The 71,193-nt window shown below is 34.5% G+C and overlaps 7 protein-coding genes across 7 annotated transcripts in view; 6 read left to right on the top strand and 1 right to left on the bottom strand.

The window, feature by feature from the left end:
• LOC136797747 (mitochondrial transcription rescue factor 1-like) overlaps window positions 1-7,541 on the top strand; it is a 12,317-nt gene extending 4,776 nt beyond the window's left edge. Inside the window, exons 2-4 of the mRNA XM_067054338.1 lie at window positions 3,928-4,147; window positions 4,531-4,603; window positions 6,457-7,541. Coding sequence (XP_066910439.1) covers window positions 3,954-4,147; window positions 4,531-4,603; window positions 6,457-6,660 — 471 coding nt within the window. The 5' untranslated portion in view covers window positions 3,928-3,953 and the 3' untranslated portion in view covers window positions 6,661-7,541. The remainder of the gene's footprint in view (window positions 1-3,927; window positions 4,148-4,530; window positions 4,604-6,456) is intronic.
• On the top strand, window positions 6,823-7,308 carry LOC136797649 (vitamin K epoxide reductase complex subunit 1-like protein 1). The gene has a single exon (XM_067054235.1). It carries the CDS (start codon window positions 6,823-6,825, stop codon window positions 7,306-7,308), a length of 486 nt encoding a protein of 161 aa, XP_066910336.1.
• A 1,205-nt stretch (window positions 7,542-8,746) lies between the features above and the next one.
• Window positions 8,747-21,094, top strand: LOC136797746 (peroxisomal ATPase PEX1-like). The gene is made up of 7 exons (XM_067054337.1): window positions 8,747-8,927; window positions 9,556-9,717; window positions 11,149-11,235; window positions 12,104-12,218; window positions 16,142-18,549; window positions 19,573-19,667; window positions 20,897-21,094. Exons 1-7 carry the CDS (start codon window positions 8,829-8,831, stop codon window positions 20,985-20,987), a joined length of 3,057 nt encoding a protein of 1,018 aa, XP_066910438.1. The 5' UTR covers window positions 8,747-8,828; the 3' UTR covers window positions 20,988-21,094.
• Window positions 21,095-44,657: 23,563 nt separating this feature from the next.
• On the top strand, window positions 44,658-49,133 carry LOC136797648 (histone deacetylase 6-like). The gene is made up of 2 exons (XM_067054234.1): window positions 44,658-45,937; window positions 46,607-49,133. Exons 1-2 carry the CDS (start codon window positions 44,702-44,704, stop codon window positions 47,969-47,971), a joined length of 2,601 nt encoding a protein of 866 aa, XP_066910335.1. The 5' UTR covers window positions 44,658-44,701; the 3' UTR covers window positions 47,972-49,133.
• A 918-nt stretch (window positions 49,134-50,051) lies between these two features.
• On the top strand, window positions 50,052-56,314 carry LOC136797743 (WD repeat-containing protein 5 homolog). The gene is made up of 9 exons (XM_067054334.1): window positions 50,052-50,174; window positions 50,743-50,863; window positions 51,421-51,547; window positions 52,424-52,557; window positions 52,833-52,915; window positions 54,016-54,130; window positions 54,392-54,517; window positions 54,862-55,026; window positions 56,009-56,314. Exons 1-9 carry the CDS (start codon window positions 50,083-50,085, stop codon window positions 56,159-56,161), a joined length of 1,116 nt encoding a protein of 371 aa, XP_066910435.1. The 5' UTR covers window positions 50,052-50,082; the 3' UTR covers window positions 56,162-56,314.
• A 771-nt stretch (window positions 56,315-57,085) lies between these two features.
• LOC136797745 (transmembrane protein 230-like) lies at window positions 57,086-59,164 on the bottom strand. The gene is made up of 3 exons (XM_067054336.1): window positions 58,928-59,164; window positions 58,550-58,672; window positions 57,086-57,425 (listed from the first exon to the last, which is right to left on the bottom strand). The coding sequence occupies exons 1-3, from the start codon at window positions 58,994-58,996 to the stop codon at window positions 57,288-57,290; spliced, it is 330 nt and encodes a 109-aa protein (XP_066910437.1). The 5' UTR covers window positions 58,997-59,164; the 3' UTR covers window positions 57,086-57,287.
• A 14-nt stretch (window positions 59,165-59,178) lies between these two features.
• On the top strand, window positions 59,179-65,073 carry LOC136797744 (large ribosomal subunit protein bL19m-like). The gene is made up of 5 exons (XM_067054335.1): window positions 59,179-59,295; window positions 63,115-63,155; window positions 63,468-63,601; window positions 63,892-64,086; window positions 64,395-65,073. The coding sequence occupies exons 1-5, from the start codon at window positions 59,211-59,213 to the stop codon at window positions 64,738-64,740; spliced, it is 801 nt and encodes a 266-aa protein (XP_066910436.1). The 5' UTR covers window positions 59,179-59,210; the 3' UTR covers window positions 64,741-65,073.
• The last annotated feature ends 6,120 nt before the right edge of the window (window positions 65,074-71,193 follow it).

The following is a 71,193-nucleotide window of genomic DNA, read 5'->3' as shown; positions in this document are numbered from 1 at the left end:
AGATATGGGACCCGAAATACCCCTTGGTAGCACTTTTCTGTGAAATATCAAATCTCCAACTTAATACTAAAAACGGGGATTATGTTATCTTTTTTGAACAGTGCAATTAAAAGTTGGAAAATGTTAACATTGGTATTATTGGTATGTTTGATTATTTCGAAACCAAGTGAAATCACAGTATAATTGGTTTTATTGAAAAGATAAGCATGAATATTGACTTTGTTATTTTTAAGTCACTAATTCTAAAGAAGTTTGCTAATTCCCAAAACACTAAACACAGTTTGGCTATGAGGTCATTAAAGAGATCGTAAAATGTGTTATTGTCAAGAAACTGTTTTATCAATCATATCACTACCCCCGTTTTTAAAAAACACATTCATGATTATTTTTGAAAAACTTTTTCACAGTGATGACGTTCGATAATCAAGGATTCACTCCAGTGAAAATGAAAGTTAAAGCACTTCTCTACAAGATCTTCATTTTTTTCTTCTTCATTTTCATCTTCGTTTTTAGAATTTTTTTAAAGATTTTTTTATTTCAAATTGTTCCACTCACTAATATCTTTGCAATGATACCAAATTTATAAAGATTGAAGAATTCCTTCAAAAGTTATAGGTAAATGAAAAAAGAGTGCACACTTATCGTGAACAGACTTTACACGTTTTTAACCCTTTCTCCAGTTTTCAGATTAGGCAAAGACGCCCTCGAGATTTTTTCTACTAGGACGGGCCGTGAAACTGTGTAAAATACATTTTAGTACACATTTTTTATAAGCAATCATGTTGCTAAATCTCAAGGTCTCATAATTAGCAGGTTTTTTTTGCTATCTCGTAAAGTGAAAGCTTTTTAGATAATCTAGCTATGGCAAACGATATCCCTTGATCCAATAAACATACAGATTCGGAGAACCCCTCCCAATCCCAAGCAATAGGTTTTCTAATCATTCACGGGCCGAAACCCCTGAAGCCTTAGCATATTTCTCATTAAAATGTCTTTTAAACGCTTTAACCAGACTAAATTATACAAACCCCCAATCAAATTGAAACATTCTCGAAAAGGGTCGCAAAACGATTGAAACAAAACCACCCGGCATGAATTGCTCGTTTGATTTAGGCTGAAACTAAATTGGTATTGACAGTCTGCAAAGGGAGCTCTGCAAGGGGAGGACCACAGGAACTATTTTATATTGAACAGGTTTGGCCCGAGGAGGCAAAATTTGAAATTTAAAGTGCCCAAAATGCTGAGAAACGCATCTAAATTATGAGTTAATGGATTATTCCGTTAATATGAAAGAATTAATGATTCTTGATTTTTGATGAGTGCTGCATTTGAGATCTCGAGAAAGCTTGCCACACGCTGCAAATGCTTTCTTTATCTGTTACCCACTGGGTAGAGTACCCGGGGGGGGGTACTAGGGTTGGCGAATGAGGGGTATGTGCGTACGGGACCTCCGAAAACCGACCCTTAGAGAGACCAAGTTTTAGTGAAAAAGTGACCCTTAGAGAGACTTTTTCGAAAAATTTTCTCAGATTTTCAAAAGTTTCCTACCCTTAGTGAGACTTTTTTGTAATTTTTTCTCTCAAAATCAAAATTTTTTTCTAGAAATCGTGATTTTTCCCACCCTTAGAGAGACTACTTTGAAATTTCCTGATTTTTGTAACCCTTAGAGAGACTTTGAAAGGTGAAAAACCCGACCCTTACCGTCTGCACATACCCAGCACCTATTTTTGCCTAAGTACCCCCCCCCCCCCGGGTAGATGATTTTTTTTCAAAACATGCACATTTCCGGTAAACAAGAGGTTAAGAGGTTAAGAAACACCATTATTCACACAATTTTAAGAAAAAGAGGATGAGACAGGGTAGCTACTAAAAATAGCTATAATACTATAGTACTTCAATTCTTGTAGAGATAAGATATTCAATAGCTGAAATGCAGATTCAAAAACTTTTTTGAGATCCTTTGAAATATGCAGATTCACCGACAGTAATTATCGAATTACCGAAATACCGACCCAAAAAATTCATTTTACCGTCACCGCAAGGCATGTCCAACACCGAAATACCGACACTTTTCCCTTAAAACACCGAAACACCGACGCAAAAAAGGGTCAATGCCGACACACCGACAAACCCGTACGCCCCCCCCCTGAATTCTATGTGCAAAATACATGAAATCTAGGAAATTTAGGAAATTTCTTGCATTAAAGTTTCAGACATATCTTGAAATAAGTGTATAAAGGGTTTTATCGGGTTAGTGTGTTTCCAAAAGCCATATCTTAACATTTGCCCGCTTGAACTACAATTTGAAACTTTCGATTTCTCATAAGGAGGTTGATATCTATCAAATTATGCTGATGGGAACACGTGATTTTTCGTATTTCTTGCAAAATTTATGGAAATAGTTTTACTTTCCTACAGTAATTTGGAAAGTTTTCCTTTCCTAATCAGAAAAGCCTGTCCTTACTTAGAAAAGTCGGGAAAATTGTAGTCTGGAGACCATACTCTGTTACAAAAATATTTCTATACTGTCAAAATCCCAACAACTTCACTGAAATACAGAGTATGGAATTATTGAGTCAATTCAAATCACTTCAAATCACAAAAGGAAAAAAACGTTATCTTTTCAAAACAATTTAAAAGCTCGCGCCACTTCTTGAAACAATAGAGCTGTTTGACATCATACTTTTGTTTATCAAATCATAACAATAAGATATTAGCCAACCAATCTGCGATTGGTTCTTGCATCTTGTATAATTCCCGGCTACTATACTGTGTCTATACTTTGATATTTTTTTAAAAACCACACAGACAGAGAAGTCGGGTCTCCCAGCTAGGAAAATTGTAAAATACTTTTTTTAATTAGGCAAAAACTCCTGACTGTTCTCTAGGTATACTATAACTTGGTCTAGTGATGACATCATTCGTCTTTAAAAGCTGAAACTAATAGAAAGGTCAAAACTATTTATTTTTTTGCTAAGTGGTCAAAGAGGAAAAATCATTTTCAATCAGTGATTCCAACCTTCACATTATTCCTATCTCTGAAGATTCTACCATCTTCCTGACTTTCCTAATAAGGGTCCAAGAAAACTTTTCAAATTAGGAAAGTAAGACTAAGGGGAAGGGGTGGATTTTATGGTTTCTCAGTATTTTTAAGACTTTGGGAGTCTACAAGGAGCTTTAATTGTAAGGAAGACTTCCCTCTTTTTTCAATGTTTGACAGCATTAGTGGTGACCCCCTCAGGAGATCTTGTAAATCCTGATATGAATTTAAGTTGGCAATCAACAAAATCTTTTGTGACCCTCTTTCTTTGCCAAACTACACGTTTTTTCTATATAAGGAACACGTTTATAAGGAACTCAAGGCTGACAATTTTGAAATATCTAATTTTCAAAATTTTCAAAGTCACCCTCGAATGTCTCTCCGCGATGGCTAGCCATGATAGCTGGACTACTCCAATCATTAAAATAGTTTTACAAGATATCTTGGTTGTGGGTAGATTTAAGCAATCCAAGATCTTCTTTCCTTGCCAGTAGATTAAAAAAATGGCAGTCTCCATTCGATTTGCTTTCTGACTTACTCGAGCATTTTTTACCTTTTTTAAGACAGGAAGCAGTTTTTCTAAAAAATGAGCTTGATAAAAGTAGCAAAAAATTGCTTTAGTCGGTTTTCTTAAAACATATTGTATTGAAAATTGTCTTATTTAATTTTCCTTGGAAATATTTTCTTTACGCAATTTTCCTTGGAAAATACAAGAAATCGTTTACATATTTCTTATAAAAGTAAAAAATACAGTTTTAACTTCTCAAAAATGATAGCGAGCTTATTTATCATAGTAAAGCCGAGTTGTGTCCGATGACGTCGGGACAGCTATTATTGTGTATTTTCTGTGTTCATTTTCTTTAAGCAATTCAAATTTTTTTCTTTAGACAAAATAAATGATTAAGAACCTTAAATGAGTCAACATTTGAGAAAACTTTACATCAGTTCAACTTTGTATCGCTCAATATTGAAACAATCTTTCTGTTCTTTGACTACTGCATCTGGTGGTGGTGGGGATGGTGGTGAAGGTGGACATATTGTAGACTTAGTTGTATCATCATTGAGAATTGATAGAATTATTGCAACCACTCTTGGTACTGGTAGAAGGTAAAAATGAAATAATTATGATAAAATTAGTGAATTCTCTTCAACTCGAACCTCTATTACTCCAAAGTCTCCTTTTCCTTTATCTCTCGAACAAGTTTTATGGTCCCTTCCTTTTTTTAACAATACCTTATAAACCATACTAAAATTTCCTCAGCTCGAAAGAATTTGTGTGCCCCTGTGCGTGTTTGAGTTATGGATTACCTGTAGGTTTAAATTTGATATCAGATTGCTTCTTTAGCGATTCTAAATTCTAAAACTGGGACTACCATGATTTTTTTTTTACTTAAAAAAGTTTAACTTTTACGAATAAAATTTGAATTAGATATACTTGAGTAGGGTTGTCATTAAACAGGATACGTTTAATGTTTTCTTTTCTTTTTCAGAAAAGTGGAATATAATTTGTTAAAGGGTTTGGTCAAATTGAATGGACAGACTGTTACAAAGAAAAGTGTAGAGGTAAAGTTACTATGAAAGAGGAGCTTTAGGTGAAATGGTTTTTTTAAATTCCCTCGAAATTTCTTCTTAATTTCTTAAAAAGCAACGAGAGATTACATCCCTGTTCCAATTTATGGAAATTCCATCGATTTTCCTTACATGGGTAAATAAGGTAATAAAGAATTCACTTAGATTTAGATTTAGATTTGAAATTTAAAACATCACCAAGCCTATTGAAATTTTATATCTATTTTTTGTCAATTTTTGAGCCTCAGGTAACTTAGGGTAAGCATTAGTCTAAGTGTGAGTCTAAGTTGATGAAGAAAATGTTTGACCTGTCTTCCTGTGTCATGCTTTACAAATTAAAAATTTGAATAACTTTTTCCTGATCGATCAGGGGGGGGCAAGCAGTTAGTACACGACACCCATGACACTTAGTACCGTGGTGGGTCCATTTTTCAAATTTTCAAAATGCAGTTAGTACACCAGTGTACTAACTGCCAAAAGGGGTAGTGTATATTTTCAAATTTGCAAAATACAGTTAGTACACCTGTGTACTAACTGCCGAAAGGGGTGGTGTATACAGAATTTTGGAAGAAAAAAGGTGTATTAACTGTTTTCAAAACGAGAATTTTAAACTAGATTTCTCAGATTTTTACTGTTATCAGTTTATGAGAGGTTTATGGTTCTATCTTTTTTATGTATCTTCTTTCTAGGACAGTCAGGAATACCTTTTAACAGCTTGACACATGACATTACAATTCTAGGAACTCTTAACTCTTAGAAATATTCAAAATAAAACATTCGAATTTGAAAATTTCGAACTTTCGAACGTTTTCTGTTTTGTTTTGGTAATCCGATCATCCGATCCATAATCGGGAAAAATAGAAAATTATCTAAAGATGGTGGATAAGTTCCTGAACAAACATGCTGTGTTTTCTGTCTAAAAAATGTTTCTGGAAAGTCATTATTGTCACTTTAACTAGGTTTACTAGTATTTTCATTGACTAACTGGTAAATATTCATTTTGAAAAAAAAATTATTCATCAATTTTTCCCCCCACTGCGGTTGACCTACTCCATAATTTGTTATATTTTTATTTGTTTAAAAGTAGTTAGTGGTAAAGCCCTGGTAAAGACAGGTAAAAACGTAAAAATATACCTCATAAAACCTCCCTGGGGTGTGAAATTCACCTGGTACGCACCGTAGAGAGACGGATCCTTATTTTGGGGGGTGGTATATATATTGAGCAAGGTCAAAGACAGTTAGTACACGGTGTACTAAGTGACATGGGGTGATGGTGGGGTACAGATTTTTCCAAAAATCAGTTAGTACACATAGTGTTCTGTACTAACTGCTTGCCCCCCCCCCTGGATCGATTCCAATTTTTGTTCTTTCTGACGTTGATTTTTAATTTCACTGAAATATGAATCTGATGAATTTATAATATGAATCCTTTTCAGAACTGTTTCATACCTACCTTAGCGTTTATTTAGACCATGATTTTAGTTAAATATTTAAAAGTTTCAATTCAGCTGAAACAATATTTTATTCCTATGAGTTTGTATGAATCGCTTTTATTAAACAAGATCTGGCAGTTTTGATCTTTGGGAAGTTTCGATTTTGTTTTTTATTATATTAATTTTAACGATTTGCTAACATCTCTCTGGTCTATATATTACACGATTACCAAAAAGGTAAGTATAATTTCCACTACCCTTACTCTTCTCTTATGTTTTGAATACTACTTTGAGATATCTTAAATTTCATCAAGCACTCAGTTTTAACTACTTTCATAAAAAAATATTCAGAAGACCTTACAAACTACTGGCATTAACTTTGTTTATTTAAATGTTTTTCTAATTATTTGACAGGTTTCAGAAGGAGACATCATTGATCAATTCTCACTAGAGAACACAACCGATTCTGTTTACAATCTCAATCGGATTCAATTATTGGAAATCGCTGAAAACACAACGAAAAAAGGAAACTTGAGAGTGAAGCTGTACAAGAAAAAGAACCTATCCATCGATAAAGAAGACTACCGTTTCGAATTCAATACAGAGGCTGATACCTAATAAACTGAAATCTATTTGTTTGATAGAGTACTACTAAGTTGAATATCCGGGTTGAATAGCAATAGCGAAGAGAACCCTCAATCTAAATCTAAACCTTGAAACTAACCTGATAATTGATAAAAAGATTGCTAACTAAATTTCTGTATCCACTTAACGCAAACGATGGATTTCAACTTGATTTTTAGAGTTACACTTGGCTTGCTCGGTCTTTTCCTGTCCGTTTATTCATTATTTGTGGAGATGCAGGCACATGCTGACAAGAATTACAAAGCAATGTGTGACATAAGCGAACGTGTTAGCTGCACCAAAGTCTTTTTATCCGATTTCGGACGTGGCTTTGGATTGGTTGCTCCTATCTTCGGTAAAGATTCACCATTGAACCTACCTAATCCTGTTTTTGGCATTGTTTTTTATTCTTTGGTCATTTTGATATCGTTGTTCAAAAGTAATAAAGGTGGCTTGAGATTGTTGACAACTCTGGCTGGTGTGTCATGTTTGATGAGCCTTTACTTGGCAAGTATTTTATATCGAATGAAAGATACTTGTTTGGTGTGTATCTCGACCTATATTGTCAATTTCGGATTATTATATTTCTCGTTCAAACGATTTAATGAGTATGTTGTAATGGAGAAATATAAGAGTGAATAAATTAACAGTAGAAGGATTCGTATTGATTTTTTAATGATACGTAATGCCAAGGAATCATATTGAGTTATCAGGCTTGCTGGTAGATTTCTCATCTTTTACCGAAGGACAGCTTTTTAAATATATTGAAATATACAATGATGATGATTTATATAATTTTTAAGAATTCTTTGTAAAATAACTAAACATGCTTTATTATAATTATCACGAAAAAGTGAAAGGTAATTATTAAAGGAGTACCATGTTTCTCTTTTTATATTTATAACGCTTATAAGCATATGAAAGCTCCGGGTTAAATATTTCCTAAGCATAACATATCATAAGCATATTACCAAATTCTTACAAGAAACTTCGAATAAGAACTTACGGGATCTTGTAATCTCTTATAAGATCTTAACAAGTTTTTTGACCAGGGAAGCATAAACGCCAGCCTGAAATATTTTTCAAATCGTCAATTTTTTTTCTGTTTTAACACATAGTACAGTATGTGAATACACTCTTGCTTAGCAAAGGTTTTGAAGTGGTCTCAAGTGGAATAAAGATATTCCACGGCTAGCCAGTAGTGCCTTTCCATTTTCAAATTTCTGCTTCTAAGCTGTTTCGTAAGCTATGATAATTTAACAAATAAGCATAGACCGCATAGCACCATCCACCACCATTTCATAAGCATATGATATGAAAATTGATGCCTTAGAAACTTAAGCATACACGAGCTGGGGTACCGTTGGGGAGGGGGCTATTTACTAGCCATACTAGTGTTCTCGTGAAGATTGAGGAAACCTTCTTTTGAAATTTCATTGGTTAAAACGCTTTAGTTTCATTGTCTTCAACGATTCGAACGAGGTTTTAGATGAAATTTGTGAAGCTTTTCCCAGAAAATGATAATAAACTTTTTACTTTGGAAGATACAATCTAGTAGGATCTCTTACATCTTTAATGAGACTAAACTGCGTGCAGTTAGACTTTGTGAGAGGGTTCCGTGATTGGGCTGTTCCATTAGATTTCCATACAGGGGGTGGACGAACCTTTTCAAGGCAGAAAAAGATTCTTAGAAATATGCGGATACTCCCTGGAAAATGGTAAAATTTTCAAAAGAATCCCTGGAAAAATTCTTTACATACCTTAAAAGTGAGGTTGGACGAACTAAAATCGGTCATTTGCCCCCTGGAAATTTTAAAACAACCTTTTACCTCCTGGAAAAATGAAAAAAAATACTCCTTTAGACCCCCTGGAAATTCTTCTCCGATTACCCCTTGGAAATGTTCGTCCACACCCCTGTATGGATATAAAATGGAATGGCCCATTAAGGCTGATTGAAACTTTAATAGCCAAAACTCCTAACCTAATGCGCAAAGCGTCTAATCGCTATTAGAGTTTGGTGTAGTAATAATGATCCTTGCCTTTAAATCTCAAAGGCGTATTTTCTCAATTTTAAATCTTTTTTACAGCAAAAATAATTGAATGAAATATGAAAAAATAAACCTTGAGTTCCGTAATCACTGAGAAGAGTTCACCAGAAAACTATGGTGTTATCAATTGGGACGATTCGTTATTCACAAAGAAATGATTGTTTTGTCGATTTGTCGAAAGATATTCTTGATTCGTTAAGTTTCGATGGAGCGGTAAGAATAATTTGGATTTTGAATATTAATAGTTTCATTATGTGGAAGATTTTGTGTGGGAAATTTATCCGAAAATACTGCTTTTCATATTTCGACTTTAAATAATTTTGTGACCTGTTCACTAGTATATATGTTTTATCAATCCAATAAATTTCACTTGCATTAAATTCTCAAAACAATGGTTTTACATTGTTTTCACGAATACAAGACGGGTCAAAATATGTATTATATTCAATATTGGTTATGTATTTGGTACTTACTAACGAAATATCAAATGTAAATGACAAAAGTTGTGATGTGGTGCCATTTTTAATCTTGTTTTTTTTTCTTAAATTGACGCCTTTGCACCTACACGGTTCTTTCGCCACTGTGTGGGTTCAAAAGTATTTTAAAGATTTTAAAGGGTGTTGAGACCCTTTAATAGTTATAAACTTTGGTGGGATCAAACCTTCTCGAAATTTTATAATTTTACAAAACATGAAAAAAGTACTTGTGAGTGAGTTTGTAGCTTATTTATTTCTTTCAAAGTAAAATTCGCTAAATTGTTACGAAAATCTTTCCTTTGAACTAAAATGGGAAGCCCATTTTTGGGTTGCTTAACTATTACAAATTCTATTATTGATTCTAGTCGTCAACAGCCGGAGACCATAACATTTCCACCCGACCGATTCTTATCACCAAAGATGATGTTACCTTAGTAACTTCTTGGTCTGGAAAATACACGGAGGATGGCTTTGTCAATATTGATCAACGATTTGCTCAAGAAAACAAAATTGAAAATGATTCACAGGTAATTATATAAAGAGCGACCAAGTGGTCAAAAGTGTCAGCACCATGAACCAGAGATTCCCGGTTCGAATCCCAGCTCCTTTCAAAGTTCCGTTCAGTTCATAGATAGTCGAGCTGGTTGGCCGGCTGGAGACAACACGAAAACAATCACAATCGAAAACTGTTTAAAAGTCCTAGATTACTTGGTTATCCACATACAATGTCGACTCTATCATCTTGTATCAGAAATATGAAACACACATTGAGTTCTACAGGTAGCGTCAGAAAACTGATCCCTATAAGTTTTTTTAATAGAACAAACCATATCCCTTCTTCTTATGAGTCTAGCTAATACCACCCTACCTTTAACTCCGGCCATCATTGATATTGTACCTTTACAAGTAAAGCGAAATATACCATAAGCAGGATGCTCAAAAATGAGACGTATACAAATATTACGTTGGAAGTATTATAAGCATGAGCCTCAAAAGGTGTTTTTCAAACCAAAGTGAGACGCACAAAAATTCACGTTGGCCATAATTCGGTTTGTTTTCTTATACACATCGTTTTCGGCTACCGGGTGCGCCACAAAAAAAAGTTTCTCTCTTTAAAACTAATTTTCTCGAAATCTAAAAGTTTTAAAAGAACCATTTCTTTTTCATTGGAAAGAAGAAAGATTAACTTAAATTTTGATGGATCATTTATTGAATTCGATTCATTAGATCAAAAGTTATACTCAATTGAATAAAAAAGTTACTTTCAGAAAATGCTCAAAATTGTTAAAAATCGACCTATCAAATTATAAACAGAAGCATAGTTATTTGATATATCAGTATTTTCGTTTCAGTCATTAAAAATGGTAATTAGCTGTCTAAATGACCTTTTGTTATTTGAAGGAAGGTTGAAGTTATTTAAAATAAGGTTGAATTTCAGTGAAAGGAAGAAAATTCGTCGAAAAAGGCCAAATAATCTGGTAAAATTCATAAAAATACATCAAATATGGGTTTCGAGGTATATCCAGCCTTACATAGACTTTATCCAGTTTATAACCAAAAATCTAAGAAAAATTCCAGTAAAACCAAATTAGATTAATGTTGATGAGGATTTAAACCCTTTCGACCCTTTCGTTTCAAAATTTATGTGTTAATCCTCTTAATTATGTAAAGGCTATTGTAATTGCCAAATTTAAAGTAAAAATTTGATAGGTCTAATTTTGACGTTTTCGAGCACTTTCTGAAAGTAACTTTTTTATTCAATTGAGCATAACTTTTGATCTAATGAATCGAATTAGATAAATGACCCATCAAAATCTAAGTCTATCTTTCTTCTTTCCAATGAAGTAGGATTGGTTCTTTTAAAAAATTTAGATTTTGAGAAAATTAGTTTCAAAGAGAGAAACTTTTTTGTGGCGCACCCGGTATTTTGATTAAACAGCTTATATTCTTTATTCTAGGTTCTTGTTCAGTTTATTGGCGACGGAGTTTTACCAGCTCACAAAGTAGAGGTCACTCCTTTGACTGATCGTGATTGGACTATGGTGGTATGTTCACCACGATTTTGTTCATTATTTTATGATTAAACGTTATTATTTTGAAAACTTGAAGTTTGCTGATGTCTAAACTTTGTTCATTTTAACGCACGACGATTTCAAATATTTCACGGACTTTCATACTATATTTATCGGCCCTTTTTTCGCCAGCCTTTATTGGCATTATTTTTCGGCTCGTGGTGGATTAAAGGCTGAATGAATAGTGACGTTATTTTTGGGGGTTGACGTGTGATAAGGACATGAAAACATCTATTATTTTACTCTACACCCAAAACTTTACGGAAAGCGTTGACTTGAAATTGTAAATGAAATTTCAACAGTTTACCAAAAGAAATAGGACATTTAATGTCAATTGAAGTACGTTGCAAAGTATCTTGCAGCCTGTTTAGTGATTCTTACAGGCTTAGGGTATATTTTGGCGTAAGCTCAAAACTAGACGGTGGTGGATTAAGGATAAAGGGGTTGCGTTAACTCGGGTCGTCGAAAAGAGGTACTTTTTTGCAATTTTTATTTTTTTGTGTTTTGTATAACAGCGTCGTGGGATGCCAAGTCTTTCAGTCTGATGAAGAATTCTCCACTAGTGTTAATATACATTCAGTGTGCTTCGTTCAGTTTTCTCCTTGAAAAAAATTGGCAATACTGTTCCCATTGATGATATGCACCACTGGAGAGTCTTCTGAGAACTTTTAAAATTTTCCATCCAATACGTCATTTAAACAATAGAAAAAGTGACGTATTGGGTGGAACAAAACCAGAAAAGTTGCATAATTTCGTGAAGTCATTGCAGTGATGCATATCATGAGAGGAAAACAATCTCACAGCTCCTCTATATAATTCCTATAAACCTTTTTTCATTTAGAATACGAACGCTACAAGCGTGGAAAGCTTGCTTCGTGAGCGAATACAATACGTTCGTAAAGATATGATCATACCTTTTCACGTGACACCTTCTGTTGTTTTTCTCCTTAAAGTTTGTAAGTGTATGTTCTTTTAGGTTATCATTTTTTCTCGAAATAAGTATTTGATGGTATTGACGCTATCTAGTAAAGTTCAGTGACATTGACTTTCTTATAATTCTTGCTTTCTTAGATGATTTTTTTTTATTTTTCTGCGTGTTTAGGGGGGTGACCCTTATGATATCAATCACGTACGGGTGCGTTCCACGAAAAGATGCTGTGGTCCTCAGGTTTGGCTGCCTAATAAAGCACGTTGTTATTTTATAAGAACAATTTTATAAGAACACGAGGCTCAATATTAACAAGAGCCTAAAAATAAACATTTGAAGTCTCATACTTGGTTAGAAAAACGGCCAATAAGTGAATAAAGTTAGAAGCATTTGAAGAATGCCAGATACGCGAAAATGAGAACAGCTTAACCCGAACCAAAGTTCACTAGTTCTTTATAAAAAAAACGTGCGTCGATGATTCAAAACAATGTACATTATTGACTGATATAATGGGGACTTTAGAGACCATGGCTTTTCTTTAGAATTCCTTTTCCCCAAATTTAGTACAAATAGTAGTCGTTAATGCATGATACTCGATAATGATCTTTCTTCTAAAGAATGTCAGCATCAAACGATGGGTTAAGGTGAACAAAGTAAAGAATGAATCTGATTGGTCGATGGAATATGTCCTTCAGTAAAGAATCATCCAGGCTAGTTCAATTTATTCCAATAAAGTATGAGTACGAACACCGACGGACTTGATAGGACTTGTAAAAGTTGTGTTTTGTGTGTTCGATCCAATAGCTGCAAAAAATTCATTTTTTATGATCGGACTTGCAAATGTTGTGTTTTCTGTGTTTTGTGTGTTCGATCGATTGGCTGCAAAAAATCATTGTTTTGTGATTGGACTTGCAAATGTTGTGTTTTCTGTGTTTTGTGTGTTCAATCCAATAGCTGCAAAAAATTCATTTTTTATGATCGGACTTGCAAATGTTGTGTTTTCTGTGTTTTGTGTGTTCGATCCAATAGCTGCAAAAAATTCATTTTTTATAATCGAACTTGCAAATGTTGTGTTTTCTGTGTTTTGTGTGTTCGACCGATTGGCTGCAAAAAAAATCATTGTTTTGTGATTGGACTTGCAAATGTTGTGTTTTCTGTGTTTTCTGTGTTCAATCCAATAGCTGCAGAAAATGACTTTTTTATGATTGGACTTGCAAATGTTGTGTTTTCTGTGTTTTGTGTGTTCGATCCAATAGCTGCAAAAAAATCATTTTTTGTGATAGGACTTGCAAATGTTGTGTTTTCTGTGTTTTGTGTGTTCGATCCAATAGCTGCAAAAAAATCATTTTTTGTGATAGGACTTGCAAATGTTGTGTTTTCTGTGTTTTGTGTGTTCGATCCAATAGCTGCAAAAAAATCATTTTTTGTGATAGGACCTGCAAATGTTGTGTTTTCTGTGTTGCTGCAAAAAAATCATTTTTTGTGATTGGACTTGCAAATATTGTGTTTTCTGTGTTTTGTGTGTTCGATCAATTGGCTGCAGAAAATGACTTTTTTTATGATCGGACTTGCAAATGTTGTGTTTTTTGTGTTTTGTGCGTTCGCTCGTTTCACTTATAGAAAGTATATTTTTATGCTTAAAACCAAACTAACCAATCCCAGTCAAAGCCATGCATCGTTTTGAGATTACACTTATTTTTGGAAGATTTTTTTCGAAAGCCTTCAATACTGTTTGTTGATTTTGAAACACTCATAAAGAAGCTTCACTCACTCCGCTTCTCTAAAAAAAACACTACTTGTCCTTGTAAACTATCGATGACAAAAATCCTTGATTCTAGACGTCACCAATAAACTGGGTCCCATTCTGTTCAATATATACTACGATATGGCTGCTAAGACCGACACAAAATGTGTTCAGTATGCTTACGACACCAGCATATTTACTGACATGCCTATGGTGATATAGAACTGTGTTCAAGAAGTCAATACTGACATTAACGTCATTGAGGAATGACCAGACTCGAATCTAATCTTCATCGCCAAAAAGACGAAATGTTTTTTTACCACCAGTCAGATGGTCAGAAGTCACAACTTTAAATTCGAATTCAACTCGAGCAATGAAATATTAATTGAGCGTGGTCCATCATTCATAAGTCTTGGCCTCGATTTTAATTAACACACCCCTTCTCACAGACCCACTGGGATTTTAGAAATTTTGTGGCGGATTAAAAATGGCAATAATTTGCGAAATCGCGAAATTTAATGTCGCGAAAGTTAATTCGATTAAAGTACAAAAGCGTACACCACCACGCTTAAAAGCCTCGCCCTCATCAAAGGGAACCATACCAAGTCTGTTGTCTTTTGGATTCCAAACTCTCATTCAGTCACCATTTAGTCGAAAAAATAAAAAAGGCCAATAAAGGTATTGGCCTCATTAACAGACTTCAAAAACAAGTACCAAGAAAATCTCTGCTCACTTTATATAAATCTTACATTAGACTGCACTTTAGACTATGGGGATATCATATACCACCATCCTGGAAATTCGACTTTTGTGCGTAAGCTTGAATCTATCCAATATAATTACTGTCGTGCTATAACAGGCTGCTTTCGTGGAACGTCTCAAGAAAAACTTTATTCTGAACTTGGTCTCGAGAGTCTAGCTGATCGTCGATTTAGTGGAAGAATGATCTTCTTCTACAAAATCTTGAACAATTTAGCCCCTTCTTATTTACTTAACTACTTACCAGCAAGACTTGCAGCGCCAGATAATCTAAGAACAAGAAATCCTAAGAAAAGGAACACAGACAATATGTATTTACTTTATCTCACTTTAAAGATACGCAATCCATACACTTTTAAAATATAAGAACAATTTTATAAGAACAGCGAGGCTGAAAATCGCTAAAACAGGACCAAGTTTGTTTACTTTTTGTAAGAACTAATAATTACCGCAGCGTATATCATCGTCTATTAAGAGTTATTGATTTGATTCTTACAAATTATATGCTTATAAGAAAAATGAATATCCTCATATTGTGCGCCATCACTTGTTTACTTTGTAAGAACTAATTACCGAAAAGTATATCTCCGTCTATCGAGAGTTATTGATTTGATTCTTATAAATTATATGCTTATAAGAAAAATAAATATGCTCATATTGCACGCCATCCTTTGTTTACTTTGTAAGAACTAATTACCGAAGGGTATATCACCGTCTATCAAGAGCTATTGATTTGATTCTTATAAAGTATATGCTTATGAAAAAAATAAATATGCTCCAAATACTTTCGCTAGGCGAAATTAACAAGACACACAAAACACAACATTTGCAAGTCCTGTCACAAAAAACGAATTTTCTGCAGCTATTGGATCGAACACACAAAACACAGAAAACACAACTTTTGCAAGTCCGATCATAAAAAAGTCATTTTTCTGCAGCTATTGGATCGAACACACAAAACACAGAAAACACAACTTTTGCAAGTCCGATCATAAAAAAGTCATTTTTCTGCAGCTATTGGATCGAACACACAAAACACAGAAAACACAACTTTTACAAGTCCTATCAACTACTTCATTGGAATAAATTGAACTAGCCTGGATGATTCTTTAGACTGAAGGACATATTCCATCGACCAATCAGATTCATTCTTTACTTTGTTCACCACTACTGCAAACGATATATTTCTCAGTAAGTAGTGTTTGTTTGAGAGCCGGAGTCTTCGAGTTAGAAAACTTCGAGTTAGCAATTTTCGAGTTAATCCTTTTTTGAAAATGAAAAATCGATTTATAGTCGTGTGACGTCATAATTTGCACTTTTATGACGTCATGATTTAGCTAACTCGAAAATTCCTAACTCGAAGTTTTCTAACTCAAAGATTCTGGACCTTTGTTTGTTTTATCAAAATTAACTTTTTGGTAAGCTAGTTTCTTTTCTTATGATTTTAGTATCAGTCGAACCTGGTCCAATGGGTCGTTTAGAAGAATTAACTGAACTTCATGTTATCCCTAATGCTGACAACACCACAACAAATACCAACGTTCAAGGATCACCATCAGATCTAGAGATTAAACAAAGTCATCTAGACCAACGATTCTGTATTCGATCCATCACAGACTTAAAACCAGTCATCGATCTTGAAACTAATGTTTTACCACCCTATCAGGCTTTTCTTAACCGTAAATTGATCGAATCTCTTGGTTCTGATAGCTGTATGAAAGGCCAGACCAGATTCTATGGTGAGATTGTTGTAGATAGTGTTGGTCAAAGTCAAACTCAACAGCAACCGATTAAAATAGCTGTAGAGATTTGCTTACTTTCTGAATCTCATTTCCACGAGCTGTTATCACCAAGCGATTCTGTAGATGATTTGTTTATCTTTTACGCTCATCCAATCATCCTTGAGCAACTTCAAATTAAATCTGGATCACATATTCGATTGAATTGTTACCACAAGCCAATGGAACTCCTCAAAGGAATCGTTTTACATTGTGAATCTAAATCTCAACCTGTAGAGCAGGAATTAAAAGACACTTTCAAGAAGTATGTCCAGAAATGCAAAGAACTGACTGATTCTAATGTTTTGTTAAATCAAGGAACTTTATTGGTGTTTAAGATCAATAATGTGTTTTATTCGTTGGTTGTAGAGCTGATGGATGTCGTTAATGCCTTATGTGCAGTTGTGGATATAGAGAATCTGGCATTCTTAACCTACGAAATTGATGAGGAGTTGACTACACCCGCTTCTCTTCTGGTTGAAGATGTCAGGACTAAACCAAGCAGTGAGATTTTACAAGAAGGAAATATCGGAGAGATTTTGAACGAAATACAAACAGTCATTGATTCGTCTGATGATTTTCAATATGGACCTTTAGTCGCTGGTAACCAGCAATCAATCCTCCTGCACGGCTCTGGTGATGCTGTTTCTACCGGGATTGGAAAATCATACATTCTACATTGTCTAATGAACAGGTTTGCCGAGAAAATAGACTACATCCAAACTATTGAATGTGTTTATTTACATGGTAAGAAACCAACGAAAATTGCTGCACATTTCACCGAGATTCTTGATCAAATTCAAGTTGGATCTTCGGCGTTGGTTCTCTTGGATGACCTTGATGAGCTGATGCCTAATGTTGACATTGCTCAAGATGGGATGGCCCGAAACCAATATGTTATTCGTATAGTTTGCGCTTTCCAAGACTTTATAGAAACTATCCGGAGCTCTGGAAAACCAATTCATATTTTAGCTACATGTTCAAGCTTAGATCGAATACACAAGAGTCTACTACCAGAATCAAATACACATATTTTCCACCAATTCATCGAATTACCTTCCAATTTTGACTTCCCGACCGATTTTTTCATTAATTGTCAACAATTCTCGTTAACGAAGAACGTTCGTTGTCGTTTGACCTGTTCTGAAAATGACACTTTTGAGGACGTCTCCAAACGGCTACAAGGTGTAAACTTGAGAGATTTTTCGATTTTTCTTCAACGTGTTTGTAACACCATAGTCAAAGTGACTGATTCTTCTACGAACAATTCAGAATTTGAAGTTAAAGTTACAACAAATGAACTATACAGTATTTTCAAAGACTTTAAACACTCCTCAAAACATAATATAGAGCTCCATAAGCCAAACCCTATCAAATGGTCAGATATCGGTGGTCTTTTAAGCGTCAAGAAGCTTCTCATCGAGACTTTGATATGGCCTTTCAAGTACCGTGAACTCTTTGATAAATGCGGCATCAAATTACAAAGTGGAGCTTTACTATATGGCCCACCGGGGACGGCTAAGACTCTTCTGGCCAGTGCCGCGGCCCATGAATCAGGACTTAACTTTATCACTATCAAAGGACCTGAATTGCTTAGTAAATATGTTGGAAGTAGTGAAGGAAATGTTCGTGATCTGTTTGCACGAGCACAAGCCGCTAAACCATGTTTGTTATTCTTTGACGAGTTAGAATCTCTTGCGCCGAGACGTGGTCACGATAATACAGGAGTTACAGATCGCGTTGTTAATCAACTTCTGACGCAACTTGACGGCGTCGAATCTTGTGAAGGAGTTTACGTTATTGCTGCTACTTCACGACCCGATCTTATCGATCCGGCTCTTTTGAGGCCAGGCCGGATTGATAAATCTGTTTTATGTCCTTTACCTAATCAAAATGAACGGAAAGAGATTTTGGAGATTTTGTCACGTGATCTTGATCTTCACCAAGATGTAGACTTTAGAGATCTGGCATCGCAAACTGAATTCTTCTCTGGAGCAGACTTGAAAGCACTTTTATTGAACGCACAATTGGAAAAGATTCATGTATTGATGGCTTCCAGAAATCAATTGTCTGATGATGTAAGTCAGTTTTTCGTTTAGGTTTTTCTATAAAAAGAGGCGGGAAAGCTTTTCCTTTAAATCCATTAGAAAACAAAACAGAAAGTACTATCGGATCTTTTATAGTTAAGTCTGGCTGATTCAAACTCAAGTGAGTTACGGCATGTCCAAAGAAAAAGTGAACCAGTTCCACTCACTTTCAAAATGTCAAACATAACTGGAAAGAAGCGCCTTGTGATGTAGATCAACGTGATAGGTGTATGAAAAATTTAAGTTGACGCTATAAGAAGTTATAGCCCAAAAACCTGTATTATGACGTCATAAACACTACGTAACATTACGTCACGAAACTTAAAATTTAAATAACTCATAAACTATGAATGATATCAATATGTAATTTTGACAGAACAAATATATCGTAATTCTCTAGAAGTAAAATTTTCAAAATCTCCTGAAAAATAATGACGTCAGTATTTTTAAGCCATTTTCGATTTTTGGCTATAAAAAATGACGTCATCATTTTTTTCAAAATATTTTTAACTTAGAAATTTTTTTACGTCAATATCTATTTGTGGTCAAAATTTGACGTTTATATGACTTTTAGTTCACGAGATATTAAAATTTTTAGTTTTATGACGTAATGTTATGTAATGTTTATGACGTCATAATACAGACCAACTTGGAACCCTTCTCACTGGAAAAATTGTGGGTAATTATCCTCCACTGAGAATAATCAAATCAATCCTCACTGCAAAATATTATGCTATTTTCCCATCCCCACTGAATTTCCCGACTTGAAAACAAAAGAATTGCAACCCCAAGCCTTAAAAAAACATGGGTGTTTCAATCCCCATCGAGTTTCAGTCTGTTATTTTTATCCCCGCTCGCTGGAAAAGTCCTACCGGGTCTGTGAGAGGGGGTGTCTTAGGGCTTTTAGGAAACAGAACTTGTCGAAAAGGGGTTCAGATGACTACTGAACTAGTGTATGTCATATTATTGAAAACCCGATGATTACATTAGATTCTCACCTTCTCATTTTTTTAGCAACCAGTCATTCTTTCGATGAGAGAATTCGACAAAGCTTTATCATACACCCAAGCTTCTGTTTCTTTCAAAGAAAGACAGCATTATCAAACAATGTAAGTAAAGTATATATCAACCTCAACACAAAATTGTTCCTAGTCTCTTAGTTTGCTTTTTTATAATTCTGATAACGCTCCACAAAAGGGGAAGTGGTGCAAGTGGCTCTGGGTACGAGATTGACTTCAACAGTACCTTAGTTCAAATAAATTCTAAATAGTTATGACTCGTTGCTTTTGATAGTGTATTTTAAAGTTTTTCATTTTTGGGACTGATGAGTGAAGATTAATACTGATTGATAATATATCCCTACAATTTCATGATATGCATCATTTCTATTGTGTTCTGACACGGTCCTAAGAGCAAGTGACGTATCGACTAATTTTACGTCACTTATAACTAATCAACTGTTGGGGTCCGGGATGTACCTTAAGGGAACTAATTTTTTTAAATTCCGCGAAAATTTCTTCCCTTAAGGTATAACTCACGACAGCGTTATGGTATAAGCTTCAAATTTTGCATGGAAGTTCGTATTAATGAGGGGCTATTTTGTGTCAAGTTTGGGGTTCTGAAACTCATTGGTTTGTGAGTTACGAGTACTTCGAGTTTTGCATTAACCAGCCTAGGCAGGGGTGTTTTATGTTGTCTTACGTTTTTCCACCGTAAGTCTCCCTTACGTCATGTGTCATACTTGATTTTTGGCACGCATTTTCATATTTGTGGAGGGGTTCTTTGTGCAAAATTTGGGCTTGTAAAACATATCGGTTCGGGAGATACAACGATTTTGAGTTTTTTTCAACAAGGGCTGTTAGAGTTCCTTACGTGATTCTACGTTATTCCGTAATAGCTGCCGTTAACGACCTTTTCAAATGTTCAAATTAGGCACAGAACAGCGTCTTATGGATGCCGAGATGTGTGCAAAGTTTGGTTTGAAATAAACAATTCCTTCGAGAGTTATTAGCAGATTCCGTAGATTTGTAATTTGCGGAATCAGTTCGGAACTAAAAGTTTTTCAGTCGTAACATCCGTTGACGTATGTTATAAGATTTGATTTTTTTTGTGAAGGTGCATCTGTTAGTTGGTAATATGCATGCTAAATTTGGTTGAAAAATATTAATTGGTTGGAAAGATATGAGCAAATTCCGTAGATTAGTAATTTGCGGAATGAGATTCTGCAAATTAAAAGGCGGAATCTGATTCCGTAAATTACAATAAGCCCTTTAAGTCTCCTTTAGAGTAAAGTGTTCCTACAGGTATTTTTCAATAAATAGCGTGTATTTCTCTTTAGATTTGAAAACTTCAAGAATGGTGGAAAAACAGATTCAACTGGACAAAATACCCAACTGACAGAACAGCTCCAAAGAGTCACCCTTGCGTGATATATGTACAGTGTGTACAGTGTGTACAAACGATTCTTCAATTTGATATTCGATGTTCACTCGTGACAACAGATAAAAACATATGCATTTGTTTAGTTTCCAAACATGTGAAATTAAGAAACATATTAGGCAATGTTCAAAACCCGGGGGGTACTAGGGTTGCGAGCTGACGGGGGGGTGCCGCCCGACTTTCGAGCTTTGGACCCTTACGGGGACTAAAAAGGAGAAAATAAAGGAAAATTTTGGGAATTTTACGACCCTTAGCGGGACAAATTTGACCAATTTTGACCAAATTTCGATCTTTCAGGGGGTAAAAAGTTGAAATTTTCCTATTTTTCCGACCCTTAGTGGGACTGAAATTTGATTTTCTGATTTTTCCGACCCTTAGCGGGACTTTGGAAATCCAAAAAAGGTACCCTTAAGGGCGGCACATACCGTACCCTCCATTTGTCTAAGTACCCCCCCCCCCCCGGGGTTCAAAAGCAGCCAATATATCCATCCATCTACTATCTGCTATTAAAAGCTTTTTTTCGAATAGCCATTTATGTTAGCTGAGAATACGAGTTTTCATTTACTATGGTTAATATCTTTTGTGGTTCAATTAAAAAGTTATCACCCGGGGTACTTAGGCAAAGATGGATGCTGGTTATGTGCGTGCCTTAAGGGTCGGTTTTTTCACAATTCAAAGCGTCTCTCTAAGGGTCGGAAAAATCAGGAATTTTAAGAAAAAAAAAAGGTAAGAAAATTTTTCAAAAAAGTCTCTTTTAAGGGTCACCTTTTTAGCAAAAATGAGTCTCTCTAAGGGTCAGGGTTTGGAGGTCCGGCACGCACATACCCGTCATCCGCCAAACCTAGTACCCCCTCCCCGGAATTACCATTATTGCTATTGACATGCTTATCAGGTGCTGTTGGTGATAAGAATTTACGCCGTAAAAGTAAATTTGGACATGCCTTAATTTACATGAGTCTGGCGAGGCTTATGTCTTGTCCTTGACGTAATTTCGATTACTTGATTATGTAATTATTTTTCTTTTTTCTATTTTACAACTAAGGATGCTTCGCTATACAAGTGTCCTTGTTGCAACCAAAGATTTTGTAATAATTTATATGAAATTTTAAATCAAATTATATTTTTCCAGCCAAATCAAAGGTAATTAAAATTTTTTTTTTGGCGAACTCATTGAAATAAATTGATCCACAAAGACGGGGAAGCACTGTATTTAATTACGAGTGCACTTATGTGTGGCCAAAGATTAGGCCTTTAGAATCGGACCCTTACAGTGAAGAGAAGATTTAGCCAAATTTAAAGTTGACAAAAAATTCTCATCAAATTTCTGTTGTTTTTGTCCCTTTTCCGGTTTTTAGAACGGATCTCACTATTCCAGGGCACCAGTTTTATCCAATAACAGCTCAATCATTACTAGAACAGATCGTGATTTCCTAGTCAAAACTATTAGAACAGATATAATTTTCTGAGGTCACAAAAGAAGATATTATTAGATATTATAAAGAAAATATTCCTTCTTTCTTGCCAGCTAGGTAGCCTTTTTTCAATCTCGAAAATCACCATTAATTTTTTACTTTTTTTCAGCAATAGATTTCACTGGTACAAAAATATACCTTTTTTTCTTTCCTGATCTAACTTCTTTAATTTTGATAAGGTCTAAATTGTTGATTGATCTCAATAAGGTTACCAAGGGCCCTACCAAAGCAGTGCAATTAAAAAATAAATGTCACTGAATTTAGGTAAAGGATTTTTTGCAATAGGATCTAATTAGAGAGGAACCTGATTTATTTGATCAAATTTCTAAATTTTACAGGACGTTTTCACGACTATTAGAAAAGAGAAAACAATTTGTGAAAAGAGCATTTTGAACTTTCGAAACGAGATCGTAGTGTGTTGAGGTGCGTGTGGTACATACCGCGCCAGAGAAGAGTATTTTTTTCCCGCCCTTTTTTAAATTTTTTTTTAAAAGTCCGATTTTGAAGGGGCGCTCAAAACATAAAAAATGTGACGTATAGTCGGGTTCAGTTGTGATATATGATTAAAAAAATTAATAATGTTGCACGCCGCAATAGTTAAAAATGACTGCTAATTCCTATTACATTGCTAAAGTGACATTATAATAATGATGATTCCGACTATACAGCTTTATAAAGATGGTGTGATGTCTGATGTCAGGCAAAAAAGACCAGTGGCTAAATCTTCATGATGCACCGGCCTTGCAAGTACACCGCGCGGGTGCGCGCGGGCAAAATATTGTGCGCGTAGCGCACAGGCGAGCGTAGCGTTTTGTTAGGGATAGGCAGCAGGCTGGCGAAGCCAGCCTGCTGCTCATCCCTAACATGCACCCAGACGGCTGTGCACCCTCCCGGTGGTGCACCCGTGTGTGGAGTCTTCCTGGAAGAATGGCGATCATAACAGTTAGCCTAACTCGTGAGGTCTGTTCACCCGTATATACTATATATGTCATTCTATAAATAACCTTGAATTTCGGAAAATTAGCAGCCGTCGTGGCCCAGTGGTATATACTGCGTGTTTCGTAATCGGAAACATGTAGGTTCGAACCGGGGTAAAGTATTGAAAAGTTTCAAAAAATTTTCTAAGTCTCCGTGCTTGTCGGTGCATCATGAAGATTTAGCCATAGGTCAAAAAAGCTCTGAAAACTTAAGTGGAAGAGCACTGTCTTCACATGGTGTAAGTCTTTTTTTAATATAATATGATGCCTAAAAGTGATGGTGATGTACTGTACTTGTTTTTAGGTAGTTACTCTTAGGTGCCAAATAAACGGGCCCGCTTGTTATTTTTTTGATTTTTTTCCAACCCCTCCCCCCCCTACCTGGACCTTATTAGCTTTAGGACCCCTTTTTAAAAAAATCTGCAGTATCGATCCTCTATCGATCTCCTGTCTGGATCGTTAAGTAATCCATCGATCACATATCGATCCGTCCATCGAGCCGTTCCTATGATCGATCCTACAGGTAGCGACTCCAGAAGTCATGCAACTTTCGTTGACGTCAAACCAAATGTTTCATTTTTCTGTGAACTTTGAACCCTTCAAACTTTTTTTCTATGTATGCTAAAGCGTTCCGGTTTTTACTAAATGAAAGCCCGTGATCTTAGCTTTCCAGCGGTATAGCTATAAGGGATCTTCGACAAAAAAACTTTCGAATTTTTTATCGGCATTGGGCCGATAAGGGGGTGGGGGGGTCCAACTACATACCGATAAAAAAACAAGTATTGAGACGAAAATCCTTTCAGCCAATTTCTTTCTGATTTCGTCCACAAACTTCACTGAAAGCATATGATTTCACTAGCTTTCACCTTTGCGTGCAAATTCGCAACTTTAAAAGTACAGTTTTGAAATAGATTTGATAAAAAACTCATTTTTCATTGGCCAGCGCGCTGCCTTTTCCTTCGAAATGTTGCGACTTCATCCCGTCATTTTAACTTTCGTTTTGATTAACAATATCAATGCGGGTATGAACAAACTCAATGTTGGTGCACAAATAGACAAAAATTCAACGATGACGGGTGGGAAGGCGATGGCGGACAAGATTGGAGGAAATTGTGTTTTCAAAGATGGAAAAGTTGGACTTGAAAAATTTAGGCCGATAAGAGCAAGGGGGGGAGGGGGTCTGAAGCTTATCGGCCCAATGCCGATAAAAAATTCGAAAGTTTTTTGTCGAAGACCCCTAAACACTGTGGACACGGGCTAGACGGCAAATTGGTAAAATGCCTAACGTTTTGCAACATTTTGAACATTGTTTGCCGACAGGAGAAAAAAAATGTGCAACTATCGCTGAACAAATGTTTCTGTGTATTTGAAGGCTGAAACTTTGTATGTTTATCAGAAAAAGGGTGAGGAATTCAAAAATCACATTCGCTAATTTTAGTCATTTTCATGTAGTTTTTTTCACTTTTTTGCTTCTTTTGCATGGGAATGTCCCAAAAAAAAGTTTTTATTTCTGCCGAAATGGACTTTCTTTTCATTTGGGGTTTCTCCTTTCAGAAAAACTTATTCTTTATTCATAAGTTTTTGTTCCTCCATTTCCAGAGGTCCCTTGAAAATGGGTCCTACCACCTTTTTTGACTCATTTCAACCTTTTCCAAGCTAATTTTCTTCAAAAACAAAAATAAAACAATGCAATGTCTTCTTTTTTCAAAAAAAGATATATCTTTCATTATTTTGATAAATATACCTTACCTATTAACTTACCTTTGATGTGTTTCAGCAAATTCTCTGCTCACTCAACCTGTGGGGTCCGGTGTTTGACCATTTCGACAATTGAATTTGAGTCAGCCATCCTGTAAGGGAGATAGGCAGGGAGCAGTGGCTGGTCGGGAACATCTTGCAGAAATTGATCAAGTTGTTGTTTGAAGGAATTTTTGGAACATTTGGTCATGTCACGTATTTTTCTTGGTAACACATTGAATAGTCTTGGACCGGTGTCTGAAAGGCAGCTCTTCCAAATGTTCTTGTTCGTTGTATTCACTGGTTTGAGGTGGCATTTTCTTCCCAGGCGTTGGTTTGTATATGAATAAATACCGCCTTCCCCTTCACCATAGTTGAAATTTGGCACCAGTTGTTCGATTATACACCATGTATATATAATTTGGTATCTTTCGCGTCTTCTCTCGAGACTGTACACATTGAGGTGTTTGAGCTTCTCCCAATAATTCAAATTGGGTGGAAGTTGGATCCCTTTTATAAAGGATTTTTGCAGATACTCCAGTTCTTGCATCAGGGATCGCTTTGTAGGAGACCATAGCTGGGAGCAGTATTCCAGATGTTGAAGTACCAATGTCTTCCAAAGAGTGATCATTACTAATTTATCTCTGGACTTGAAGGTTCTGTATATCCAGGCACTTATACCCTTGACTCTGTCAGTGATCGTTTGAATGTGCATTTCATAAGACAGGTTGTTTGAGAGCAGGATACCCAGGTCTTTCACTGCACTTTTTATTTCGATTGGCTGCTGTACGTCTGATTTGTAGACTGAGTGTACTTTCAGTTGTTCATTTTTTCCGTATGCAATGTGTTCAAACTTTTTTCCATTGAGCTCCATATTGTTGATGGATGTCCAGTTATAGACAACGTCTAGATCGTCTTGAAGCAGACTCACATCTGCAGCGCAAGATATTGCCTTCATAAGTCTTGTGTCGTCAGCAAAAGATGAGAGGATGGAATGTTTAATCTTTTCGTTTATGTCACTGATCATTACCAGAAACAAGAGGGGGCCCAGAACTGAGCCTTGTGGAACTCCGCTTGTAACTTTCGCTTCATCTGATAGGAACGTGTTTATGGAAACTTTTTGGTATCTCTCAGTAAGGAAGGATTGTATCCAGTTCAATAGTTGTCCTTTGATTCCATTGATTTTTAGCTTGTGTAGCAAGATGTGATGGTCCACCTTATCAAAGGCCTTGCTGAAGTCAAGGTAGATTACATCAACATTTTCATTGTTTTGTAGGTGAGATATCAGTCTTTCTACATGAGCCAATAGTTGACTCAAGCAAGATCGCCCTGGTCTGAAACCATGTTGTGTTGGATTGTATAGGTTGTTTTCTTCAAGGTGGATTTGCAATTTCTCTCTGACTATTTTCTCAAATATTTTAGTGGTAATTGATGTCAGGGCAACAGGCCGATAATTCTCTGGTAAACCTTGATCTCCTTTCTTGAATATTGGTGTAATGTGGCTTGTTTTGAGAATTTCAGGTGTGATTCCTTTGTCAAAGTTGTTTTGCCATATCATCTTAAGTGGCTTAGAAAGTGATTTCTTGCACATTTTTGAAAAACTTTGCTGGCAAGCCATCTGGTCCAGCTGACGAGTTGGCTGGAATAGTGTCAATTTGTTGGATGAAATCATCTTCTGTGAAAGTAATGTGCTCAAGGGTTGAGGAGTCTTTTGTCTCATTTGAATTCAGAAAGCTGTAGTCTGTTTTGGGAGTGGTAAATACTGAACAGTATTGTTTTTGTAAGATGTTTGCCATCTCTTGCGAGTCAGTTGTTAATTTGTTGGTGGTTGGATTTTTCAGTGGGCCAACTTTAGGTTTAGTTTTTGTGAATCTTTTTGCATAGGAGTAGAAGTATTTAGGATTGCTTTTGATTTTCAGTGAGGCATCCAGCTCTGCTTTATCGCGTTCATTTTTGTGGGATTTCTGTAGCATCAGTTCAATGTCAATTAGTTTCTGATTTGTTTTATTGGTTTTGAAATTCTTTTTGGAGAGTCTTTTACGTTTTCTCATAAGAATACGACGATCTCTTGGAATCTTTGAAAAAATTTTTGGAGGTTTTCTCTTTGGCAAATGCTTTTTCACAATCAGAAGACATTTTTCAAGGAAGTTGGCATATTGACGATTTGGGTCATATAGATTTGTGTCCAGTTTTTGAGGCCAATTAATCTCTGTTAATTCTTTGTTAATAATTTCCCAGTCAATTTTATCACTTTGGAAGTTGTAGAGGTCAAATTTGCTTATTAAGTTACGTTCTTCAGTTTCTCCGAATTGATTATCAAAATTCAGATGTGTTGTAACATCTACAACAAGATGATCTGAATAAATAGTAGGTGAGCATGTGTAATTAAATACAGTGTCTGTGTTGTTTGTGAATAGAAAGTCTAAAATATTACCATCACGGTGTGTTGGTTTGTGTATCAATTGATTAATGTGCAAGTCTGTTTAAAAACATTTAAAACGTCCAGAAGCTGTTTATTGCAATTTCGTGTTGGGGTTGAAGTCTCATCATTAAGAGGTGTGTGTGGTACGTTAAAATCCCCAAGGATGTATGTGTCAGGTGTACAATCAGTAATACTATCAATTTTTGCTATCATTGCAGAAAGGAGTTCTTGTAATTCAGGTGCTTCAGATTTGTGGTCTGGATTGTTGGGTTGTCTGTAGATAACACAGAGAAGAATATTAGATTTTTTTGATAAAAGCATCAATGCTTCATTTACTCCGTTCGAGAATTCGAAAATGGGCTCGAAGAATGGTGCAATGTCATTACGCACATAAAATGCAACGCCTCCGCTTGCTCTGCCATATTTCGATTTTACTCTGTCTCTGTTTTTCTTAAAAAAAGTGTAATTTTCAATCTCAAGTTCTCCTTTTTTGTGATTGTCCGTTAACCAGGTTTCGGTTAAGCCTAAAAACAGTTGTTTTGAGCTGTTTGTAAGATCTTTGAGGTAGGGTACAGATGAAGGTTTTGTTTGTGGGCAAAGTCCTTGTATATTGACAAACGAAAACATATTCAGTGTAGGTTTAGGAGTAGTTTTGGTAGTCGGGTCAGCATCAGTAAGGGCAGTCACTGTCCCAGTAGATTCCTTGGAAATGTCGGTTCCATTGTGGGGTGCTGGGGTGGTAGATGATGTAGGGGGTGTTGACGATTGAATGTTTGTTGAAGTTGATGTGACAAATCGTGGTTCCTGAATTGTATTTGTTGGTTTTGGTTGTTGAAACAATTGTTCACAAGAGAGTAAGTACTAAATATTTTAGAAATATTTTTATATAATAATATTCTAACACCATCAAAGAATTCTCCCTCTAAATTTCAGGTCTCTAGCTACACTAGAAAAAGAGATATGCAAAATTGAAGAAGCATGACTGGAAAATTTCTTTTTTGACACATTTTTCGAATTTTTCCAAGCTATTTTCCTAACCTTTTTTTTGACATTTTTAGTCAAATTTTTGACACTAAAATTTGAATATCTTTACAACCACTAATCCTCTGGAGGCCTATGACCCATCATTTTCTTTCTTTTTCAAAGCTCTACAAGATAGGATAGGTTTTGAAAAAAAAATTGAAATTTGAATCTTCTGGAGTTGCTACTACAGGTGTTTGCCCCTCAGAATGCCACTGCCCCTCAGAATGTCAGTTTTTGGAAAATGGCAGCTACAGGCTTTGGGAATCATTTTAACCAAACTTTTTTGTGGTTTCCATGTGTATGAAAGTATATTTCAATTGAAAAAATGTGTTTAGAAATGGGTGAAAAAAAATTAGGACCGGTTCAGTAAAAAATATTCACATAAAAAATTTCACTTTTTTTTTGGTTTTTGGCCTTGAATCCTGTGATCTGAATATAAGTGTGCAAAGCAAGTAGCAATTTTCAATAAGCCCCAACATAGTAGAAACATTTTAAATATAAATTAGCTGTTCCCAATACCATAGACAAATCTATGATGGCAGAAACTCTTACATCACAAGACTGGCATTTTGCGGTCCATTTCATTCTTTAACATATTGAATATTTAGGAACAAGGATTTCAATGCAAATTTAAAATAAACTATAAATAAACTACTACGAAACACAATTTATGAGCATGAGTGTGGTAATGTCACCCAAATAGGTGAAAAAATTTGGAAAAAATAAAGTTTTGAATTTCACTTTTATTCCTGGATAATTTTTTTATTAATGACTTCAATTTTCAGAAAACATAAGTATCAAGGCTTAATCAAACTGGCTTGGTCCATAAATTTAACCTAGAGTAGTTATAATCAGACAAATTTGGCAAAAAACTCTTTGTAGTTTACACTTTATTTGAGATAAAATATGCATTATCTAATACTTGTCTTAGATTTCAGTTCATGGCTAATATATTAAAGCTGCATTGAAAAGCAATTTTTACCCTCCAGTATGGCATATTTTTCAAATTCTGACACTTTTTTCAAAATAAAATCTAAAATACTAAAAATTATTCCCATAAAGTTTGAATTCATGAAAAGAAAACTGGCTATGGTCAGGTAATTTCATTCTAGATTTGAAGGACTCGTCACAAGGCTTCCAAAAAAACCAAAAGTTTGCTATATTTCAGTTAGCCAATAAAAATTAGAAAATGAAACCTTGTTGGTTGCGGACATAACTTTTTGTTAAATTTGATTTAAAATCAGCAATAAACATTAAATTGAGTTATTATTTGGCTTTCGGTTAGTGTAAAACACAGGTCACAGGTCACAGGTCACGGGTCACAGGTCACGGGTCACAGGTCACAGGTCATACAAATTACAGACCGGAAAACTGTAACGCACTCGTAACATACAACTCATAACATCAGTTCCTGAAAATATTATATGTAATGGAAATGTAATATCAAAATATGTTATTTAGAAGGCTTTAAAACGACAAATCATCAACCCCAAATATTGACAACAAATGACACTTAAATTATGTAAATAATGATGTTATCCCAAAGTATGGGGTTTTGTACACCAATTAACAATAAAATATTCTTCATGCATAATAGGATGCTGACGCTGCAAGTGGATATAGATTGACAGGTTTTGAACACAATAAATACTCCAAGAGAGCTGTTTTAGAGAGATGAAAATAGTGACGTCATTTTATCAGAAAATACAAAGCAGGGGATAAAAATATTGAAACAATTATAAAATATAATCCCATTGACGCTATTTTTATCAATTCTTGTTATCATACCCAAGGTGATACAGGAGATGAAATGAGATATGACATAGTGATTGTGAAATAGCTATTTTCCTGTTAGGGCGCTGTTTAAAGCAAAGGTGAGATCGATATTCGAATATTTCCTTATTCTTTGTATATAACATACGCAACATGCGTATAACATTGAAAAAATAATTTTTTTACATGTGTGATATAGATGTAATATATAATACAAGTATTCCAGGTCTGTGTTATACACGGCATAAAACACGAAATCACGTGGTAAGCACGTGGGTAGATTTTTAGCTTTAAAATAGTTCTAGATCAATAAAATACCTTTAGAAATATATTTTTGACATTAACAACTGTTTTTCAAACATTTTCTTTGTGTTTTACAGTAATTGAAGCTGACCTGTCAACACTGACCTGTGACCTGTGACCTGTGTTTTACACTAACCGTTTGGCTTTTAATACTTTGCTGTACTTGAACCAAAACTTAATCATTGAAATTTGTTGTCTTGAAAGGTCTTTGTAACTATGATTTCCTGAAAATTGAAGATTTATTTGTAAAAGAGAATCCAATCATATATAATTTTTTGTTAAAATCTAATCTTAAAAGTTAAGATTTGAGCTTGACATCAACTGTTGTACATTTTCATAATCATTAAATATGATTTTTCCTTGAGAGTCACTAAACTTTTTCAATAGAAAGGGTTAAATGTATAACAATGCTGTGTTGCGGACATAACTTTTTCTTCTTAGGGTAGAACCATAGAACATTATACATCATTAATTAAAGATTTTGGAGTGTCTTTTTCTATTGCCAAAATTTAAGGAATATTATAGAGACTAAATCAATATAAAACCAAAAGATTTGGTTTGGTTTGATTTCAGTTATTACATGTTTTTCTTTGAAAAGAACAAAAGAAGACTTATCAATGATATTAGAACTTTCTCATATTTCTAATAGAAGAACGACCCTCTAGAGGACACAAAAAATTAAAAAAAACAAGGAAATGCATGGTTTTTACAAATGTAACTCTTTAGTATTGTCAAAGTGTTAGCATAACTGCTTAAGGGGGTCAAAAATCTGATAAAATACTTTAAATAGTTATGTCCGCAACATACAATTTGCTACAGAATATGACTCTGTTTTGAACTATTGGAGCAATTCTAACCAGTCTGTAAGTGAATGTGTAGTAGATTATGTTGTGTGAACACTACACAATGAATTTAATATGCAAATTAATGCATGATTTATCCTTTATTCAAGCTCGCAGGCTCAGAACCATCATTTTCAAAGAAACAAAAAGGTTATTTTTCTGTTAAAATTTTAATTTTGGACCTCAACTTGGCATCAGAGTATTTTTTTACTATTTCTAATAGCCTAAGCACTACTTCCATATAATAAAACATCATGCCAGCCTGCAAATACACTTTATCAGCAACATTTTAGATGAAATAGTTATGTCCGCAATATGAAATACATATGATATGAGGTGAAAAAACTGAAATCTTGCCAAAGGAAAATTATCAGACTTTTTTCTGGTTTTAACCAACTTATAATGACCTCAAATGCAATAATTTGTCAAAGAAACCTAAAAATGGTGTTTGGGGGCTGAGAAAACTTCATGATTTGTTGCGGACATAACTTTTTGTTGCGGACATAACTAATTTTTGGAGAAACTATTTTGTTTCACCGTCTCCCAACAAATAGCCTTTGGGACTTCAAATTTGTATAAAATGACCCCAAATATGACCCTTGATATAGAAAAATGATTCAGCTGAGTAAGAATAACTCCTTTGAAAATTTAAAGGATAAAATAATGTGCGGACATAACTCAAAATTGTGAACGGAAATCATACCCTGTTCACTTCAAAATGGAATATTTTTCAATGAAGGACAACTGGTATTTTAGTGTTACTTGGTTTGGTTCTCTAATGGATGGGAAGGGTTAAAAATCAAATAACTATAGATATTAACACTTTTACTTCTCTAGCAAATCAATTGTGTGCGGACATAACTTTGTGAACGGAAAAAGTTATGTCCGCGACTTTTTGCATTTATTCTGGGAAAAACTTCATTTTGAAAAATCTTTTTGTAGATTTTGTTTTTCATATCCCTTGGCTGTAATAAAAAGAAAAATTAAGTATGATCAGACATGATTGGCCTAGATATTTAAATAGTGAACTTAGACAATTTGCTAAAACCTCATTTTCCGTTCACATTTTGATGTAAAAAGCTGTCCTGAAAAAATTGTGTACTTTGTAAAGTGAAAAAAATGACTGTTTAAGCTTGCCAGTATCAAGACTGATAAAAACATCAGCTGGTATCATTATTGCATGCACCTAGATTTTTCACTGGAGCCTTAAAGTTGAAAAGTTGACAAAACCGAAAATGGGTGACATTAGCAGACTCATGCTCTTATATACAATAAAATTATCTAGAAAATTATAGGAACCATTTTTTAATGGAAAAATATATCAAAAAGGAACAATTTTTGATTTTATCAAATATTGCATGATTGGAAGTTTACATTTGTCCTCTGTCTTTGTTTTTCACAATATCGAAGATCTGTTTTACTTTTTCATATGCAGGAACATTAAATTTAGATGCTCCTCTTAAAGGATTGACTTCTAGAGGCCCATATATTACATCAGTCAATTCAAAGGTTGACTCGTCAGGTGGTAGATGGGAAGGTGTGTCTTCCAAAACAGTGCCAGATCCAAATTTTGGTTTGAGTGATCTCATCAGAACATTAGTTACATCGCCATCCTTATCGTAAAGAAAGCGAGAGACAAACTTTGAGATGTAGAGTGTTTTAGATTTTTTGCCTTTGTAGCAGATACAAAACCACTTTCCAATGAGACTAGCCTCTGTATTTGGAGGGCTTAGTCTTTTCCAAGTTGATTTTATTGTGGCAATTTCGTCTTCTTCCTCCAGCTCTTCATCAGCAGTAGACCTAGTATCAGCTTCGTCATCGGTAGTTGGGTAGCTCTCACTATCATCATCAGCAATGTCAGAAAAAAGTGTTCATGTCTTGATAACTTAACTTTAGCCTTGGTGGATGCAGAAAAAGCAGTGAGGATCATAACTGGTTTCTTTCCGTTTTGAATACTTTTTGATAAAACCTAATTTTTACTTTTAAATCAAACTAGTCCAAATTTACACACAGTCTAACTAATCATTTACAATATGGCTTTTCTAGGTAGTTCAAAGCAATAGGAAAGGGTGGCTTTTAATCAAACTGGTCTACATAGTTTGGATTTTTTGAAAAATCATCTGCAAAGGTGGCAATTTGAGGTCATATCACTTGCACTTTGTGGAGCAAAGTGGGGTTCCCTTGAAAATAAGTCAACATAGATTTTACATATTAAAAAGGATTCAAATAAATGCATTCACACAAAATTTCATCAATGATGCTAATCAAAAATAGTGTGACATTGGAAAAAATGGCCAAAAACAACGTTTTGAAATAACTCCCCAGGTATTTTGAATCTAGCCTTCAAATCTCAGAGGCTTAAGAACTCAAGACGAGGATATGATTGAAAAAAAAAATTTTGTTAATTGAGCCAAAATTGTGGCCGCAAATCAAAAACTGTCGATTTTTTTAGAATGTAAGCCACATCAAAACTAGAGATGATACAAAAAAGAAACCTTCAGCTCTCGATGGTAGAAAGATTGAATTTTACGAAAAGCATTAAATGTACATGATATTCCACTGTTAAACGTTCTATTTTGTGGCTTACATTAAAGGGATATTTTTGTCAGAAATTAAGCGTTTTTAACCTGCTCCATACGCTTCTAAAACATTTGTAGCTACTCAAAATGATCTAAAATCCAATTTAAAATCACCAGAATACTTTCAAAATGTTGTGAAGTCATAATTTGAGCACAAAATGTGGCTTACTTGGAGGTAAATGCAAGATAATACCGTTAACATGACAATACAGATAATTGATCAATTAAGAATGCAGGGTTGGTATTTTATATCAAATTTGAAAGGAAACCATCAATAGTAGTCTTTTCATGATTAGATGAGCAGTTTTTGTGGCCGACAGACAAAATTAAGTTACACTAGGTACTGTTCTAGCTTCATAAACCACCACTGAAATCGATTTGAATCACATTGTTTGATAAATGCTTTACAGTCATGTTTTTGGATCTGTAAGCCACAATAATGTGCATTTATAATTACAAAATATAAGGCTATTCTCTTTATATTTGATAAATAATCAAAGAAATAGTTTAAGGCTTGATAGTCAATGGACTTCCAGCCTGTATAATTTCTGATTATCTCCCCCGCTGTAAGCCACATTTTTTACTCACAGAAGGGCAGTAAGCCACAATTTAATACAAAATGTAATGTGTCAATAAATAAATATACATTCCGCTATCCATTACTTGGAAAATCTTAATAAAATCTTTGTCAAAGATCTATAATGCATTTATATCCATTTTAATAGAGCTTCTTATCGAGTCCGTAAGCCACCAAAATGTACTTTTAAAAACAACTATATTTACTTTTTCCTTGATATTCAGCCATAAATTGATGGTTTTCCTAATCAAAGTGAAAGAAAATATTGAAATAAAAAAATCACAGCACTTTTATGATGTAAGCCACATTTTCTCTCATTTAACAATATGTAAGTCACATTTTTGGATTGAATATGAGAAATCCAAACCTTTTCTGAGAACTCGCAGAAGGAACTAATGTCATATCTAATTCCATTGCTGAGAAATAGCTTCTCAAAGATTGCAGGTAGGGTAAGCCACTCGGCATGTCAGCCACGGAATTTACTCACACTTTAGACAGCTATAGATCAATTTTGAGTCAGCCACAAAATTTCATTCTTTTTGCGACGGAAAGCTGAACAAGGGCTGATTGTGAATCCTAGAGAAACTAGCAGGGAGCTGAGTGCAACAAAAGCAGCCTGGCATTCATGCTGAGACCTACCAATGATCAAGAAATTGTCAAGATATACTATGATCAAAGGAAAGCCTCTTTTCTGCATCATACGCCTTACACTCTGAGTCAAACGGTGAAAAATTCCTGGTGTACTACGTGCGCCAAAGGGGAGACGTGTGTCTTTTAGATACGTGTAGTGTTTGTCCCCACTAAATTTCCACTTCAACCCGAGAGCATCTCGGTTGGCTGGGTGGACTGGGACAGATCTGTACGCATGTCTCAAATCTATCTTAGCGATGAAGAAACCTTTCCCTATCAGCCTACAGGCGTCATCTAGAGTCTGAAAAGATTGCTTCTCAATATCTATGTAAGAATTGACGCCCAAACCGTGGGGCATAGAACAGTCATGGATCAAACAGAGATCCTCTGAATCAGGCTTTGGAACTGCTCCAAGGGCACTGACAATAACAGGCTTTTCAGAAGTAACAATATAATTTCCGGCCGACAGTTCTTCCAAAATAGTGGCTTCAACTTTTTCTTTAGAACTAGGGCCAACTGCAGAGTTATAATTCTCCATTTCCGCAGGGCTAATTTTTGCATCTGCTGGGAGCAATTGAAAACCGTTAACCACACTATCAAATAAAAACTGACGGTCAGGGTCATTCAGTAACTCCTTGTCCCAAATAGCAGAGTCAAGCGGAGATGGAGAAGGCTCTGTGGAAAGGAGTCATTGAGGGTCACCCTCACCCACAGGATGGAGGAAACCCTGGTGAGATTTCCCACAAGCCTGTGAGCCAACCTTACGGTTACAGGCATGTGCAAACCTGCAGGGGGACTTCTGACATCCTTTCCTGGAATTAAACATTCTACAAATTTCTGATCCAGAAGAGAGGTGTGTCATAATGGCAGGACCAAGACCCTTATTGTTACCCGCAAGACCAAACAAAGAAGAATCACTTTTGGATGAGGAAGTATCAGTGCTTTTCCCAAGCCCACGAGGTAGCTTCGCAGCCCAGCGAGGTATGAGAACAACCTCATGTAGGTGACTGTGGTCAGTAAGCTGCAAGATACGAAGATGGCGAGTGCGTAGGTGAAGGTGGACCTTGACAATTTTTGCTTGGCTGACCAAAGGTGTGTTTGGAGTGAGCTCTCTGGCATCCAGGGCACTTTTTCCTACGAGCACCATTGTCAGCAGGAGATTCATCATGGTCAGCATTTGAAATCGGTGTAACAGGAGGAGTTGTCAGGAACAATAGGATTGTCAGGTATAATCTTTCAGCAATCATGATATAAAAATGTAATACAGAAGACAGCAACAGAACAGCAAAAAATACGGCAGTCAGCACTAAGAAATGAAGAACTGAAAAGGGACCATGAGGAGAAACTGAGGCCTTAAATAGGACATGAGAGTGAGGCTGATTCAAGAGTCCGGATAAAACCAAAACAAACCAAATGCATCTAAACTCTGATATACAAACATATATCAGAAACAAAAAAGATTCACCAATTTCATTTTCTGTGAACTTTGAACCCTCCTAACTTTTATTTTTTCTATTTATATATTCGTTTTAACCAAAAGAATAGAAAGCCTGCTGTGATCATAAAGCTTTTCTTAAACACTGGACAAAATGGCAAACTGGTATAAAATTGCCAAATGTTTTTGCATTATTTCAAAATTTGTTTGCTGTGGGACAGAAAAAGTTACAATCACATAGCTAGCAGTCAACTTCGCCTCACAAAAATGTGAGAGAGCTCAAAGTCGGAAAAATTTTTCCAAATCGGAAAACTGTGAAATCAGGGGAATTTTCCCGCAAAATGTGATTTTATCGTAAATTTTTTTTGTGAAATCGGGGAATTTTTCGTCCAAATTTTCAATAATCTGGAAATTTTGCCATTCCGTTTTTTCAGGAAATGAGAAATTTTTTGGAAATGCAGGAGATCCAGGAGAAAACCCTGAAAATGCAGGGAGATTTGGCTGAAATTTTTTCCTGCGGGAGAAAACATTGATAATGAGTTGACAGCTATGCAACCATTGAGGAACAAATGTTTTTGGAAATGGTGTAAACATATACCGTCAACTGCTCTAACTTGGAGCGATTGGTCAAAACATGGGACTGGTTGATATCTGGCCTGTATTTTCACTTACTGCTAAATCTTTTTGACAATGATAAATTTGTTTTGATAACACCACCAAGTTTATCAATCATACTTCTTCGTTCCTCTTAGAGTGGTGCACAGACACTCGTGTGTGTTCCACCACTACAAAATTTTTACACATTTCGATTTAAAAGCCTACTCGGTGCGAAAGAGAGAAATCGTGTATTTTTTAAAACCCCCTTTCATTAACTCAAATCAAATGACTTTGGAGGTTTGGTGAAATGGTAGCTGAATTGCCATCCCATGTTTTGTCAGATTATTTTGTCCCAAGTTAGAGCAGTTGACAGTAGTTGAAGGCTGAAACTTTGTTTGTTTATCAGAAAAAGAGTAAGGAATTCAAAACAGAAAAAGGGTGAGGAATTCAAAAATCAAATGCGCTAAGGGGCAGATCACATATCGATGTTTCCTACGACTAACATCAATTTGACCTTTAGGGCGGTGGGAGTGTTAGAGGCTGTGACACTAAGAAAGCAAACAAAATATCAATTTTCAGGGCTGATTGAATTCTATTTTTCTAACAGGTAAGCCAGATACTTTTTTATTTCGTTAACTACCCTTGCTATGCATAGTTTTTTGGTCTCTTCTTTCTTGGTTTTTATACAAAAAATTGGTGTCTTCACGACTTCTTGACGAGAAGACCCAATCAATTTTCAAAATTTCCAAAGAATTTAGTTTGTGTAAAAAAGATAATAGCCAAGATATAGGAGGAAGGTTTGAAAAGTTAAAAAAGGAGAGGTTGGTTGTTATTTTTAGTTTTCGGCTGGTCCTTATTTTTAGTGTTGAAAAAAAGCGTAAGAGAAAATTACGATTTCATTTGTTTCCAGCTGATGACACGAGGGGTAGGGGGTGAGGGGTCTTGGGTACTGTATATCTTTCATTATTTTCATAAATAGAGTATATATTTTTGAATAATGATATTCTAACATCATCAAAGAATTATCCCTCTAAATTTTAGTTCTCTAGCTACACTTAATGTAAATATGCAAAATTAAAGAAGCATGACTGAAAAATGTTCTTTCTGTTTTTGACACATTTTTCAAATCTTTCCAATCTATTTTCCTACCCTTTTTTAACATTTTTAGACAAATATTCCACACTAATAATTGAATATCTTTACAACCACTTTTCCTCTTGAGGCCTATACTCTAGGGGCTGAGCTAGGTCCCGTATGCACATCGGCGTATAGTCATTTTTTCTTTTGATCATGAAAGTATAGTCCTTGAAGAGTCAGAAAACGTGTGTGGCGTTATTTGGATCAGGCTCAGATTTCCATAATGGCGGATTTTAGATTTTCAACCCTTTTTTGCCCTCTTGCTTGAAAAAATTTTTTCTTTGACTTTAAACATAGACATATTATATACCAATCGATCACAAATTTTATGCTGATTGAGAAAAAGGTCAGAATCATGGTCTGAAAATTTCGTTATCTGGAGATATGAAGCACTTTCGATTTCGATTTTTTGAAATTACTACTTTTGGTTCCAGATTTGCGTGGCTGTAACATTTGATTGGCTTACTTGATTTACTTGAAATTTTTTGGAGGGTCTTGCCTGCCGTTCAAATAATAAAATTCAGAAAAATTTATTTTCTACATGAATTTCGAAATCCATAATGGCGGATTCAAAATTTTCTTTCGTCACATGGGCTCTTAGGCTCTGCTAGGCTAAGAAAAATATTTTTTGAGCTTAAAACCCTGCATATTATATACCAATCGATCAGAAATTTTATGCTGATTAAGAAAAAGGTCAGAACCATGGTCTGAAAATTTTGCTATGTCGAGCTATGAAGTACTTTCGTTTTCAAAACTTAGAAAACGTAAGTGCTTCGTATCTCTTGATAAAGAAATTTTCAGACCATGGTTCTGACCTTTTTCTTAATCAGCATAAAATTTCTGATCGATTGGTATATAATATGCAGGGTTTTAAGCTCAAAAAAATATTTTTCTTAGGCTAGCAGAGCCTAATAGCCAATGTGACGAAAGAAAGTTTTGAATCAGCCATTATGGATTTCGAAATTCATGTAGAAAATAAATTTTTCTGAATTTTATTATTTGAACGGCAGGCAAGACCCTCCGAAAATTTCAAGTAAATCAAGTAAGCCAATCAAATGTTACAGCCACGCAAATCTGGAACCAAAAGTAGTCATTTCAAAAAATCGAAATCGAAAGTGCTTCATATCTCCAGATAACGAAATTTTCAGACCGTGATTCTGACCTTTTTCTCAATCAGCATAAAATTTGTGATCGATTGGTATATAATATGTCTATGTTTAAAGTCAAAGAAAAATTTTTTTCAAGCAAGAGGGCTAAAAAGGGTTGAAAATCTAAAATCCGCCATTATGGAAATTTGAGCCTGATCCAAATAACGCCACACACGTTTTCTGACTCTTCAAGGACTATACTTTCATGATCAAAAGAAAAAATGACTATACGCCGATGCGCATACGGGACCTAACTCAGCCCCTAGAGTACTATGACCCCTCGTTTTCTTTCTTTTTCAAAGCTCTAAAAGATGGGTTTTAAAAAAAAGGAGTAGCTGATAGAAACTCGCTGCTTTTGATGATTTTTGTACCCCTTTGAGGGACTTTCAAGGGTGTGAAAAAGGGACCCTTATGGTTCGCGCATACCCGACACCCATTTTGCCTTAGTACCCCACCCCGGAGACCTTTTGCTAATTCAGGATGTCCTGTTGAATATTTTTCCTATGTATAAAGTAGCATGAACATGAATGTTCATTATCACTACATATAAACACATTTAAAAATAAAAATAAAAGTAAAAAAATAGTGCAGATGTTAAAATTCTGTGAAATTGTAAAAAATTAGGGAACTTTCTTAAATATTCTTCCCTTTCATTGAGGTAATTGTGATTCTTTCATACAGATACAAGGAGTATAATGGGTTTATTTTATTTTCTGATTATATGGCCCCTTGGGTCTCTTATTAAAATAAGTTTGCAACCACAGTCTTGTGTAACCTACATAAAGGCTACCTTTTCTCTAGCTGTCTACCCCAAGGTATGGGAGAAAGCCACTCCTTTCCCTGGATTTCTCCACTAACCATTGACCTTGTCTCCTTAGTTGCTGAGTATTAATTATATTGATAGAAAGTACATTTAGAGGGTTTATTTTTCAAACATCTATTGAAGACAGGATGAGAGGTCTTTGACTGTATTTTGTTTGTTTCTGAAACTCACTTAACTCAAATAAAGTCAATTTTCTAAAATAACACATATTCTCCCAGGGTGGTAGTCTCCTGTCCTATCCATGCAAGGCTTTAAAAAATTGTTTTCATATTTTTAGGGAAAAGAGAAAATTTACCTAATGTCATGTCTATAACAAATGCTTTGAACAATTTTCGAGATGAATTGATAAAGATTGAAGAATCAGAGAAGGAAAATACCTCTTTCATGATGAGGTTAAGGAAATTGAATTTACAGTTCTTCCCTACTTTGTCGTGGAAGCTGTTTTTCCCGCTGGAACTTTTGACTTTTCTTTCCATGACCATTTACTGTTGGGCTGAAGTACATTTTTGGAAAAGAAACAGTTCATTCTTCATTGAATTTTGGCTTGTACATTTGTTTGTATGCTTTGTTGTTTTTGCTGTATTGAGAGGTAGCTCATCTCCAAGTTTGAGACCTCTTCTAAAAGAGTTCTGGCCACTGTTATTCTGCCATGTGGTCCTTACCATTGATTCATGTCTTGATTTTGATACGTTTACAAAAAAATCAGCAGGTACAGAATATTATCAATTCACCCAAGTATTACTTGTCCCAGTGCTATTTATCATTTTGAAAGAAATATGCAGTTCCAAGTTACCATCAAAGGTGATTTATTTGTCGCTGGCTGTTTTGATTTGGCAAATGTCAATTTTATTCTCAGATATGGAATTCCATCTAAAATTCAATACCAGTCTTTTTTCATTGGTCATTGCAAGTGTATATGGTTTTTACATTGTCCTTTTGAGAGAAAAATTATCAGTTTATCCTGTATTGGAAGTTATTTATGTTTTGTCGCTGTCCATTGTTTTGGTGCTACCTGTTTTCATCTTGTTTCATCACTCATCAACGCAAAGCAAATCAAACACTGAATTCACGATATCCAAAATAATGAATATCATTTTAATGGCAATACTTAAAGTTTTGAGTTGGGGTTTATCATTGATTACATTGAAAAGAATCCATCCCTTGCTGGCACTGTTAACGTTTAGGTTGGTTTCAATACCTGATCACTTTATACAAGCTCTTGTTTACAAGTTGGATTGTGTTTTATCTGGCTCCAAAGTATGCATTATTGCTGCTATTCAATTCATTCTTGTACATATCATTTATTTTTTCTCCAGTGAAGATATTTAGACTGAATGGGGCTGGACTTAAAAAATTTTTCGTTTGCCGTCACCCGACCGACCCTACCTCGAAACCTGTCGACCCAAAAATTTTTATTGTAATTTTAAAGAAGAAAAAACTTCAAACAATAAAAAATCAAAACTCGTATGTTGTTTGTCTCAAGCATAAGAATCGTAAATTCCCTGCTAGCACTTCTGTTTTTTGGACCTACCCCGGTGGGCTGTAGGTCCTATAAATTAACCTCTGTTCGTTCGTCCGTTCGTTCGTCCGTTCGTTACTAGCTTTTCTCGGGATTGGCTCATTAGTTTTTCCTAATTTTTGGCACAAAGATGCAAAATGGTAATGCCCAAAATGTGACGGAGCCCGATTTTCGAAAAAAATTCATTTCCGGCCGAAAATGCCGGAAATATGCCGGAAAAACCGGTTTTTTGGCATTTTCTCGAGATTTCATCATTAGTTTTTTCTGATTTTTTGCACAAAGATGCGTATTAGCAATGCCTAAAACATGGATTAGTCCGATTTTTGAGAGAAATTCTATTCCGGCTGAAAATGCCGGAAATATCCCGGAAATCGCCGTTTTTGCAGATTTTCATTGGACTTTTTCCTTATATTTCGTTGTTTTTTCACACAAAAACATTATTTGTAGCAATGCCCACCATCAAGCTGGTTTAATTGTTTTTTTCAATAAAAGTGATTTTTGAAGCCGGAACTTTCTAAAAATCGCCGGGAACAGCCTATTTTCGCCGGAAAAAAACGGTATTTTTCTTGAATTTCTCGAGCTTGTACTTTATATTTTTTTCATGAAATTTTGCACACTGATGCAAAATGGCAATACCTAAAATATGACAGAGCCTGATTTTCAATTAACGTACTTTTCCGGCCGAAAATGCCGGAAATATGCCGGAAAAACCGTTTTTTTAGCATTTTCTCGAGATTTCATCATTAGTTTTTTCTGATTTTTTGCATAAAGATGCGTATTAACAATGTATAAAACATGGCCTAGTCCGATTTTTGAGAAAAATTCTATTCCGGCTGAAAATGCCGGAAATATCCCGGAAATCGCCGTTTTTGCAGATTTTCATCGGACTTTTTCCTTATATTTCGTTTTTGTTTTTTGTTTTTTTTCACACAAAAAACATATTGATAGCAATGCCACCCATAAAGCATGGTTTAATTGTCAATAAAAGTGATTTTTGAAGCCGGAACTTTCTAAAAATCGCCGGAACAGCCTATTTTCGCCGGAAAAACGGTATTTCTTGAATTTCTCGAGCTGTACTTTATATTTTTTCATGAAATTTTGCACACTGATGCAAAATGACAATACCTAAAATGTGACGGAGCCCGATTTTCGAAAAATATTTTTTCCCGGCTGAAAATGCCAGAAATATGCCGGAAAACTGTTTTTTTTTACATTTTCTCGAATTTTCATCTTTAGCTTTTTCTGATTTTTTGCAGAAAGATGCGTTTTTGCAATGCTCAAAACATGGCCGAGTTCGATTTTTGAGAAAAAATTTTTTCCGGTTGAAAATGCTGGAAATCGCCGTCTTTGCAGATTTTCATTATATGTTTTCCTTGTATTTCTATGTTCTTCACACAAAAACATTATTGATAACAATGCTCACCATCAAGCATGATTCAATTGTCAATAAAACTGATTTTTGCGACCAGAACTTTCTATTAATTTTTCCCTACAACCCTTCCCTCTCCCCCCATCAACAATCAATGATGAATTTATTGCGTTATGCATTTTCGCTAAACGATATATTTTCTGACTGATTTTTTTCTCCTCGCATTGCTATCTAACTTTCATCATCAGGTAGGTCCATTCAGCATCTAGCTTGTTTATTCTAAATTAACCTAAATGTAAACAAACTGTTAACCCTTCCATGGACAAAAATTTCATAAATCGCCAAAATAAAAAATAATTCTGACCGACCAACCCACTTCCAAAATTTAGGGTCGGGTGACTGCAAACCAACAATTTTTAAGCCCAGCCTGGTGTATCATATATTAACTATTCTGTAATTTGGATTTTTTTTTATTTCAAGCATTTTTTCACCTAAACAAATGAAATTAAACAAAAATAGAGCTGAAGTTTTCCTAAACAACTTTACTTTTACTTCTTTAAACAAATTGGAGACCTTTTGAAATATACTGATGGATAAAACCAACATATAATTAAATTAAAGGTTCAATTATCAAAGCCCAAAATCAAAAAAATAAATGACACAAAATTATATAAAACATTTTTTTGAAACTATCTTTATTTTCCTATTCTTTTCTATAATTTTTTTGATTGTTTTTATCCTTATCTTTGATCTAAAAGTATCATAATGTATAGAGTACAATATTATTGGAGCTATATTGTCATCTTTGTGTAGATAGGATATCTTTGAAGTAAAACATAATGTAATTTAGATTTTCATGATTCATGATATTCATGAAGTAATCTTTTATATGGAAGCACCCGAGATAACCCGGAACTAGTGTATAAAAGATTACATCATGAATATCATGAATTGCAAACTACTTAAGGTTTTGTTATTTATGTTTTTGACATTTTCATATTAATGAATCTTATTAAATTGGATTAGATATTAATTTTTTTTTTTCTATATACTTTCATTTTTTATGCTCTACCTTAATTGATTTTTTAAAAAGTTTAGCTTACTTGAATTGCTACTTTTGTCATATCTGTTTTCGAAAGTTTTTAAACTTACAGTGTACAGTGAATTAGTTTGCAACTTTTCTTCCACTTACTTTTCAGTTTTATTTGTCAAGGATTGTAATATTGCTTCTAATCAGACAACCTTTTCTTTTAGTATAACAATGGTTAGAATGTTGCTTTTTTCTGTTTATAGAAAGAAAATAAATACACTCATTAAAAAAAGACAAATAATCAATACAGGATGGCTGAAAAGGAAAAGAAAACTCTTGGTATCAACACAGGTCTTATTTATGATGAACGTATGAGCTCTTATCATTGTGAACTACCGTTCCATATGTATACAGAAGAAAAAACTCATCCAGAATGTCCAGAGAGGATACGTCGAATTTACCAAAGATTGTTGGATCAAAATCTTATTTCTCGATGTGTTGAACTAAAATCCAGATTTGCATCAAAAGAAGAAATTGTTGTCAAACACACAGAGGAACATTACAATTTTATAATGTCATTGTCTGAAAAGGAGAGACATGATCTTGAGATGATGGCTATTGATTTAAATTCAATTTATCTTCACAAAAATCTTACACAAAGTGCTTTATTATCTGCTGGCTGTGCTTTAGAATTAGTTGATCAAATTTTGAAAGGGAATTTACGAAACGGAGCTGCAATCATTAGGCCACCTGGGCATCATGCTACTAGAGAGCAATCGATGGGATTTTGTCATTTTAATAATGTTGCACTGGCTGCTGTGATGGCTATTGAAAAGTATCAACTGAAAAGAATATTGATTATAGACTGGGATGTGCATTATGGTAATGCCACACACCAGATGTTTGACGATGATCCAAGAGTTTTGTATTTTTCTTTGCACAGATACAACTATACAAAATATTGGCCACATCAGACTGAAGCTAATTATGATCATGTTGGAACAGGGCCTGGTAAAGGCTATAATGTTCATGTAGCCTGGAATAAAAGTAAAATCAAGTCTAGTGCTTATTTGTATGCTTTTGATAAACTTTTAATACCAATTCTTGAAAGTTTTGATCCAGAGTTAGTTCTTGTATCTGCGGGATTTGATGCTGGAATTAATGATCCTTTAGGAAAATGTAAAGTTACTCCCTATGGATATGCTCAAATGACTAGAAGATTAATGGACTTTGCTGGAGGTAAAGTTGCAGTTATTTTAGAAGGTGGTTATAATCTTGATACCATTTCAACATCAATGGCAAGTTGTGTGTCTACCCTTCTTGGTGATAAAGAAGAACCAGATCCAGAATTAGATGTTGGAGATTTGCAACCTTCTGATAGTGCATTGAGGTCCATTAGTAATACCTTTTTTGCTCATTTACCACACTGGCAGGCTGCATTAGAACCATTAGAAGAACAGTATAATGAATTGAGATGTTTGTTGGATGAGCGAGAACCGATTGAAGAAGGTATTGACTCCTCAGAAGAAGAGGAGAACGGGGAAATTCAATGAGAAGGGAATAAACTCTAAAATACATATTTCTGTTTTTTTGATTATCAGGGTTATCTTTTTCCAAATTTTTGTCAACAATCAATACAGAGCAGTACAGAGGGGTAAACAATGAAGTATTTATAAATGCCTCTTGCACACCAGCTTTAATTCCAAGCAATATTAATTATTAGCCTCACTGAGAAAAACACTTATTTTTTGGCAGTTTTGCATTTAGTAAGTTTGCTTGAAGAGTTTGAATTGTTTATTCTGTACACACAGTACACTTTACAAGGCTTGAATCTTTGATTAAGCTTAGCTGCATTATTATATTTGTAGTTGTAATTGTTTGAAATCCAGCAAACTCATTGTACTACACATTATTTTAATTCCTCATTTTTTCTAATGTACATATTCAGATAATTTTTTTAGAATTTAGTTTTGTACTTTTTGATATTTTAGCGTTTTTAAAAGAATAGTTACAAGCATTGTTGAAATGTTTCTTTCAAAAGATTTTTCTGTCATAATTATTCTCTAACTTCAAGTTCAGTAAAAATGACTGGTTAAACCTTTTTTCAAATGTTCAAGTTTTCCTTAAATTCTTTATAACTCTTACTCTTGTCTATCTTTACTATATCTATGCAATTACCTTATCTTTATTTCATTAGAGTGACAAATCATTAAAAAAATATTCTGTTTTTCTTCATGTCTGTTGAAGATCTTTCAAAAGCCTTTGATGGCATTTCAATCACCAACGACAATGTCAGAAAGTCTACTGGAAAAAATGATGAAAAACATACCAAAGAACTACAAGTTGTCTCTCAGCCAGATGAAAAGCCATCTTCCAAGACTGGATTGATATACGATGAAAAAATGGCATTATATTCCTGTGAATTTCCACACCCGGAATGTCCCAAAAGAATTACTAGGATTTACCAAAAACTTATTGATGAAGGTTTAACAGAACGTTGTACTGTTTTGAAATCAAGGCCAGCACGTAAAGAGGAGATTATTACTAAACACACCGAGGATCATTATGATTTTATTACGTCTTTGGTTGATATGGATAAAGAAGAGTTGGATCGACTAACTTGTGACTTGAACTCAATTTATCTTCACAAAGATTTGACTGAAAGTGCTTTATTATCTGCTGGTTGTACATTAGAATTGGTTGATCAAATTTTGAAAGGTAATTTACAGAATGGAGCTGCGGTCGTTAGACCACCTGGGCATCATGCAACTAGAGAGCAATCAATGGGGTTTTGTCATTTGAATAATGTTGCACTAGCTGCAGTGATGGCTATTGAAAAGTATCAATTAACTAGAATATTGATTTTAGACTGGGATGTACACTATGGTAATGCCACACACAAAATGTTTGATGATGATCCAAGAGTTTTATATTTTTCCTTACATCGTTATGATCATAATAGTTTTTGGCCAAATTTGGAGGAAGCTAACTATGATTCTGTTGGAATTGGTCCTGGAACTGGCTACAATATGCATGTTGCTTGGAACAAAGGTAAAATCAAGTCGACTGCTTATTTGTATGCTTTTAACAACCTCTTAATACCTGTACTTGAAGATTATGAACCAGAACTGATTTTGATATCAGCTGGTTTTGATGCTGGTGTTGGAGATCCGCTTGGTGGTTGTAAAGTCACTCCATACGGATATGCAGAAATGACCAAAAGATTAATGAAGTTTGCTAATGGTAAGGTAGCACTTGCTCTTGAAGGTGGTTATAATTTAAGTACAATTTCAAGAGCAATGGCTAGTTGTGTTTCAACTCTTCTTGGAGACAATGTAGAACCGGATGTTACTGATAAACCAGGACCACCCTCAGACAGTGCTTTACGATCAATCTGTGATACATTTTTTGCTCATCTGCCATACTGGAAGAACGCACTTGAACCGCTGGAAAAACAATTTAATGAATTAAGAACTTCCCTAGATGAAAAAGATAAAACAGAAAATCCTCCATCGCAGAAGAAATTGAGTTCTTCTTCATCGTCATCTTCTTCATCTTCAGATAATAGTTTTGGAGATTAATTTGTAGGGTTTATATTTCACAAAATTTTATTTATATTAGAACTATTGAACACTGGTTTATTTTTAATGGACCTGATAAATTTCGTTCTCATACGATAAAGTTCTTGTTTTCGATCCAACGTTGATACGATTCTACGTATATTTTTCATAATCCTCAGATAGCTAAGTAGAAATTGGATTTAAATTGGAAAGGGGGTTTAAAATTCCTCACTATTCGTGACTATTCTTTCAAAATGCCCTATACCCTATATGTTTTTGGGTAACATACAGCGAAAAAACCATATAAAAACATGAAAAACTCTTATTTTCATCCCGCCCACCTATGATCTTTCAAACATATTTGTCCTGTTTTTGGTTCAAATTTCTTATTGTTACCCAGACAATTTTAACCGAAATGTGGGAAAAATATTATTGTTTCCTTATGTTATGAAAACCTCTTTTGTTACTGGTCCATGATATATTATGAATATTTAAAGAAATATATTTCATTATACTTTTGTCATTGATATTATGTCATACATATTTGAAAATTTCTACTATTTTTAGCAAAATCTTCCATAGTGAAGGAAAGCCAACAAAAAAAACGTAACACAAAATATGATAGAAATTTGTGCTACACTTTTTCTCAAAGTCAAGCAAGATCATCGTATTTAGATTTAAACTGCTTATAGTAGGGGGCCAAGCCTGGGGTCCCGTGACATCTTTTTTACGACCTAGTCATTTTTAGTCTATTTCAGTTTTGCCTATGACGTCACTATTTTGGTCACAAAGTTTTCCCGGGCCTAATCTGCGTCCTCCCTCTCAAAAATATCTTGTAATATACTGTTCTTTGGAATAAACTAAAAATGGTTAGGTCGTAAAAAAGATGTCACGGAGCCCCAGGCTTGGCCCCCTACTATTATTCATATTTTGATTTTCATTATTTTTAACATTTTGCGAAATATTTTTGCTACTGGAGAGGTATGAAATGTAAAAACTTAAACTATTTTATTAAAACTATAATTTTCTGTTACGTTTCGATAGATATAATAGACTATTTTTTATATTACTTGTTGTATGGAATACAAATTTGTAACATTTTAGAAGTTTATGATAATGTATACAGTATGTTATTCGCAACTATTCGATATACAACTTTGTAACAAGATGACAATCGAAGAACTTGTTTTTAGTGTACCCGTACTTTTTATTCAAAGAACTTTTTTCAATCTCTTAAAATTCTTTTTGACGATATGGAAATTGAACCAATTTTCTTTAATTCACGATATTCAATAAGATGAAGAGTAATTTTTTTCATGCAAATGGTTTTCTCAACCATACAAAATTTTAATTTTGGTATTATTTTTTATCAGCTGAAAGTGCCTAAATTTTGCTCGATTTTTCTTCGTTTTTCCGATTTTCTACTTTTTATTATTTCATAGTTTATTAGTTTATAGAGCTAAGCGAGATTCGAGTAATGACTACAAGTTGATCTCAGTCTAAGTATCTTGTCATAGTGGGTTGGTTGCCCCCTCTTAAATCCCCCCCCCCTTTTTCGAAAAACTTTCGAAGCCTCAAAGTCCCCAATTTCATGCGTTTTTGCCAAAAAATTGAGTCTTTTCTCTAAAAAAGGCATCCTTTTGCACTGTTTTGCTGAAAAATGCATAAAATATGCTATATATTACTGCTTTGAAGCCTGTTTTCCCCAATTAGTTTTGGAAATAGTTTTTTTATGTTTCTCTTTTTATTTCTCAGTTTTTATGGAGTTTTTTAATTAGTATAATCTAAGGAAGCTCGAAGTTGAAATTACTGTAATACTTCAGTGCGGTCTAGAATAGTTGAAATTTGTTTTTATTTTGTATTTTTTCAGATTTTGATTGATAGTTTATTTCCTAAATATATAAAACAAGTATTTTTGGTTTTTGCGATTCTTGCTTGTATTACATTTTAGAAAATATGTTTTTGTAGTTCTTTCGAACAGCATTGTGTAGCTCAAGTTTAATTGCTTTGGGATCCAAAAAACAGATGATATCAGCATAGAACGTTATAGAAAGTAAAGTGGTAAGCTAAGAATAACAAGTTTGTATAATATTTATTCGATTTGTTTTTCAGATTATTGAAAAGAATTCTAAATGAGTACATTGATACATAAACGTTTGAAAGATGCTTTGGAGGTCGGCCATGTGTTGGAGAAAGATCAGAGAAGTGAACAATACATGAGAAGGTATCTTTTTAAAGTTTTATTTTTACATAAGTGTTCTCGTTTCATATCAGACACATATTTCATATCAGGATAGTGTCTGCCTATTGTTATATTGTGCTGATATAAGCAAATAAATGTTTTTCTTTTTCTCTTTCTGATCGATCTTGCTCCACATCTGTGTCAATTCAATATAAAAAGTTTACCTGCAATTATTACTCTCGAGCCCTCTCTTTGAATAGCGCCTGGAGGTATCTAAAATATTTTAAAAAGGTACCATGTACTACCGTAAGGACTGATTTTGGCGAATATTAGGAATTTTGTTTTCGTCAAAATTTCGGCGCCTTAACTTAAAAAGATTTTTGGGAATAGACAGGTAATGGCCTTGAAATTAGCACGCAAAAAAATAATACGATTTTTTTTCTCCTTTTTTTAACGACAAAACGGCTGGTTTTATTGAAAGGGCGGGGTTTTAATTATCACGAATCTTCTTAGTTTGTGTTGATTACATGTCTACTCCGGTCAACTAATTTTCGTGTAAAGATGTAAGTTTGCAACTGAATGCTTAAGATATTAAAATCTACCATTTTAGGTCATTAGAGATCAACCATCATAAAGATTACCACGTTGGCGACGAGAATGGTGTGTTTAGTATCGCCCTCAATCATGATGGTAGCCATGCTGCTATTGGTCTTGGAAGTGGTAGTTTTGCTGTAAGAATTGAAATTGTACTGTTGTTTCTCGATTATACACCTTTTCGACTGTAGTCGCGCAGTCAGGCGCGTGTCACTTTATTATTTATTTACAACTCTAAACTCCATCCAATCCTTTTTTTCACAACTTTTTCTATTGTCTATAGGTGCGAAAAAAAGACTAGAACGGTTTTAGGATGGTAAAATGGACAAAAAATGCCCGCGCGGAAATTGGCGGCTACGGTTGAAAAGGTGTATTGGCTGATGTCTTTTAATTTATGCAATTTACTTGTATTTTTTATGTTGTTATATTGATGGGACATTTGACAGGGTCACATTTATACATTTAATTTCCAGTTTACTCTTATGTACTGGAATTATTTCAGGGGGTCAGTTTGCAACTTTTGGGAAATAAATGGAAGGAAAGTAGTCCTCTTACATCATAAACTATATAACAGTTTGTATATACATAGAGCTTGTGAACAGAGTCATTCGAATCGGCTCAAGAACGATTTCTGGTCTGGAATTTTAACATTTAAATTCTAAATTAGTTTATTGACTCATTCTCCATTGCACAGCTTTACAACAGTCAAAATGAAGAGTGGAAAAAGATTCGACGAGTGCGCACTGACCCAACCGTCAGTTTACCTCTCCTAGCAATGAAATTCTATCCATGTAAAGCGCACAATGCTATCTACACCGGTGGTAAGTGGGTGGCTTTCATTTTGGTTCATGATTGTTAGGAGGACTCAGTTGTGTAGTGGCCATGAACTTTGCTTTCCATGTTAGAGGATTACATTCAACCACAAGTGGTGGTGCTAAAACGATCTTCTGATTACGAACGCTGCAGCCCTTTTCCTTTATTCGGCACCGACGTTCGGCAGTTTTTAGCTAAAAAAGAATAAATTCATACGAAGATTTCGTGCTGGCTGTGTTACTTTTAAAACAAATGTTACTCATTTTAAAGAGAGGGTTTAAGGTTTTCTACGGTAATAAAAGGAGCTTATTTTAGGCAGTGTCTACATGCTGAGTAAGATAAATTAAAGCTACTTTTTTACGCAACGATATCCTACAAACAAGTGAAAGATCGAAAGTTGTTTCGAGATGTGACCTCACATTCTCTATTGCTTTTGTAAACAAAAAAAATACCAAAGTTTATTTCGAGCAAATTTACAATCGAATGTTTTGATTATAAGATGGAAAACGTTTTATTTATTATAAACATAAAAACATTCGAAAGAGTATCAGTAAAAATCCCTTTGTTTGAGGAATGTTTTTTTATTCAATGTATTTTCATTTTTTCAAAACCTTTTTCTAATCTTGTCGCACTTGTTTTTACTACAGCAGCATCATCGGACCTTTCAATCAAAACAAAACCTTTAAAATCGAAATTTTGGAAAAACTGCCTCCAGTTTTTTCCCCAATTTTTTTCTATCCGCCAAGCTACTGGTATAAAGTATCAGATTTTCAAACAAATTACTCTTCTGGAAAACAAGGCCATTTGAAATGTATTTACAATTTACATGCCCTACCAATCTCAACACATTTTTCAACCCAATCACCTTCTTACCTATGTTACAGGATCAGATGGTACGATCAAAGTGTTTAACCTGGACACATTCTCACACAGTGAACGAACAGTTGTGGAGAAGAATAATCAAATCACTTCGTTGGATTTCAGTAATGATGGACTTTATTTTGCCACAGGTGGAAAGGTATCTAAATTACTTTTTTGCTTAAGACACTCCGTTTCATTAAAATGTTGGGCCCCCACCCACTAGAAATGTAGCGAAAATTTCGTCCCTGTTGGGAATGGTACTTTAAGATTTCAGCCCCATCTATCCCTATTTGGATTTCGATTGAGATTTTCATCCGTACTGGCGAAAAAAGTTCCAGCGGGCACTTTTATGTCCATGGTTGGGGTATGTTTGCAATACCCCGTTGAAATTTCGGTACACAGGCTAAAATTGTTTTCTTTTTCTTTTCAAAGGATTGTAGCTTGCGAGTTTATCACACTGACAATTTAAATCTTTCGAGATTATACTCGGGTGCTGACGAGCTTGATTTGGAAGGGTAAGTCACTAGTGAATCAAATTACTTAGAAATGAAAGAACTAAGTTGTTTGTCCTCTTACATGAATACTCTTAGGTTCCAAATAAACGGCCCCCTGCTTGTTAATTTTTCGAACATTTTCCTTTGTTATTTTTTTATTCAGCTGCCAAAGAGAAGGCCCCTTATTTTTCTCTAAATAGCCTGATTTTAGCCTATATTTACCCTATTTTTGGGTTTTCAGAAGTACAATTTTCAACCCCTCCCCGGCAATTAGCCCCCCCGTTTAATTGGAACCTAAGAGAAACTAATTTGTCAGGCAGATGGGGTCACATGATAAAACGCAGTGTTTTCAAAGTTTGCGGTTAATCTTGTACCTTAAAGGGAAGTAATTTTCAGTTGAGAGGGTGTTTTGTTTACAATGGCCTATTTACCCTGAAAAGAACAATTTTATAGGTGATTTTTTAAATCATGAGGATATTCGTGTTTCACGAAATTTAATTTCGCGAATTTGTCGAAAAGCAACGAAATTTGATTCCGCGAAAATTTGTTCCCTTAAGGTTTGGCAGTTGCTTTGAATAGATATGAACTTTCTAATCCCCAAACCATCAACCAGACACATGATTTCTTTATTGGACACATCCGGAAACATTCCTTTTTTTGATGACTTCGCAAGCAAAACAAAAGTTTTTTTGAAATAAAATATGGAAATACTTCAAACCAATCGACGTGGTTCTTGACGTAGATTGATTTGAAAAATTGCTAAAAGTTATCATGGTTTTAAATTATGATAACGCTATAATTCCGCTGTTTTTAAATCGATTATCTTGAGTTACGTTGAAAAATCTTATGCTTTTTGACGTAGCTACAACGTTCGTAATAACTTTACAAGGAAAATTCGTTCTCAGCGCACGGTATTGTTAGGCTGCCACTAAAAAAATCGAACAAGCTCCTACCAAAACTATTTGCCACGAGAGACATTTTAGGCCTCTGAAACTAGTTTTAACATTCGAATAGCTTAACTAAATAAACGTTAAAAAATAGTATTGCAGTATAGTAGTATTATGCGATTGTTTTATCCTCGTGGCTTAAAGTGTTAAAATATTTGAAATTTACAATTCTAGGTCAGGCCATGACTTATCCATCGCATCCGGCCATTCCAAAAAGATCTTTGTTATCAAATTTCATCCCGAAGATCGAAATGTATTCCTGTCTGCAAGCTGGGACCGAACTGTCAAGGTAAGAGTTTTTGTGAAGAAATGAAGAGTCTGGACATAGTATTCCTTGAAACATGTTTTTCTTCTATAGGCATAACATTTATAAGCATGTACAGGCCAAGTTTTTTCACACCATAACAATTAACATGATGACATGACGATATTAGACGGACTATACATAAACTTGTCCCCTTGATTCTGGAAGACTTACTTAATTGGACATTTCATGCCCTCGTAACATTTTTGTACTTCATAAGATAGTTCACGATCTTTCTCCGTTTAGATCTGGGATTTGAGAACGGAGTACGCCGTGCGCACAATTAATGGTCCTTACGTATGCGGTGACGGTGTAGATCTTTTCCAAGGGAAAATTGTTAGTGCGTCGTGGAAAGCCCAAGATGCCTTGCAGGTAAATTTTTTATGTCATCCCTTATTGCTGAACCACCAGTACTCACGTTCTTAACTATTTGTTAATTAACCACGTAGGTCTATATAGAAGTAGGTTTACAGGATGTTTTCAGGGGAATCAGAATTTGCCTATTTTTCGACTCTTAATAGGACTGAGATTTAATTTTTCTGATTTTTCAAACCCTTACAGGGACTGGCAGGTTTCAAAAAGGCACCCTAAGGGTGGCACATACACGTACCTTCACCTGCTTGCCTAAGTACCCCCCCCCCGGATAATAGACCCTGTCTATTTCAAACCTTTTATTTGAATCCTAATTTAATTGTATTCATACTTTTTATGATCAGCTTTGGGATTACGGTAGTGGTAAGCTGATTTCCACATTGAACTGGCCTACAACAAACAGACGTGGAGAGTATTTGTATTGTGCAAGGTTTTGGGATAACAGCCATGTAGTGGCTGGTGGAAGTGGAACGAACGATCTGAAAATGATTAATATCACTTCGAATGAGGTAATATTTTTTATCGAAAGAATATTTCTATATGTCCTTTGTTTACCAGGTGATCTCGAGAATTTCCAGGGTATTCAGTTGCTTATCCAATTTTGATACAGTGCCTCTTCTAATTAGCGCTTTTTCTAAATTTTAACTTTTCGATAGATTGTTTACTCTTTCGCACTTGTAATAAGGAAGTTTGAAGCTATCGAAATGAGCATATATTTTAAGTATGAAAATCCGCAAAAACTATGAACTATGGTACATAGAAAGTATATTGCTTTTAAATACTAAAAATCCTTATAATGAGTGAAGTTTTAAATTAAGATTCTGGATGATAGATAAAGAAATTATTCAATTCCTAATTTCACGTTAAGTTTGACGAAAGCTTATTATCTTTTTTGCTGGAAAAAGTGATGAGACAAAAAACATATACAGTACATCGCATTTTTTGGCAAGATTTTCTAAAATTAGTACTCGCAGCTCATAAGGTACTTTAAGGGCAGAAACTTTCGCCAGACCGAAAAGTCGCGAAATTTCGTGGATCTAAGTTTCGCGATTTTTACTTTTTGAAGAAAATTTACGGAAGAAACTTTCGCGGTTTTTGTGAATGTTCAATTCTAGTAGCAATAACTTTCGCGAGTGGCTAGGGAAAGTGAATAAAAAATTATTTCAAATCTCATTTTTTTTCTTCAATCGAAAGAGTGATATGCTAATAAATGAAAGATAAACTATTTGCACTTCTTCCTCTCATTCCAAATCCTAGTCACTGCGATAACATCGATAATATCGACTCTCCTCGGCTTTCAAAACTTGGAAAAAACTTTCGCGATTTTTAGGAAAATTTCATTTTTCGCGAAATTAACTTTCGCGAATTTCTTGTTTAATTTCTTACCTGGCAGAAACTTTCGCGAAAAAATGCCGAAAACGCGAAAAACGCGAAAGTTTCTGCCCTTAAAGTGAATAAAAACAAAAATTATAATGATTTTTTTATTATCAGGTTGCAGGTGAAATTTCTGGTGATGGGCACCCAGTACAAGCAGTGGAAGTCTTGGAACAAAAGAACATGTTAATATGTGGTACAAGTGTAAATACGTTAAAAACAGCCATTATTACCGATGACGATGCAGAAGCTGACGTTCTATTGTATTGATTGGTGTCTGATATTCCCAGTGCAATAATTTTTCCCCTTTTTAACTCTTTTTGGGAACAGGGGTCTAACTTCGAACGTTGATGGTGAAAAACCTTCCCCTCCAAAGAGTTCGCAGTTACGTGACAAAATAAATGTCCATCCAAGTGACTAAATTCTACCTTATTGGTATATATTTTCGCGTGTTACAAATTTTCGCGAATCGCGAAATTTTTTGGAAAATACGTGTTTCGCGTGTATTAAATTTCGCGATTGCCGACTTCTGGAAAATTTTCGCGTGTATTAAATTTCGCAATTCACTAAACTAGGTATTTTCAGAAAGTGGGAATATAAAGCAAGAAAAAGACTGATTTTGCTTGAAACACAACGTTTTTGATGTAAAAATACTAACAAAATACTAAAAAAAAAATTTTCGCCTGTATTTAATTTGGCGATTTTGTAATTTTGAAAAATTTAAACAGTATTAAATTTCGCGAAAATGGACCCAAAAACTCGCGAAATTAAGTACCCACGAAAATTTGTAACACGCGAAAATATATACCAATAAGGAACCCTTCTCTGAGTTTTCCCTAACTATGTAAGTTAATATATTGACATTACTAAACAATTATTAGGGGAGGGTAAAACAGTTTAATAAATAAGAAATTACAAAATTATGTTTTGGGGGTAATTTACGTAATTTCATCTAGAATCATCAAAATGTGCGTTTTATTTGTCTTTCTTCGTAAATTCTTGAATTTATACCAATTTTTAATCAAACTTCTAGGTTAAGTAAAACGGACACTTTATTATTGCAATTCACAAATTTCAAATATTTTGTTGTAAAAATTAAATAGTTGTATATTTTGTACATATTTGAAAAACTCTAATATATATTTTTGTATGGGTGTATACAATTGAAAATGTTAATAGATTTACTTGCAAAAGATTCACATTATCAGACTATTGTCTTTACAAGCCCTTGAAAATATTTCATTCCAGTTTCTTCATTGTTTTATAGATATTTGTCTTCCCATATCTCTCCCCCAGTCGATACCTGCATATTAAAGGGATATTCAATAGCATTTTAAACGAAACGGATTCTTCGAGGCAAATTACTCTTAAAAACAGACGTTTTTACATAGCGTAATTAATCGAAATCTGGTATGTCAGTGAACGAATATCCTCTGTAACCTTTCCAAGCATAAAAAGCAATTCGAACATGATAAGAGCCAGGGATGAATAAAAGAGCTCCAAGAATGATAACTGGATATGTTCTGTCATGGTACTGAAAAATAAAAAAATTAAGAGATAAAAAAGAAAATAAAGCACTCTATTATATGGGCGCTAGAAATAGATTCACTCAGATTCAAAGTTTTGGGATGAGCTGGAGTTTTTACAAGATACTTCACTAATTGGTCATTTAAAGTGATAGAGATGACGCGTTCTTTAGAAAAAGTAATGAGATTCTTTTATTACATCTTAACGACCAACCAAATCAAACAAGAGCTTGTAAAAACTCCAGCTTGTCCCAAAGTTTTAGAGCTGAAGAAAATTAAACACTTCTAGGGCATTTTTCAAAGAAGTTTTAGGGAATTTACTCTTAGGTGTCAAATAAACGGGGGGGTTCGAATAAACGGGGTGGCTGGAAAATTTTCGAAATTTTAATAAACGGGGGGACCTAATTGCCGGGGGGGTTGGCAATTGTACTTCTGAAAACCCAAAAATGGGGTAAATATAGGCTAAAATCAGGCATTTTGGAGCAAAATAAGGGGACTTCTTTTTGCCAACTGAAAATATTCTTAAAAATTAATAAACGGGGTGGTCCTAATAAGGTCCGGGCGGGTTGGAAAATTTTCGAAAAATTAACAAGCGGGGGGGCCCGTTTATTTGGCACCTAAGAGTAGGTTACACTGAGAAATTATTTTGAGATTTCTAAAACATTTTTTAACAGTTTGTAACTATTGTTTTCGCAATAAACACGGCCTTTTTTTCCTGTAAGGCGAGACCAATTTGATTAGTTGCTTTACGGGCCCGACCGACCCTGAAATTCCGAAAATCGAAATAAAAATAAAACTGATTTTGGTAACAAATTTTTACTTTCATTGCTTTACAGACTGCCAATTTTCAAAATTTTGGTAGTTTTTCCAAGGTTTTGAGAATTTTATGTCTTTTATGTCTTTTATTTTTTATTTATTAAGCATTTTTGTCAAGATGTAGCAGTTTTTGCTGCCTTTTTAGGCAATTATATGTTTAACATTCTACTTTTATTTTTATTTTTTCGCCGACCAATCGATCCTCTTTTTTGGGTAGCTTGGCCCGTAAAACAACAAATTAAATTGACCTCGCCTAAGACAAAACTAAACCATAAAATGTCCTATCATGATTGTTATTTCATAAATTGGATTATACCTTGACATCAAAATAACCGGTGAATAATAACGAACCAATGGTCAAAAGGAGGGTACCAAGAGTGAACAAGAATATTGCTAATCCGATTGCTTTGTAAGGTATTTTTGGAGGTGGTTCTCTAAACTGTAAAAATAAGGGACAGAAATTATAAAAAAGATATATAGATATAAAGATGAGAATCAAAAGAAGTTAAAATAAATATACAATTGACAAAGACTTCGGAAATCTGCTTTGATGTAGGCACTAAAAGAAATCGTTAAACACGGACACGGATTATGTACTAGATAGGGCTGAGTAGGTAGGAGGAATAAAATAAAAGATAGAAGAGAGAGAAAAATATAGATTGATTTATAAAAGAAATAAGATTTGTGCACTTACTTGAGCATCAATGAAGCCATCATCATTCTTATTAATCCTATGATATCTTACACTAGGTCTAGAGGCCATGATCTGTGTGAAAATTAGGTCTGTATCAACCAAAGTTATCACAAATTTTCAAGATTTCTGCCTGTTGTAAACTAACCACAGCTGCTGAAAATACTGATTGGACTGACAAGGAACCACTTTCGTTTTCAAAGCTGCCATTTTAAAACAATTAAAGCGCTCTACGCCCTTTGTTTCGAAATTGACCGCCATCGGGCGGGTAAAAATTATTTTCAAAATGGCGACATGTACAGCGACATGTGCATTCAAAAATTTGAGAACATCCAGGATACTTTTAACCCAAAGCACGAGAAGCATTTCAGGTAAGTTGATTTTACATCATTGTATTGCTTCTTCATTTGCCTTTTGTGTCTTTTTGATAATTCCTTTGAACATCAGAGACAGACTCCCCTCACTCTCAGTCAGGTACAATAATGGAAGCTTTTTTCAAATCTGGGGGGGTACGATGGCAAATGAGAAAATTTAACCGATTTTACCAATGAACTGATATCCACTTTTAATGCTTTATACTGGAATTGGCCTACTTACTATTGGAATGCCCTTAAATTGAACTACCTGTACATTGAACATAACATATGCCTTCACCCACTTTTTTAAGGCCATATCATCATCATCATACCGTTACATCAAAATGCCTCGAAAATGTCAATATGAAAATTGCGTAATCAGAGAACATATGTCTCGCTCATTATAAAAAGGCTGAGAAAAACTTTCAATAATTGGATTGTAACATCGAGTTAAGTCTCTTTTGTTAAGTCACCAGGGGGTAAATAAAACATACCTTGATACATTTATTTATCGTTCGTTTCAACTTGACGATTCGTTTCAAACTCAGCCTCCTAAATATTTGGGGTAGGTAAAATATGTTCAAAGAAATTCATACTTTTCCAACCCGGCGAATCTTTAAAAAAGAAGCGAACAATAAAATATACAGTAATTACCCTTTCCAAATAATCCTCTTCGGTGGCGAGCGTAGTCTACTCTGACAGTTCCATCAATATGCCAAAAACATTTTGTTCAACCACTTTCACTTCAAGGTAGGCCACCATAGAATGAACTTCCTTTTATAGGATGAACCATATTCATGTGGTTTTCAGCCTGCACTCCATCACAGAGCCTATTTGAGATATTTTTACTAACTAGCCCAGAGAAAAATTTTAAACCTTTATTATTTGAATGCATGCCTTTTTAATACTCAAATATAAAAAAATTAAAAAATTTTAACTTGGTCATTAGTCAAAAAAGTCATTAAAATTGATTAGCCTCTGCGATGGAGTGCAAGGCTGAAAGCCACATGAATATGTTTCATCATATAAAAGGAAGTTCATTCTATGGTGGCCTATCTTGAAGTGAAGGTGGTTGAACAAAATGTTTATGGCATATTGATGGAACTGTCTGATGTAATTGTAAAATTTATGTGGTGGGAGTTTGAGATAGTAATGTAATGTTGTTTGGGGAATTATGAAGTTCTCTGGAATTTCGATTGCATTTATTCAGGTTGATTTTTTATGACTTCTAATGGTACTTTTTCTAACGAGTTTGATTACTCTGTTCTCACACTTATGTCTTTTTTTTTGCGTCATTTTCCGTGATTACTTTTATTTATATTTTTAAAGACAGGTAAGAAGGCATATTGATGTAACTGTCATAACGCTATAGACAGTTAGTCACACTAGCGTCCCGCCAAAATGCTTGACTCGCAAGCAAAAAAATGCGCCGCAAAACTTCTAAAGGGATTCATGAAAAAATAACCCGGCGCTTTGTGATGAAATTAACATTTTCAAAAAACTATGACACGTGCGTTTGGTTTGGGAATGCGAAACACGAACGCGAACTACCCATGTCTAAACTTTTCAAGTATATCTCCAGAACTAACAGATTTTTTGAAATTCTGTAAAAAGGTACAAGTTATATACTGAATAGTTTTACTATGTTCTGTGAAAAAATTTTTCACTGTTTCTGATCCTAAAGTGCTATTTTTTGGTAAAAGCTATGCAATTTATGTTTGGATTTCTAGAAAGCTTACCCATTCATTGTCAATACATTTTTTATTTGAAAGTAATCTCTTCATGGAATAGAAAGATAATAGTCAAATCTTGTAGGGTCATTTTTCAAAAAAATTTTGCCAAATTCGATTTTCGCATTTCGCCATTTTACCCTACGCAAACGCACGTGATGAGAGATTGCCTAAAATTTGAGCCATAGATGAAAAAATTTGAGCCAAGCCAACCTTGACAACTAATTTGAAGATCAACTTCCCAAGAAAAAGATCTACAGGGGAGACGGAACCCACCTAGATCTGCGCACCGCTGGATAGGCTATTTCCCCAAAACTTTGCCGGACCTCAAACACTGACCTATTTACATGTGCATAATTATTTTTACTTTAACGTATAAACAAGGCCTTAAAAATTGAAGTGCTGTCTCAGGAATTGAATCACAAAAAAAGTCAAGAATCAAATAAATTGGACATCCGTTGAAATCGAACTCGGAGCCCCATGCATATGAGACAGACGTTCTAAAACCGCTTGAGCTAACCACGCTTTGAAAGTAGTGAACTGGTAAGAAAGAAAAAGGAAAGAAAGAATCGAGAAGAAAATTAATTCCCGCTTTGATCTTATTATCGAAACAAAAGGATCAGTAATGCCGAAATTCCTTTCCACACGTCAGCAATCTACTTTTTATAAATAGCTTAAGGGAAGAAATTTTTGCGAGAAGAAATTTTTGCGGAAGAAATTTTTGCGGAATTTAATTTCGCGAATTTGGGCGTAATTCGCGAAATTAAATTCCACGAAACACACCAAAATTGATAAATCGCGAAATTAAATTCCGCGAAATTCGATTTTTTTTCTTCTTCTTTTATTTTGCTGTTTTTGACCAGGTATTACCAAAAAGATGGACACAATTGATTTTTAAGCATTATAACGTGTATTTTTTATCAAATATAAACAAATATAAACAACTCCGTGATGCTTAAAAGTTAATCTAAGTTGATAAATTATTCTCAATCGCGAAATTAAATTCCGTGAAACTTTTAAAATCGGCTCATTCGCGAAATTAAATTCCGCAAAATTTGCCATTTTGAAACTCTGATTCGCGAAATTAAATTCCGCGAAAATTTCTTCCCTTAAGGTAGAAAACCTAGATTGTAAGGAAGATTCTAAAAAAAATAGCTGTTTTCTTAGACGACTACGTTAATACACTAATCAGATTAAATTTTGTGAGATTAAATTTCGCAAGCGAAAAAAAATCACGAAATTTTGTGAGTCACAGTTTTGAAAAATTTTGGGTGGATTTAATTTCGCAAATAAGCTTGAAAACAGCTGAAAAATAGCCATTTTTTGCCACAAATGCAGACTTTAGACTGGTTTTTTCTGCCGAAAATGTGATTTTTGAAATTTTATGGTGGATTTAATTTTGTGAGTTAGGAATCTCACGCGTTTTTGCGAGTTTTAATTTCGCAAAAATGGCAAAAATCTCACAAAAGTTAATCCGATTGAAGTATGGCCCAAACATCAACATCTTTTTTAGGCCCAAACATGGCCTGAACATCATTCACCACAGCATTACAACACAACTGCCCTGCGCAGCCAGTCTAGTCTTGAAACTCCTATATCAGGATTAGAAACTAGGCTAGTCTTATCTTCTTTTATCTTTCCCTTTGCAACTTTTTTATCGGCATTTGGCCGATAAGTTTTAAACCCCCTCCCCCTTGCTCTTATCAGCCAACATTTTTTAAAACAAAGTCTTACCTTGAATACAATTTTCTTTTACTCACTCCGCCATCTTTTTCATGTTGCTAACCCGCCCTGATGTCAAAAATTGAAACAAAATTTAAAATGATGTGATGTGACATTTTAAAAGAAAAGACTAAAGAAATAGCGCGCAGACCAATGGCAATGAAAGACAAATACTTTAGCAACGCTACCTCCAAAAAGTCCCAAGTTTGTTCTTGGAGGCGAGAGTTAGTTGAAGTTCTGCTTTCAAGTGGAATTATGGAAGAAAGAACAAGAAAATTGGTTGAAAATTATTTTTGTCCCAATACTAACTTTTTTTATTGGTATATATGTAGCTTTTCTCAAAGTCTGTTTCTCATAAAACTCATGAAAACTTTATTTTTAGGAAGAAGGAATACACATGATTCATTGACTAATACTAAAAAGGTTTGTACATCTGTTTTTTTTTGTATCTTTAAAATATTTAGAGATTTAAAAATACATATGATAATATGTAAACAATACCTGAATCAATTTAAGCAAATCAAACTTTGAGCAGAAAATCCATTGAAGTTTGATAGTTGAACAGAACTTGAGGATAAATGAAACAAATTAAGGCTAATCTGGGCTAATAATATGTTTGGTCCAGGTTGTATCCTTGTAAAAGAATCAATATAAATGATTAATAAAGAAAATTATCACTATGACTCAGTCAATAAAGATTTGCTGGTAAGATATTCCTCTTTCTTGTAATTTCAGGATCCCTTTTATCCTGTCAAGAAGCTTGTTGAGAATTATTTGGAGAAAACAAGTCCCATTTTAGATTATGGTTCAATTTATGAAAAATATCCACATGCAAAAAAAGCTTTGATTGGTCAGGAACCAGAAAGAAGGTATCATTTTTTTTAACCGGTGTATTTCTTTTACCTTCCCTAAGTCTCAAAGGATTACAAATTAAGGGTCGCAAATTTTTCTTTTTGGGTCTTTTTAAGGGTACGAAAACCATAAAATTCAAAAAATAAGAGTAAATGTTTTCAGTCTTTTTAAGGGATGGTTTTCAGAGGTTCGGTTGCCGCATACCCAACAACATTCCCCAATCTTCGGTAGCTCACCCCCCACCATATGTTAAAAATCTTTTGGTTCTAAGCAATAGAGTTTTGAATTTTTTCTAATCTTTTCACAGAATGGTATGGGAGGAGCAGGACTGTTCGCAATCCTTTCCTGAGTCACCAGAAGCAGCTAATCTGGACCTTCTGAATTACCTCGAACAACGTGATATGTGGCAACGCCATCAAAATCTTGAAATTCCAAAGTTTTGCATCGGTAGCATTGTCGCGGTAACCAGGGCTGACCCCTATGCACCTGAAGGATGGACCAGGTTAGTTAGGCTACTTTACTGAAATATTGTGTATTTTGAATTCAGTCATTCATTTCTAATAATAAGGGGCTTGTACCGTTGGTTTTAGTAACTTTAATGCCGATAATTTTCAGATGGTTTTTCTTCAACGCATTCCTTGGCCCTTCAAACATTGTTATGAGAAAATCAAAGTAAATCTTACAAAATAAGTTTCTATATTGATCCATAAGAAATTTTTGACGGGGTAACCTTGCACAATATTCTGATTTTACTTTCGAAAGGTGCTCTCGTACATTTTAAAATAAAAAACTTGCATTTCATTTTAATAGGTTTGTTGGACTATGCATAAACAAGAATATATCGCAAAATAACAAAGGATCGAATTTTATACTGAGAAACGTAATCCAAGGACAGCCTTTAGAAATCCAATATCCAATTTATAATCCTCTCATCCAAAAAATCGAAGTGTTACGTCATCAACGCTGGGAGAACGAAAAGCCTGGATACGGGTTACGATTTTTAAGAGACCTACCACCTCAGTATAGTACGGTGGATAGTAAAATGGAAGCAGAGCCTTATACAGATGAGCCAAGTGTACGCCAATGGACTCAAGAAGATAAAGACACTTTAGTGAAATGGTTTAATGATATATTTGAATCACGTAGACGACGGTAGCTTTAGAGAATTTTTATTTTGAGATTTGGAATTGCTGAAACTTTTATACGATGGACTGATATCACAATCGGTTCGATCGACAATCTGCGATAATCTGATATTGAATGACAAAATGTGAACTTGTAATGTTTTCATTGCTTGGTTCACTGCTTTATAAAACCTACGTTTCAGCATCCTAGGCAATACTGTTTTTTGATAAATTGTACAGACATAAGAAAGATATAACATGTTTCAAAAATAACTGGAAAGGATGCTTGTAAGATAAATTAATCGTTTTAAAAGATAACTTTTCTTCAATGGAAATAAAATGGGTCTCACCGTCAATGTATTGCAGCAACACAAGGTGTCAAAGGACTCTGATCTAACACTGTCAAAGCTAATAGGCTACCGTATTACTTCGAATGCCCGGGCGTTTATTTAATTTTTCCGATTTTAGGAGGGGCGTTTATTCGAGGGGGGCGTTTAAAGGAAGGGGACGTTTATTGAATTATTTTAGTCTATAGTCGAATATTTAGAGCAAATATACCCTTTGTTTTAGTTCTTTATCAGGATTTTAGTGCAAAATTTCTTTGGCTCAACGACCAAAATTGCATCGAAAACTGCTCTGGTTACAAGAAATGACTAAAATCTTCATTTTCAAACCCAGTTAACACTGGTATTGAAGTATTAAAGTCACAAGTTTCTAATAAACGCCCCTATCCTAAAGGATTCGACTTTCCGAAGAGGGCGTTTATTTGAGGGGGGGGTTTATTAAATAATTTTTCTTTTAGGAGGGGCGAAGTATTACGGTATATAGGTGAATATCCTTTGTACTCTCTTCTTCTATTCTTTGTAATCTCTTGCCCGTGTCGTTTTCACACAAATACTGGATTTCAAGTAATATTTACCACTACAATTTTGAAATGAGCCCTTTAAGGGTCTGTTTTTGCAAAATTATTGTCAGGGAAAGTCATACGACTCGAAATAATCCTATGAAGAACAATGCCGCCAGAAAAGCTTTATTTTTTGAAAATTAGATTTATTTGTTGTACTAAAGTTAACATTACCCCCTCACTCTTTCGCAGACCATACTTATGTACTTTACATCAACTTTAATCAGATCAAATTAAGTCATGAAAACTATTTTTCTGCCCGGTTAAAAAAACGTTTTAGGGTGTTTTGGGGAAAAGTGAATGTCTTCTTCATTGCCCAGCCATGGCCAGCGAATTTATATTGCCCCCCCCCCAATCCAAATGGCTCATCGGGGCCCATAGTTAAACATTCCAAATAATTAGCCACATTCGAAAATTCTTAAAAAATTTGAAGAGCCCATTTACATTGCAAAATATGCGTGCCGATTTTAAAATTAGCGGTCAAATGGTAAACTCGGAACTTTTACATGCAAAAATCAGTCATACGGTTAAGAGAAATTACCCATTCATTAGTTTTATCGTCAAGGCTGTCCCAACGTTTCGCCTTCTTTGGTAAAATTTAACGTAGTAAACTCGTCCCCAGCCTCCAAAGATCAAAATGAATAAACAAGCTGGATGCTGATTGGACCTATACCTGACGATTAAAGTTAGAAAGAAATAAGGAGAAAAGTGACAACAATCAGTCAGAAAATATAGCGTTAGCGAAAATGCATAACGCATTAAATCCATCATTGATTGTTGATGGGGGGAGTAGGGGAAAAAGAAATAAAAATTTCCAGTTTCAAAAAAATAAGTTTTATTGACAATTGAATCATGCTTGATGGTGAGCATTGTTATCAATAGAAATATAAAATGAAAAAATCCAATGAAAATCTACAAAAAATCAGAAAAAACTAATGATGATCTCGAGAAAATGCTAAAAAACGTTTTTTCCGGCATATTTCCGGCATTTTCGGCCGGAGAAAAATGTCTTTCGAAAATCGGGCTCCGTCACATTTTAGGTATTATCATTTTGCACCAGTGTGCAAAATTTCATGAAAAAATATAAAGTACACCTCGAGAATTTCAAGAAAAACCGTTTTTCAGGGGATAATCGGCTGTTCCGACCCCGACCTAGAACGTTCCGGCTTCAAAAATCAGTTTTATTGACAATTGAACCATGCTTGATGGTGTGCATTGTTATCAATATATCAATAATGATTTTTGTGTGAAAAAAAAACAAAGAAATGTAAGGAAAGAGTCCAATGAAAATCTGCAAAAACTGCGATTTTCGGCATATTTCCGGCATTTTCCACCGGAAAAGAATTTTTCTCAAAAATCGGACTCAGCCATGTTTTGGCCATTGCTATTACGCATCTTTATGCAAAAAATCAGAAAAAAATAATGATGAAATCTCGAGAAAGTGTCAAAAAGCCGGTTTTCCGGTATTTGCGGCATTTTCGGCCGTCACATTTTGGGCATTACCATTTTGCATCTTTGTGCCAAAAATCAAGAAAAACTAATGAACCATCTCGAGAAAAGCTGGTAACGAACTAATGAACGAACTAACGAAAGAACATTAGTTAATTTATAGGACCTCTACCCCACCGGGGTAAGTCCAAAAACGCCTCAAGGAACTAGTCTGTCAACATCTATCAAATTGGATCATTTTTGAATCTCCAGATTGTCCAACGTTTTATCCTCCGTTTTGGCGCTAAAATCGTCCCCAGTCCTCAAAAGTCGAAATCAAGGACTTACTATACACTGGATATACAAGTACCTGATTTTTGCTGATTTCTCATGTTCTAGCTATGTCCGCAGTAATGATATTATTGTTCACTCTCCCACGGCGATCTTTCATTGGATTAATCGGATTCAAAATTTCTTCTTTTAGTCAAATTTTAGAAAATTGACTGAGGTAAAATGCTTTCTTTTTCTTTTATCCTTTAGAGGGCAAATAAAAGTACATTCTGTGAAAATTTCAAGTCTCTAGCACTTTCCTATCCGGAATTATCTTGATTCCGATTTAAAGGGATCTCAACCGGGATGAGGACGGGATAGAGGGATCTCTCGAAAACGAAAGTGCTCAATAACTGGTCAACAGTTTGGTGTATCAAAAAACTTTTTCTCCGACTTTTACACTGCCTATAAGGAGACTTAGTATACCAAATTTCATTTCTTTATGAGCACTACTTTAAGAGATACGAAGCAAATTAGCCAAAATAATCCCGATTTTACAAAAGTTCCAATGAAAGATCACCTTCCCTCATTATTAAATGGTTTTTCGAATCATTTTAATTGTGTTTTTATCGAAAATCACTCGTCCAATTCCCAAAAGAGACTTAAAGTTTTCCTGTAAGAGTCAAACTCGGGTGAGTTAAGGCATGTCCCAAATATATTTTGCGTGACGCGCACCGGTTCCCATTATTCCTTAACTCTCATATATAGCTCAAAACAATCGTATTAACGAGAGGATTTCGAAAAGTGCTGGGTCAAAAATTTATATTCATTAAGTCAATCTGAAAATATCGGTCAAAAACTGATTTTGACGTTATAAAATACATCGAAAAAACACGTCAAAACGACAGTTTAAATGACGTCATTATTGAAAAAAGGCGATAATTCCGATTAACTTACTACAATCAAAGCAAAATTTTGACTGGAGATGTTGATTATTTATATTGAAATATTTCATGAAAAAAATTTGAAAATTCATGATGACGTCAGCATTTTTTGACGTATTTTAATTTTTCCAGACAACAAATGACGTCATTTAAATATTCTGAAATTTTTTTAAACAAATATTTCAGAATCGTTAATTTACAACTCCAGTCAAAATTTGGTGTTGATTGCATTAATAGAATTGAAGTTATCGCCGTGAATTCTTCTATGCCATATGACGTTTCAAGTTGTGAGAAAGATGCAAAAAAGATGTGGTATAAGAAATTGAATGTTGATACCGGAAATTTTCAAACTTCAACCACAAAAAAACTACCTTACCACCACGTGCCTCCAAAAGATTTTCATACCACAGTGAAACCAAGACGCTCAAGTCTAATGTTTGTTACTTTTAGCTTTTGTGGTAACAGTTTTGGAAAGATATTCCCAGTTGAAAATTTCGTGTTACTATAAGCATTTTGTTTGATTTTTCTTATCTAATGATGTTTTTCTCACATTAGATTTCACAAATGTGTCCGGTGTGGTATTCTAGCCTTACTTTCAAAGTTTTTTCCCTGCAAAGGTACGAAAAGGAAATTTCTAGAGAACTTTTTTAAAATGAGATTAATAAACATTTTTACAAATCAGATACCTTCGAGCCGCCATGACAGTTGTCCTTTGCGGACAAAGCTAGAACATTAATTGTTTTCTGAAACAAAGGAAATACGATGGTCGCTCTCCACCCTTTTATGAGTCATTTATCCAATGTCTCTTATAATTCCTTGTCGAATTCAAGGAAATAGACGGACCGATAAAGGCACAAGAAATAAAAATTTTAATTTATAGAATTTCTTTTTTTCTTTCAAATTTTAGAATTTTCTAAATTCTATACAGTATGTGGCCCCCAAAACGGCGATCAAATTTGAAATTTCTCTCAAATCTAGGGGAAAAAATTTTTGCTGCATGAAAACCTTTAACATCTCTACTTTATTTCCTGGTAGTTCTTTTTCAAAATTTTCAACTTCAACAATATTTTTCAATCGCTTAAAGATAGGTAGCTTTTTTCTAATGGCCCCCAAAACGGAGGTTTGAAATTTTAGCGATTCCTCGAGATATCTTTAAGATATGAATACAAAATTTTGATATGATTTAAAGGGTTTTGGGCATAAATTTATTTGATAAAAGTTTTACAGTATACCCCTGGTTGTCAAAATGCAGGTTTGGGGCCCCGAAAACGGAGGTGTAGCTAAAATCAAATTATTAAGCCCGGTGGTAATAGGGGGAAAAACTATGGACATATTTGTGTTTTCCCTTAAATTTACGACCCGATGGATGTAAAATTTATGATTTTTATGAAATATTTCAAGATTTTCGATATTGCAAAGTTCAAACTGAAAATTTAGAAATTTTCAAAATGACAATTTTGATTTAACAACGTCTTAATCAAGTTTTTGAAAACAAAACTCTTTTGAAAATAGTTCCATTCATGTATGGAATAAGCTGTGAAAATTTTAGAAAAAAAAAGCTTAACTGAAACTGAAAATATTAAGCTTTAAAGATATTTTTCTCCTATATTTTGCAAAAAAATGACAGAATTTGCCGTTTTTGCTGATTCAGCGAAAATTTTTATATATAATGTCAATTTTTTGTTATAAACTATTAACTTAAGGTGATAGGAATAGAATTCCAAGATTTTTGCTTTTTCTCATATTTAGAATTTCGGTTTTGTCAATGCTGATTCTAGGGCTCCAAAATACTGGTTGACCTTCAAGATGCTATCTTTTACCCAGCCTCTAAAGTCACAGATGTATTTGCATTTTCTGAACGGCATTAGGTGTAGAAAGTTTCCTATACCCCGTTTTCATAACTTATTTTCAATATCCAAGGAGCTAGAGTGAGTTATATGCAATATTTATCTAATTTTGGTGTTAAAATATTTCCTTTAGACGCAAATATGTTATTTTGAATCCTTCTCAAACCAGCAAAAACATGTTCATTTTTAAGTATAACCATCATTCTTTTAAAATAAACAAAAATCGTTTAATTCTGATAAATCTACAAGTCAGAATCTTCATTTTAATGAAAACCTCCGTTTTGGGGGCCGTCTCCATTTTGGGGGCCATATACTGTACAACTATTTTTCATAAAACACAAACTACAAGGTCAAACCATCACCCTAAAGAAAGAAGTTTTACTCTTTAAGAGAGTAATAAAAGCCCAAAATAAACTCAGGCAACTAGTCTGATTTTAGAGAAACAAGAATTGCTGCAAATAATTTCTTTGATTTAAAACTTTAACAATCCCACATCCACAGAACTAATACGTTTGCATACTTAGCCTGGATATCCAGGCTGTAAACTATTTCACAGTCTAGTTTTGATATTTTATGTTCTGGTTTGCGGCCTGGTCTCCCTAGAGCGTTTTGCATTCTCCATATGAGAATGCAATCCGCTTGCTTGCACTCACTTCGTTAAAGCCGTAAGGACTGATCTACACGGCGCGGAGTAATTCTGAAGCAAAAATAGGATAGTGCTCCACTTGCTAGTGAAGATAGAGCTTTCTGTTACATGAAAACATGAAAAAGAAGAAAACAGAGGCAAGTTCATTTTCCAAGAAAACATGGTTGGTCATGACAATGCATGCAAACTTGTTCATGGACTCTGGTGTAATCTTTGGATGTTTTAAATGGTTTTAGTTCTTGTAAGGCTGGTTTTTATTAATTTCTGTTTTGCTGCCCTGGGTTGGCTAGGAAAGCTTTGGGAACATGGGTTTGCACTTTCATTCTCTAGGGAGACCAAGCTCTATAATTTTTGATTTTTCTAAAATTTTGAGCTTGGATATCCAGGTTATTGCATACTTTGAGTCTTGAAGAATAAATCTATGACCCTCATTCTCTCCTCAAAAA

This window comes from Clytia hemisphaerica, unplaced genomic scaffold, assembly GCF_902728285.1.
Source record: "Clytia hemisphaerica strain Z4C2 unplaced genomic scaffold, Clytia hemisphaerica genome assembly, whole genome shotgun sequence".
Taxonomy (NCBI): Eukaryota; Metazoa; Cnidaria; class Hydrozoa; order Leptothecata; family Clytiidae; genus Clytia; species Clytia hemisphaerica.
Note: the sequence above shows the minus strand (reverse complement) of the source record. Positions and strands in the feature narration are given on the sequence as shown.

Coding starts and splice junctions, on each gene's coding strand:
- LOC136797649 (XM_067054235.1), top strand. CDS start 6,823: ATGGATTTCAACTTGATTTTTAGAGTTACACTTGGCTTGCTCGGTCTT.
- LOC136797746 (XM_067054337.1), top strand. CDS start 8,829: ATGGTGTTATCAATTGGGACGATTCGTTATTCACAAAGAAATGATTGT. Junction 11,236..12,103: donor ATCGTGATTGGACTATGGTG/GTATGTTCACCA, acceptor TTTTTCATTTAG/AATACGAACGCTACAAGCGT. Junction 19,668..20,896: donor AGACAGCATTATCAAACAAT/GTAAGTAAAGTA, acceptor ATTTCTCTTTAG/ATTTGAAAACTTCAAGAATG.
- LOC136797648 (XM_067054234.1), top strand. CDS start 44,702: ATGGCTGAAAAGGAAAAGAAAACTCTTGGTATCAACACAGGTCTTATT. Junction 45,938..46,606: donor AAGAGGAGAACGGGGAAATT/CAATGAGAAGGG, acceptor AATCATTAAAAA/AATATTCTGTTTTTCTTCAT.
- LOC136797743 (XM_067054334.1), top strand. CDS start 50,083: ATGAGTACATTGATACATAAACGTTTGAAAGATGCTTTGGAGGTCGGC. Junction 50,864..51,420: donor TTGGAAGTGGTAGTTTTGCT/GTAAGAATTGAA, acceptor TCCATTGCACAG/CTTTACAACAGTCAAAATGA. Junction 54,518..54,861: donor AAGCCCAAGATGCCTTGCAG/GTAAATTTTTTA, acceptor TTTTATGATCAG/CTTTGGGATTACGGTAGTGG.
- LOC136797745 (XM_067054336.1), bottom strand. CDS start 58,996: ATGGCCTCTAGACCTAGTGTAAGATATCATAGGATTAATAAGAATGAT. Junction 58,673..58,927: donor ATGGCTTCATTGATGCTCAA/GTAAGTGCACAA, acceptor TTATTTTTACAG/TTTAGAGAACCACCTCCAAA. Junction 57,426..58,549: donor CCGGTTATTTTGATGTCAAG/GTATAATCCAAT, acceptor TTTATTTTTCAG/TACCATGACAGAACATATCC.
- LOC136797744 (XM_067054335.1), top strand. CDS start 59,211: ATGGCGACATGTACAGCGACATGTGCATTCAAAAATTTGAGAACATCC. Junction 63,156..63,467: donor CATTGACTAATACTAAAAAG/GTTTGTACATCT, acceptor TTGTAATTTCAG/GATCCCTTTTATCCTGTCAA. Junction 64,087..64,394: donor GCACCTGAAGGATGGACCAG/GTTAGTTAGGCT, acceptor TCATTTTAATAG/GTTTGTTGGACTATGCATAA.